The following is a 72,089-nucleotide window of genomic DNA, read 5'->3' as shown; positions in this document are numbered from 1 at the left end:
TTTTCAAGGTTTTTGTTACAGATGTGTTTCCAGAATAGGAATTTATCAAAACTGAATGAAAATACTGGATTTACAGTGATGTTTAGCAATATTTACTACATGAAAAATATTTTTATTCAAAAGAAAAGAATTTGTAGAAAATATTGCCCAAAATATGATTGACAGGTCATCTCTTCCAGCATGTTTTCGGGCAGAAAAAATGCCTCCTAAGCACACTGTCTTTTCATTATCCTTAAGACATAATGGCTCATGAAATTAAAATCCTCTTTTGAAATTGAATATATGCTTGGGTTTTCCATTTTGCTTTTGCCATTACAAATTAGTTTAACAGGTCTCACCACACAATACTGGCCCCAGAATAAAGCACCTTCTCATTTTGGCTCCTCTGGGGCAGGAGGCTGTTGCTTGGAGCCATGGCTTGGAGCAGAGCACGGGCTGGAGCAGCAGCACTGCCCTGAGTGCAGAGGCAGAAGAGCAGCAGGTTTGGAGCAGCAGCCCTGGAGCCAGCTGTGTCAGAGGGCTGCACAGGACCTGGGGGTGTCTTACAGCACCTGGACGCCTCAGATGCTGCCAGCCCCACCCTATTAGCTTCAAGTAATTCACTTCTGTATTATTTGTTGTAAAGAAGGTGCTTCACTGTAGTACTGCCACTAAAACACTGCAATTGTGTGCTTGGTATTTCTGGACTTGTCAAAATTACAGGGGCAGGCTGAGTTTTTGGAGGCTTTAGGTATTCACATGCTTGGGAAAATAGGGAGGGTGTTAGGAGGGTTTAGGTGTTTTCCTTACCGGCAGTTTTCCAAGTTGCTAATAGTACCTGAAATACCTGGAAAGGTTAGTTTTTCAGGAGACAACTTTTTGTTCAGATTTCTTTTGATTCAGGGTTTATTTGGTGGTTTGGGGTCTGTTGGTTTTTTTGGCACCTGAAAAACCAGGTATTATGATTAATTGCAGGCACTTATTTTCTCATTTAGAAAGCTTTGTGAAAGTATCATAGTTTTCCATTTTTCTTGGCTGCCTTTTTTTCTTCTTTTTAAAGTCTGAAAGACACCACTTGCTAAAAAAAAAGTGAGCTGTGAAAAAATGAGGACCGGGAGTGTGCTGTTTAGTGTGCTGGTTAAAATAAATATCATTCAGTAGTACTTTGCTATTCACAGCCTTATCTCTAGAACTTGGCCACAGTTTAAATCACAGAAGCATTTAGAAATAAATATTTATACTGTAAGCAGTCAAGGACATTGTATACTGTTGTTGGCTAATGCTAAAACAAGTACAACAGCTAAGTTTACCCAGACCCTCTGGTCCCAATGTGCCCCAAGGGTTTGAACTGTTCCTCCAAGCAGCAAGACTGGGAGTGACTTTGCTCAGTTTCTGGTTCATCTCATCAACTTGCTTGCTTATCTAAATAATCATTTGTCCGCAGCTGCAGGCAATCAGCGTTTTGTGCATACAGTGTAGATTCCCAAGCCAAATTACGAGATAATGAAAATACATGTAATTACATGTTGGTATGCTAGTCTAAATATAATTTACACTTGGGAAAAGGGAAAGAAGGCAAGATAGTAACAGGTGAATAAGAAAACAAAGAAATGCGCTTTAGTAATTTTTCCTGATCTTGTTTTTTCAGCAAAATAGGTATACTCATTTATTCTGTGTTTACTTAAATGGTTATTTGTGGATCAGAAAGTTCAGCTCTGTTTGAGGAAGTACTGAACAGCCTGCAATTGCTGTAGTGTTTAAGGGAACATTTGGGGAGAAAAGTCAAATTGGCCCATTGTGATAGCTGATACATTTTCATATCAATGTAAAATTCTGATTACTTTCCTTTGAATTTAATATAAACAGCTGCACAGAAATACATTCTCAAACATTTTGTTTTCTTCCTGCTCTTTATTCCTTGACAAGATTTGGATCATGTTTGCTTTGCAGGTCAGACACCTGCCTTTTGGCCACCATCCACAGCTTATGGATGATGCATACCTGTCTCCTATCCAGTGACTTTGGATGAGATCAGATTTTGGATGAGATGCAGTTTAGTAGGCTAAGGGAGTCTCTCATGGCTCTGATTGTTATTTTGTGTAAATTCCTTTGGTTTCTCTTGAGCAGTTTTTGAAATATCATTTCAAGCTTTCACAAATTATTTCATTGCTGACCAACAGACTGCATTTCCCAAAAGAGCTGTTTCAGGTTAAAATGTGTCCTCATTCCTAATACCTTGGTCTGTCAATACTTCTGTGACTAAGTCTGAATTATTCTAGTCTATACTCTCTTCTGTTAAACCTGGAATTCAGCATTTTGTAATGGTTGGCTCTTTAAAGAAATTTGCTACCATTAGCAAACTAATGAACTATTAGTGACATATTTTCAAAAAAATCCCTTTCTTATATCATAAGACAGATTATTTTCAGGATCAAATAGAGGTTTTTTTTATGAGATAATTAATACAGAGTCATGTATGTAGTGGACATAATGAAATGTTTTTTGTTTTTAGTTTGGGGTATGAGAATTTCACATTCATTTCATGTCTTCTTTTCTTTTGCTATTACTGACATAATATTTCTTGGAAAATATATTTGAGGAATTCAGTTTGCAGTCATGTTGTCTACAGGAAGTATATATAGTAACTTTTTCAGTTTGTACACTTTTTCCTTAATATTGCTTTTTGAGTTTTGTTAAAATTGCTCCATGAAATAAATTATAATCTGGAGCATTATTCAATGAGTACCTTGAATAATTCAGAGGCACTGAACTCTAATTGTTCTCAAATTTGTATTTTTTTAATATTTGAAATGGTAATTCTATACATTTTAGACTAATATGTAGTATTTCTTACTGACCTTTGTATTTACATAATTTAATAAATTTTCAGTGGCTAATAGTTCTCTGTGACTTAAAGAAATGTCAGACTTAGTACAATTCATCAATGCGTGAATACAGGATAAGATTCTGCTCCTGCCTTTATTTACTACTTAAGAAACCTGGAGCTTTATTAGAAGCCTTCATTTTACTATATGTTTCCCTGAAGCATACAGACAGCCACAAAATAGATGTCCTCAGGCATCATTGCAAGGATGAAGGTGGAGAGACAGATGAGACCACGGAGTAGGATATGATGGGAACAGAGTTTATGACTTCTATAAGTGGTTGCTGTATGGACACTTTATTACCAGGAACCTCGAGAACATCAGAAGCAGTGGACTTAAAACCTACCTTTGGTTGCCATTATGCTGAGTAGCTGCTCACCAATTGCTAGTAAAATCTCCATCACTGATTGTCTTTAGCAGGATATTCCTGCGTGTTACTGACTGATTAGCTAAAACTTCACCAAAGTTGCTGGACTTGCAAGCAGAATTACTTCCTCATTAAGCAGCGATGTTAGGTGATCCTTTAGCCTCTTGTGAGCATAGAGAAAAGAAAGGAAAACTGTTTCTTTGTGGATATTCCTTCAACTCTTCAGAGCCTGTTCCATTCTGTCCTCAAGCTGACTCTGAAAAGCCATTAAAATGCAAAAGGATATGCAGATAATGAACAACCCTGGGCTTCATGGAGGAATTTTGGGGTGAGATATGTTAAGCCTAGACTTTAGCTGTTAGCTTCACTAATCAGCATAGTCCCTTTGGTCCCTTTGGGCCTCAGAGGCATTTTTTTTTAATTGGGGCATCAATATGCACATAGCTGTCTTGAATGGTGGAAACATCCCTGCTGCACACACCCAGTGGGGACAAAGCTAGCCAGGGTAGCAGACTGTGCTGCAGCCTAGGGTAAGAACATCACTCTTGCTCACCTTGTGTGCGTGTGCTCCTGGGGCTGGTCTTCAGCAGGGAGTAAACTTACTTCACATGATAATCTTAAAAGCGAGATAGGAAAACATAACTTTCATAAAACTCCTAAGGGATCAGTAGAAAACTGCACTCAGAGAGAACATAGTAGTGATTCACTGTCAGGAATGGAAGAGTGCATGGCATGGGCTTGCACAGGGAACCGTCTTCTGCTGCTGATTTTCAGTACTTTTGTTAATGACCTAGATGATGGAAAAAGTGGTTGCTTATTAAACCTGAAGACCCTATCATGCTGGAAGTGCTGTAAGGATGCTGGAAAACAGGAGCAGGAATGCAAGGGTATTTTATCAATTTTGGAAAAGTATTGTAATTACATTGTTTTTGTGGAGTTCAGTGTCCACTTTTCATTCTGTTAAAGCTCATTATCATTCCCATTCAGATAATTTATTGGAGTTGTTCATGCTTTTAGAACAAAATAGAGAAATGCACTGTTCTGGAACACTGAAATAACTGTGGAGTTTTAGGCAAAAGTCATAAGTATTTTATTAATTGACACTTCAAATTATTTTCTTAATCTTTGATAATTTCATATTCCAAGTCAAACTAAGACTCTTTATTTGTAGGCTAGTATAGTAGTATATATAGTATATTTTAGCTTCATATACTCCTACATTTGTAGGAGTATATGAAGCTAAATGGCATAAATTCAGCCTCACACCTTACTGCCTCAGCACATCTCTTATAAATATATAAGTATTAATATGACTATAAATACTCATACAGAGGAGTACTGTATAGCATCATTAAAATATATAAACTCATAAACCTGATTAATGTGGAAGCAATGTGGGTTCACTTTAGCAACTTGACAAACTTTTGCCCCATGCATTTTTTTGTACTGTGCTGTCCTAAGAAAGGATTTTCAAAAAATAATTGCCCTAAGAAGTGTGAATCACTACCCTGAAAATATACACAGAGAGCCTCAATGCATTCTTGGCACCTTCATTTTCATTAGGAACTTTCACATGTATCTCTTTGTTTTATGCCTGTTACAAAGAATTATAGTCCCCCTGGAGACACTGGATTAGGGATTATAAAATCAATGTGGTGTAAAACCGTTGTTCCAGCACTTTCAAGCCACCCCCACAGAATGGGAAAAGGCCAGCTGGACCCTGACCCACCGGGTGGGACAACATTGCCCAGCTGAATGATCTCTTCAGGAACAGCTCACTTGACAGCCTGTGTAAAGCTAGATAAGCAGAGATATTAGTGTTCACTGAGATATAAATAATTATTCAGCTCACCAAGCAAGGTAGCACTGCACCCTGCAGGACCTAAATCAGATGGCTCAGTATGAGCCAAAATGCACTGGATTCACTGCCAGATTATTCAGTTTAATTAACACTCCAGACTTGGTCAAGATAGTTGACTTTCCTTAAAACAAATAATTAGAACTGACAGCATCTGGAAGGTTTACATTCTTACAAGGTCTTATAGTCATATATATGCAGATATATTATTTTTCTGTGATGTAACCATTAATTTTAAATCTAGTGACTACTTCTGTATGTATCATATTTAAGAGATGACTTGAAAGAGTGGTTCAAAAAATACTGCTCACCCACAAAAAAAAGTGTCAGATAAAATTTTTATTAAGGCAAAAAATAGCATTGCTTTTAATGAACCAGTTTATACAGCATAGTGCACCTTTTCTATTCAGCTCTGAAAAGGGACAAACAAGGTAAACTACCCCATAGAAAACCATACTTTCATACTCTTTGTCGTAATGTGCATAACAAAGATGTTTATTTAATTTGGATGTTTAAATTAACATATGTTTATCCAAACCCATAAAAAACTTCCAGTTTCTCTGAAAACATTCAATATGTCTGTGAATCTTTATTGACCTTTACTTAAATACAAAATATTGATTCCATTAGCATGAATTAATTCTGTTTCTAATGAGTAAAATCAACATAAGCCCAAGAACAAAATGAAAATTGTTTTCCAAAAACTTCAACAGTTTCCTGACTTCATCAGCCTCTGCCTTACACACGGCATGGGAAGAAAGCAGTGCAATGCATGCATTCATGTTGGCACCACTGCATGTTGCATTAAATGTGAGAGACAAAAAGTGGAGCATGTGCTGTTTCAAGCATATCAAGATAATATTCTTGTAAAGATGGTTTGCTATTGTTTGCATAGTGAATTTGGTTTAATTACAAATTTGCATATTTAATTCCGTAGATGTCAATTTACTACCCATTAGACTTCTCAGAAAAACAGGCATGGATGTTATTGTTTAAGGTAACATTACATTTGAGAGGTGATACAGTAAGAGTCTAAACATTGCATGTGTTTCTTGATGAAAATTCTTTCTTCAGTAAGAGAAACAAGAAAGTAGCTCTGGCATGATACCTGTCCTACAACTAACAGCTCATTTTTCATTCCTGTCTAGTTTAAACCAAAAGGGAACTCCTGCAAAAAACCCATATATTTTTCCATCCGATGTTGGCAATTTTTCCTTCAAAAAGCTGTAGGTTCAGAACAGATATGAAAAACAACATTCTGACTTTAAACTTAAACAGCAAAAAGGAAACCCAAGCAGGACAGAAGAGTGTCAATGCTCCTGTTGTTAGTGACCAGCCAAAGCCTGGCTACAGCTTGTATGGCTTTCTCACACAAACGTTTTCACTTCAAAAATGATTGTATTAAAACCAAAGAGATTAGGTAGCTAGCATGAGAAGTGATTCATCTCCTGCTGTCATTCCTGTCCTCTGCCTAAACCCCAGGCGCAGGCTCCCATCACACCCTTTAGAAATGGGAGTGACCTGGTCCCTTGCTTGTCCTGGAGGCAACTGCTAATTTCTGGGGAAGGACTTGAGAGTCACAAGTGACAGTGGAGTACTGAGCTTCTAACTGAACCTTTGAAAATACCCTGAGCACTTTGAAAATACCCTGAGCACTTTTCTTTCACAAAACAGTGATGCACGTTTTCTGCTTTCCACAGCCTGCTTTACGTCACAGTGATTCATAAGTCCAGTGAAGCATATTTCTTTTACTCAATGTATCTTAAAATTAATGAATCAGAACATGTTCGCTTTATGAAGAAAATAATATAATTTTTCTCTACTAACCTAAAATACACCTAGGTTTCCCTAAGAACTTTATGCTTGACTGTAATAAATTACAGTATATCAGCTTGTTATTACCATAAAATAATTGAGGTGTCCTTTGTGTTGAATTCAAATTTCGTACTCTAAATCCAAACTTCTGTCTTAGAGCTAAAATCTCTAACTCTGTTAACACTTTATTTTGACCCTGGAGTAGATCTATAGTGTAGATTAGGAGATAGCCTGAGGAGAATGAAAGCCTTGGATGAGGTACCATGTGTGCAGATTGCATAAATATAGGATAGTTGTGTACAAAGGTCAACATAAGGATTTAGACCTGAAACTATCTAATTCTGTTAAAAAACCTCATTTCCAAGCAAGGCAGACAGTGTGGTGTTAAGGGCTTGGGTTGATGTTTCAGAAGTATCATTGGTATCCTTTACTTTTCCCAGAGAGTTTCTTCAGGCACCAAACATACAGCACGTCCCCAGCTGGTGAGGAAAGTTGAACTCACATGTCCTACTTTCCAGGGGGAAACCTTAAGCATTAAGGATAATTAGGGCCTAAGGTGTTTTACAGTGAAGCATGACCTTCTCTTCTGGAATGATTCAGCTCCAGAAGAACACAAAACTGAAAAAGTGTGCAGACCAATATAACCTCTCTTTAGCACATTAACACAGAGAATGTGTCATCTCTGCATGGCTTTACAGCTTCCAGCCTGAATCCTGACCCATTCCAGCAACTTAGATTAAGGTCAGGAGCTCAATCCTGTCTTACCTTCCATATGAATATACCCCATCTTCCACAAAAAAACACTTCTTTTTGTGATTGTAAAGCTTAGATTTTTAGTTTGAAAAACAACACTTCTATATTGCACTTTTTTTTTCCCTATAAGATCTGAAGGCAAGGTGGGTAAGAACCTGTAATTTAAGGAAGGACACAGAAGAGAGGCCATCAGTTCTGCTAAACAGTTATCTATGGCTTGAATCTTTCCTGTGATCGTGCTGGGTGTTGAAATCCCTTGTAAAACTCCTTAATATTTTAGGTAAAGGAAAATATTTCTAAAGGAGTTTTGGTTAAAGAACATAATGGGTTTTGAATGGAGACTTTGTCCAATGCTTGCTGTATGGACAGGGTCCTATAGAGAGCATGCTTTCCACGTACACATACCCAGCATGCAACTTGCATTTCCCCCCTATTTTCATTTTCCTTGTATTTTTTATTCTCTTGGGGTTTTTAAACTGGAAACTAACAATCTTTAAAGGGAAGGGAAAAAGAAATATTTGAGATGAGACATCAAGAAAAAAGAAAAAGAATCCACTTAAATAAAAATGTCCCACAACTTTAAATTAGACTCTTTTCCCTCCTGCAATTTTCATTTTTCTAGCCTACAGTGTTAAGTTATCAATGTTCAATAAAAAAACCGATGTGCATCCTCTAATAATGAACTTACGTAAAGTTCATATAATGTGCCAACATATCCCATGGCTGACACTGTAAGCCAATAACCATGTACAATGGAAAATTTGGATTTCTGATTTTTTACTGTATTTTTAAATAAGGGAAAAAATAATGTTGGGACTCCTAGTCACTCATTATTTTATAGCTTTATTAATGTTAACTATAGAGTGTGTTGAAAAAGAATATGAACAGTGGCTCACAGTGAAACATTTTCTTATCCAAATCACTCTGTTCTGAGGTTCTAAGAAAAACAAATATTTGGTAACACACTGAATCTGTGATACAGTCTACCCTTTGAAAGGGAAGATGAACAGCTGCTGAGAAAGATAAAAAAATGTTAATTGATAAACAGAAGGACACCAACATAAAATGCAGCTAACAAAAATTTGTCTTGGTTTCTGAAAGTCACACACAGACTGCACAATTGTCAATATGTACATAATTTAAGACCTTCACCAGATTTATCATATTGCTAAGTGTTGCTAAGTTTTATAGAAAATACCACCTTGAATGTCAGAAATTCAGTCTGCAAAATAGAAAAATTGTTGATAAAGGATATATGGGGCTACAGTACCGGAAACTTCTTAAGACTGCCAGGCAGAAATGAATGACAAGACTATACTCACGTGCAAAGAGCTAACAAGTCAAATTTTAGAGGAAAAAGAGGAGTATAAACTAATTAATGAAGTCTATAGAATAGCTTAATCAAAAGAACCATTCTGAATTGAATAGCAGATATAACTAAAAAGCCACTACATCTTTTAGCAAAAAAAACCCCATCTCTGTATTAACAATCTTGCTGTTCCTGAGAGGACTGCATTGGTGTGCAGTGGCTGAGAGCATAGGTGCTGAAATAACCTTGCATACCTTTGGCTAGGGAGTTCCAGCAACCTGGAGATGGGCGAGTGCAGGGATGGGCATGAATTGTGGTCAGGCCAGAAGACTTATTATGTTTGTCAGACCCCAGGCCACAGCAGCCAGGCTGTCCTCCTGGCCCAGACCTTTAATTTCCACTGACCACAGGTCATGGGGAAGGAGAGCCTTGACCTCTGGTGACAGGAGGAGAAAGTTCATCTCGCATTTTTGCAATGGAACAGGGAGTTGCAGAGAGGACTCCTTTCTATTTGACATTTTCTGAAAAAATAAAATGGTTGTGAAGCTCTGTGAGGTTTGTGTGGGGCACCAGCAGGCAGTCACTAACACTGTGTGAGAAGCTTTTCCCTAGGGAGACCAATATGAAGGTCACGCATGCTGGTGGCCACATGGCAGCCCATCCCATGGAAAGGTCAAGCTATGCTATTCCCTTGCTGTGGCAGCCTCTGTAGTGCCTTCAGCTGCATCCTACATACAGCAATACTACCTGATGGAATAAAATCCTCAAAAAATGCAAATGTTTACATTCTTGGCATGGTGGCGGTCAAGGAAAACCACACTTTGTCTGAAAGACAAAGAAGGCCTTACCAGCCTACCTCTTTGAATGGAAGGATGAACACACAACTTCACTTTTACCAGTAATATGATTATTCCCAGCAGGGGACAGTATGTGCTAAAATACAGCAGCATGTGCCTAATTATACAATTACACCCACACATCCCTGTCACCCACTCTTTGCCATTTTCATCTGAGAAGACAAGCAGAATTTAAATACAGTATTTTTTGGTTCTGGGTGTAAAACCTCTCACACAGTCCATCTCCTTAGGATCCAAGTTTGTACATCTGCAAACACAGCCCAAAACCTCAGCTGAGCCCTAATATACACTACAATATTAAATGAATACTTTGCTTACTACATCAATAGGGCATGCAGTGATCATGTGAATCCTTGAAACTGGACATTGCTACCAGAGATTAAATATCACAGAAGAACAAGTTTTGTTAGTGAAGGATACACCCTTCATAAGTGGATCAGAAAAAGAGCTGTGGAAATTGCCTGAAAGAAGCTGGTGTTAGGATGTAACTGTAAAATATCAGGCGGGGAAAAAAAAAAAAGGCAAGTGAAAAAAAGAATGTGTGACTAACACAAAATGTAAATATGTATAAGTGAGATAAAATTATATTTTCTTTTTATTCACTGTTCCATTATAGAAACATATCTTACTAATTTGAGAAGAACTAATATTTATTAAAATAGGAAGACTATTTATATATACTTACATTGCTTCAGTCATACCCCTATACCAGCTGCTTAGCTTGTATCTATGTTCTAGGATATATTGTAGACTTTAATATAATCTGCCTGTTCTGGTGAGTCAGATGTCATGTTCTGCAGGGTCTCTTTGGATCCAACATCCAATGCCTGTTTCTGAATTAATGTGAACCACAACTTCAGTGAATATGTTGAAAATATTTAGTAATACAAAGCTACACAGGGAAGTTACACATGGATAAACTTATTAGGTTTGGACCAAGACTGGATCCAAGCCCACATCAATTGTGAAAACATGAAAATATAATTTACTGACTATGTAAAACTAACATTATAAGTGTCACAGAAGATGTATTCAGTGAAGTAGCTATGGGATAGATTTTGCATTTCCTTATGAGGCAGATGTACGTGTTGTTGGTGCTGCTTCTGGACAAGTAAAGCCTCTGCACCTCTTTCTTTTCGGGTCCAAGGTTGCTGGACTGTGAAGGGCAGTCAGATTACTCTTTTTTCTCCTGCTGATAATTTAAACCTGATACTTGTAACCCTCTCTTCAAAGGTGAGAGTGTATGCTAGGGAATGTTAAGAATATTTGGTTTATCTATGCTTCTTTACACAGACTGCTATGCATGAAAAAGGTTAGAGCCTACCAAAATTACTATTTCAAGGACATTGAACACAGGTTGTCTACTTCACAAGTAAGGCAGCAAAAGCATTTTGACATTAGGTTCAAATGCCAACAACAGCACGCTTCAGATTTCAAATTTCTTTGCATGATTTATAAGGAGCAACAGATAGGATAAAATAGAATCCTCGCCAATGAAAACTAAAAATGAAAACGCTTCCGTATCCCAGCCCACAGGCTGAATCTCTCTCTCTCTCTCTCTCTCTCTCTCTCTAATTAAAAGTATGCTGCTTATTTCTCAATAGCTGGACACAGTAAGTTAGTGGGGTCCTTGCATCCACCAGAACAAAAGATCCAGGATCAGGATCCTGCTATATATCCTGCTTTATCTGGACATAAAGAAAGATGAAAATGGTCCCATATACTTCCACAGCTGCTAAATGTGATATTCTCTCTTAAAATGTCGTAGCTTATTGGAAATGTGGTGACTGACTCCATATGTGTGTTCCTATAGATTGGCAAAGCAAAACTAATTTCCTTGATACATATTTTTAAGCCTCCATGAAAGTTATTCTGAGGAAAAAATGCTTTTCTCACCAGGGAAACTTAGCAGACCTCTTCTTGGGGCCTCGGCTGCTTGGCCATTTGGTTCTCATTTCATTTTGGAGATGTACCTTGTAGAACAATGCTATATGGCTCACCTAAGCAAAAGGAGCTAAAAGCATTCAAGTGAGCACATGGATTCAAACTCAAAAGTCTAATAAATGCTTAGTGGGGCAACTCTGGAAACCAAGCCAGCCTGTTAATCACTAAAGGTTCATTACCACAGAAATTTTTGTGACTGTTTTTTGGAAAATATTTCATTATTTCTTTTCACAACAAATATTTTCCAAAGAAATTTAATGCATTTTTGTTACTTAGTATGTTCAGGAGATCCTAGTTGAATATATGCAGATCATAGGTTTTTAGTTGAATATAGTATTTTTTTAATCTTGGCTTTCTAGAAAAATCAAATTTTGTAGACCTGTAATCTAAGCACACTTTTCCCAAACACCATACATTTGTCATAAATATTCTGACTCTGCACAGTTGAAATCAGAGGGAACTTTTACACAAACTCAGGCAAGTGGTGGGTCATTCTACTGCCAACAAGACCTAGAGCCACCTTTGCATTTTGTGTCTGAAGGTAATAACCAAAATTAGCACTTCAGGAATATCAGTTTGACACATCAAAATTGTGTTAGTCACAATTTTTTTGAGACTGAAGTAATGCAAAAGAGCACAGTAAATACATCCTCCTTTTCTTCCTACACCCTCACCACATGCACACAGTTGCTTGGGTATGGAACTCCAGCAAGTAATCTGACAACACAAACATGAACTCTTTAAATGTTCAAAATATCCTGATTACAACAGTATTAAACGTGTCCCTTTACTTGGGAACTCTGGTCTTGACAGCAACTAAAATTACTTTAAACCTCATCTCTTTTTCAGACAGAATTTCCTAGCTCCTGCTGTGTGGCATCTACCACTAATCTGACATGCCAGAACAGTGGCAGAACAAAGAGGAAACCATTGTAAATGTATTTATTTTTTAAATCTGCATAAAATTACTATTTCAGGGATGCACTATTCAACCTCTGACTGCAAAGTTTAGTCACCCCTAATCAGTCTTCAGTGTAGAATTTTATCAGCAAATGCAGAAAGAAGTAGTATCATTTCATAACTGCATCTGGAGGCAATGAAGTGTGGGTCTGTCTGTATGGGGAAGTTACAACAAAATATGTCAGGGCATGAATTTCAAGCACAATAACTGCTATGCTCTAAGTCTCTCTGTAGATGCTCTGCAACACTAAGTCTTCGGGGGTTTATTCCAGTTTAGCTTAATCCATTTTCACAGTGGACTCCTACAGAGGAATTAGTGTCCACAGAGAGAACTATTTCTTAAAGGAATTCTGAGATATTTTCCAACTAGACAAGCACTAATTGTTAATATATTTTAAAATATATATTTCCCCATAGTAATAAAATAACAAACCTGAGTACTTTTTCAGAGGAAATTAGAGATCCTCAGAGACTAAATCACCCCCATCTGCTGTTTTGCAACCCGTGTTGTATGGCAGCCTCTCCTACTTACACATGCTAAAACAGTGCACGAACAAAGAGAAACTCTGGCACATGCATACATTTTCCAAATTTACATAAAATTAGAATTTCCAGAATGCATAATGTGCCAGCCATCTCGAAGTATTGTTAGTCTGACTTGTCTTTGAACTGGGTTGGTACAGTATCGATTATATATTAAATAGGGTGTTACTTTCCCTGTAGTACAGGCTGTGTTGGAGCAAATGTCACTAAAATATTAAAAAAATGTGCCAGACTGCTCATATAAAGTAGCATGCAGAAAGAATGCATGTTCTTTTTTTTTTTTTTGTTAGGATTTAATTTTTTCATCAAGGTTTTGGCTTTCCATGCCTGAAAAAATGCAAAATGTAAGCAACCAGACACATTTCCTGAAACTGAGTTACCTGTTTCACTGAACAGAAAGTCTTGTGTGCTGTCCGTCAAGATGGGCATCAGCCAGTGAATCACATCACTTCTAGCTGGGACCTTTCAGATACAAATATTATGATGCTAATGTGAGTGTTACTTAGTGTCAGAATTTTAGATTGATTTTCAATATCTAGAAATTTAATCCACAGTCTGAATTGCTTCAGGTCTGCCCTAATGAATGTTACTGGCATATCACATCTTTATTGATGTTATTTTTGAGACAGATATGTGAGAAGAGGGACTACACAGAGACAGCATTTCCCTCCATTAAGAGTGCAGCAAGCCAGCCCAAACAATATCGTGTCTGCTGAGGGTATGATGTGAGATTTATTATGAAAGTTTTCTCTCCCTTTCAAGCTTAAACAACATTATCAAACTACCTTAGGGTTTTTATTTTTTTTAAGGACCCACACTGAGGGAAAACAACATATTAATGCAGTGAAAATTGTTTGAAAATATTAATTTTACTGATAGTAAAAGGAAAAACTTAGTTGTGGAAAAATTGTCCCAGTATGTATTAAAAGGGTACCCTAACATTTTCTAGAATGCTTAGAACAATGAAATATGGCACATCAGCAGTATTTAAAACTGTTTCCCAAAAGAATCTCACTGTTTGCTGAATATTTTCATGTTCTAAATTGTGCCAAAAATTCTAATTCATCTCTTGATATGCCATTTTTATTCTATTAAAAGTGTATGAATATGAGTAATAGTTATTTCATGTAACAGTTTTCAGGGTACAAAAATGTTGTGGAATATAAATGAATTTTAAAAAATCAAGATTTCCTGGGTTTATTTAAATATTCCCACTACACTTATTGGGAGAGAATAAATTTCAGATGCTAAGTGCTAATCAGATGAGAGTAAGTTAATGGAGGGTCTCACAGCATCTCCTTATTTGTGTACTGAACATTTGTGTTACCGATATTTAGCAGCCCCTATTAAGCAGAGTTAGAGGACAGCTCAGAGAGGTTTCAACAGCCTCCAACTCTTCTGAGGAACTTCTTTGCCTTTATCTTGTTCTTCAGTTCCATAGTAATAGTAGGTCTAACCATTTGTTGGGTTTTATTGATTGCAAAATGGTTCTTAGTAGACATAAAGTAGGTGTTTATTTGTTTTTTTCCATATAATGATGCTGTAGATTCACACCCTGGTCTTAGTGCCATAAATGCCTGCCTTTGAAGATGAGAACATGATGCTGGAAAAGCTTGCAGACATTATGCAGACATGTTGCTTTTGTTCTTAAGAAGCAATTTATAAAATCAGCATACTTTCACTATGTTTATCTTTCAAACACGAAAATAGTTTGAAGTTTAAGGATTTTTTTTTTTGTTTTGATTGGTTTTCTTACTTTTTCATTGATATGCTTCCATTTTAGTGAAAAGAACTCATGCAATCAAAGAAATTGAAGTTCTGGGGAATCTTCTGGTGGTCTTTTTGGTTTTTTTCCCAGTACCAGCCTAAGTGTAAGTACACATTTTTCTAAAGATGCTCTATGAATAAACAGGATATGTTAATGAGCAGCCATTAGACAGGATTTCCTCTGTCATTTTCCTCTTTCTCCATGTCTCACTAAGGAAATAACCACTTGTGAGTCTTTCCTTGAAATTTGGTTTATCATATTTTGTGGCAATTTTCATGTCCCCTCAATTCACGTTTCACCTATACATACTACATTTACATTTTGTGGTACAGCTTCTATTTTGTTGCACTATGATTTCATATATTCTGAAGGCCTTTTGGACACAGAAAATATATCATGGTAAAGCTCCTAGCAGCCTAATTAAGACAATTATCTAATGTGAAGAAGCCTATCAAACAGAAAAAACCCCAAACTAGCACCATACAACTACTTTTATTTTCCTTTTCTAAAATACCCTAGAGACATAATGCAAACCCCAGCTTGGCTGATGGTATCTCAAATGTGTTATGGCAACTTCTTAAATGCTGATGGAATAATACACTGTGTAGTTTAAACTGGTTTTAGACAAGTACTTTTCTATAACATAAAATTCTATTTTATTTTTGGTACACCATTTTTCATTAAATTCTAGCTACAGTGATCCAGATATTCGATAAGGAATAATTTCTGTATTTTTATTCAGTCTAAAGCAGCACAATTTTCATGCAAACCTGCTGGAATAATGTAACATTTTGGCATGAGCTTCAGATGGTGTTTCCACACAGAAAATAACAACCGTAAAGGATCTGTGAGTAACCCACGTCAAGAAACTTTATCTGTCCTTTTACCCACTGCTGTTTCAAAGGCAGAAAATAGGTCTAAGTACAAATATTGCACTTGAAACTGCATTTCTCCTTATCTTGGGAACAGTGATGTACTTTTCCACCATATCTGAATTTATTTTACTCAGTACTATACTAAGTTTTCCATACAGAGAGCAACACAGTGCTAAACTAAACATCTGACTTGATAAAAGCTGGACTTTTGAAGCCACACCCCATGAGCTGTATTTCCAATTTAAAGACCATGTTGTAAGTACCTTGATGCCTTGGTGAAATGTTCCTGAAACGGGTGAAGCCTGTGTTAGAGAATCCAAGACTACTTGAACACACCATCAGCACAGAACTACAAACCTGACTTTAGAGTCTTGCAGACTCTGAGTTGCTGCCTGAGTGGCCACAACAAGGAGCATTCACTGCAGTTTCTAAAGACAGCAGGGAGTAAGTAAAGGCAAATCCCAAGCAGCCAAAGACGAATGATAACGAGCTTTCTGAAAGGTCACAGCAAGTCACATTCCTGAAGAGGAGGCACCTATATTTACACAGGGAAAATTCTAAAGAGATATGAAATTGTGCTCTCTGTCACACACACAGCACCTAAAACTAGAAAACACAACATTGAGACAAACAGACCATGCAACCGTACCTAAAGTACTTTGGAGTCATCAGGATACAAAAGATAAGAGAGAACATAATAAATTATGATTTTTAAAATTGTTTTGAGGTATTTTTATCTATGATATAGAATTTGGCTGTGGATTATCTGTGCCCCAGATGTGGGTGACAGTTTTGGTCCAGCAGGCATGAGAGAGCATCCTTTTCCGACATTGACATGTGGCTTTGGGAAGGTTTTGACTACTCTCCATATGTCTTCCAGATGGAATAAAGAAGTCTAGTTGGCTCCATGGAGAATAAGGTCAAGCAAACCTGCAAGGCATTTTCAGATCTGGAAATACTCACAAACATCACAGCAACACTCAGCTGATTCCCCTGGAATCGAGCTGGCTCCTACCACAATTTTTTGTTCTGGACATGTAGGATCTGAACAGGTTCCATGTCAGCCTACTAATTTTTTCATATTCCGCAGTACTTTCTACTTGCCCTGCAAGGACACTTTTAATTTGGGCAAAGTACTAACAGGTTACACAAACCATCTCAGGCCCAGAAGACTTCCCAGCCTGGCAGGTTTTGGCAGATGCACAGAGCTCCTTCCTGGATCTGTGGGAGCCAGGGAAAGTCCAGAAACATGAAGAAAACCAGTAAACCCAGCTGGACTCATCTGTGGACAGATAACATAGTGCCTGTAGTCTCTTCAGGTATTTTACCTAAGTTTTCATACAACCTCAAGCACTGGTTGCCCATTATTTCAGAGGTGGGAAGCCATTACTTCTCCAGTATGCTTTTGGTGGAATTAATGATACTGTGGTTTTAAAAGACTGGGAAATAGCTAAACTGCCCTGTAATGCCTTCAAGGACAGAAGGATTCAAGTGCAGAAACAGATTATTAGTTTGCCAAGGTGATGCAGTGAATTGGTGCCAGAAGTATTAGAAGATGGAAATTTCAGAGGTTCCACAAAATTGAAATGCTGGTTAAAGCCTGAGGGGTGAAGAAATGAGGCACTGCAGTTGTGACAAAGCCTGCATGTATTTGTTGTCTCTGAAACGAGTGCTGGGCTGTCTAAATAAGAGCAGAAATACAGAATTGGACATCAGACATGCCCTCAGCCAGCAGCCACCATCTGTCTGCAACAGTGCTGTGTCATCATGCTGTGATAGATCGTGACTGCAAAATGAGTGGGTCTGCAAAGAGTTTAAAGTATAAGTAGAACCCATGTCAAAGAACAGTGGTCCCAGAATATCTCTCAGGATGTCAAAACCATCAAGGTACCTGACATCTGTGAGATCCTCACCACAACTGAGTCTCCCTTGCTATTTCAGTCCCCACAGTTTTCTGACTAAAATCAAAATGCTGATTGTCTGAATGTGTAGCTCTTCCTAGTTCTCCAACCTGGCTGCAATATTGTTGTTTCATTTGGTTGGGGTCTTTTTTTAGGTTTGTGTTTTTGTTTTTTTGGTTTTTTTTTTTTGGTCTCAACTGGGACAAGAGCTGCAATCTCTCTTGTATGAATAAGGAGTATGGGTACCTCTTAGGGCACTGATAGGTGATAGGTCACATCCCACACGGAGGGTGGGGGAGGGAGGCCCCAGATGTGCCATTCAGGGTTGATTTTCAGGCATGTATATAACCGTTCTTTCAACACATACTGGATTAAACCAACTCATTGTATTACCATGTATAAACTTTTTTTTACTCTTAATACAATAAATGTAGGGGTGGTTGTAATATAAACTTGAAATAAGGAATTATCATCTTTAAAAGACCGAGGAAGACTGACCTAGAACACAAAGAGGTTATTAATGCTTTTGAAAATATACCACCTGGGCTTGAGTCAATAGGTAGTGAGGCAATTAATAAAGAGCAAGACTAACAATGTATTTGTATTCTCTTTGTGCAGAAAATGTAACTGAATAGACATAAAATCCATCCTGTTATTGTCTTTCTCTTCTTGTGGTTGTGATGGAAAGGAGATGAATGTATCTAAGAGCGGTTTCCTATACACTGTAGTCTTGTACAGTATCCTATTAACATTACAGAATAGGATTGGTACTGCAATGAATTATTGAGACAAGGAGCTCTATACATACTTCTCTATCACTCAGTAGGGTATGTGACTTGACTTTCCTCCAAATTCACCAACTTTCCACAGAAATAAAATGAAAATTATGGCTACTCTGGTAAATTCTCTCTCTAGGACAGCTGGAATCATAAAGGTTTTAAAAATACCAATTTAAAGGAAATGAAAATAATTTTTCATTAAGACTTTCTGTGCATTTAGTTTTAAATACTTAGTTTATAATGTTACATTGTACTAAACCTTTCACTTTATGTGAGATTGTAGGGTGCATGCTGACAGCTGGTTTTAGAGTGAATTGTTGCTGGAAAGGGAGGCTGCCTTTTCCCTCCAGTCCCAGCTTCAGGTTTCCTTTCTCTCTTTATAATGGAGCATCTTTCTGTGCAGTCAGCTGAGTTCAGCTAGCAAATTATTTCTTTTTCTGGCATTCCAGGTAGACCCTCGTATGAGAGACAATTAATTTTATATCTGAGTAGATGGGTGCAAACCAAATCAAATTTGTAAAATTAATTTGTGTTCCAAGGTAGGTTATAAGCTCAGGTACATTTAGTTACCCTCTTCCAAGCCAGAGCTGTACTCCAGCCCAGATCTGTATATGTTTGTACATACCTTGAGTGGTCCACTCCCAAGCAAGTTTTAAAGTTGTTTTGGAGTACCAGACATTAACTCCATAGTTTTTTTTGCCAAAATAAACACTAAATCAAACAGAAGGAGACCTTTCTGATAGCCAATCTGTACAGTACTATTCAAACAACTGGAACACCTACTGCTGTGAGTCCCAGTACTGAAAGCCTGGGTGGGAAATCATAAATGAATTGCAATGTGTTTCACAAGGTTGCAAGTGATGAAAGTTGCCACATTTGTTCAGTGCTTTGATGTCTAGAGGATCTTAGTGCTCTGAAAGGGTTTATTGAATTTGGTGTCATGCATTGAAAAGTCCTTTGTCAATATTCAAAGTTTATTATTTCAAAAATGTTGTTAAATGCGATATACATTCAAGCATGCTTTTTTATTTTTTTTTTTCTTCTGTGAAGTAACACAAATTCTTGGGCGAAAAAATGAGCACAGAGAGAAATCAGGCCCCTGAGCAAAAAAATTTCCAAGCTACAAGTGACCCAGCCACAGATTATATAGACTTGCTCAATGAGCTCTCAATTTTCTGCATCTAAACACTCAGCTAATCTTCCATCAACCTCTTTTTGGTATAACTCCCACTTTCCATAAACTACATTTTGCATGCTTAAAGGTGATGACAAAGAAAAGAAAATAATATTTTAGAATCACTATGAGCAGGATTAATGAGTGGGTTAAACTCAGTCCCTTTGAATGGGAATTTATTGATTCTCACTGTAATGTAAAGAAGAGAATGATGGAGAATTCACTTACTCACTTTGTCTAACTCTCTTTGGTGTGCTGAACTAAAAAGAACTGGAGGTAATGGTTGTGAGATTGTGAAAGGAATATATTAGACCTCAGAAACCTGCATCATTTACCATTTACAATTCTGTTTCCTCTTACATTCTTACTTTTGTTGTTGGCAGCTTTAGGCGCACATATGCTATTATAAATTCAGAATTCGAATAAATTCACAAAAGAAACTTGTGTGCTCACAAGGTCAAAAGCAATTTTTTTTTTCACTGACAACTCAGCCTGATTGTATTGGACATTTAAAATTCAATTTGTGTTATTTCTGCCAAATCTAGTACACAAGCATTAGCAATAATGATTTGGAAGCCACATTTAGCTGGTTTAGCTGTAATTCCTAATGTGACCATAACTATAGCATCTAAGTGGAGTACTGATAGCCTTGTTAAAGATTCATGCAGTGCTCGGGACACAGCTCTATTCTATACTTCAGTGCTGCTGGACTGACAAATATAGCATTGTTTTTCTCACTGCAGTGTGACTCACAAAAACCTCTCACCATAACAAGATAATACTTTTATAAAATAAGTTTTCTGAGCATAGCAGCATGGGACAATAATTTGTGAAATAAAAATAACAATAAATGAAATATTAGCATTTTAAAAAACCTACCTGTAAATATCATTCTTATTTAGCTTATTTTGGACTTAGCAAATGTGATATCTAATATCAAACTGCTTTTCAAACAGTGATGAAAACTTCAATTTATGCTATCATGTCAGTGCAAACTGTAATAATTGAAGAATTTTGGAATTACTATTCACTACATGAACTTATTTGTTTCTAATTTTAAACAAGTTAACATCTTAAATCTTGGAAAAGCTATTGATGTACATAGGTGTGAGAAAAGCACATCTGTGGATCCTTCTGTGCAGACACTGCAGGTGGAAATTCTGTGCTATGTCATGACCCACGGTGCCCTGTTGGCTATGACGTGACTTCAGCACATATGAGACATTGCAGATACTATTTCTAAAAGCAGCTCCTGTGTCCATCAAAGATATCTGGCCCATTTTCTGCTTCAGTTGAGAACCCCAAATCACAAGGCACATTCACAAATGTGCCAAATGTTATGCGTCTTTCCTGACATTTCACTTGTGAGCTGCCCTATCACTTCTTCCCACTGGGCAGCTTAAAGTCACATCTTGACAGCTTGCTGGAAGACCTTGTGCTGCAGCAGACGTAAGCTGCTACAGAAGTTTCAGAAACTAAGGAAATACTTCTAAACAAGTAGATTTTGGCTTCCTGTTCTGCTGGTTTTTCCTCTGCTATTTCTTGTACAACAGCAAGGAAAGAGGTGAGCAGTGCAAATTACATTTAGTCCAAACTATATACCCTATATGTCCAGAACTCTTTTTAACCCTGAGAGGCAGATTCTGCTACATTCAGAGTTCTGCTGTCTTCTCAGATGCTTCAAGCTCTCCTTGCTAATAATGCATGTGAAAATCAGAGGAAATGCACAGTGAGATATGCTAGGATATACACTTGAGGGCATAAGGCTGGGCTTTGGTGAGAAGCCAAAATAATAAAGACATCAAACAGCACACCAAACTTCCTCATCTCCCCAGCTGCACCTGTGGAAGACAGAGCCTGAGGCCATAGTGCTGTCCTCCCACGCCGTGCCACTGCCACCAGATGTGCTTCCCATCACATGGGCCCACCCTCCTGCAGCTGTGTGCATGCTCTAGTCTGAACCACCACCACCATCACAGCCACCCCTGGCTGATCTTCATGCCTCCTGGGCCTTCAGCACTGGCCTGTTCTGCTGCTGCCTTTCCCCTGGAGCTGGTGCCAGGGCTGTGTGTGGTTTGGCAGCAGCGGCACTGCCAAAACTCACGGAGCGCACTCCCACATGGCCAAAGAGCTGGAAGATCATGAATGAGGGGAAGTGGCATCATGGGCCATGGAGAGGTGGATCAGACACATGCTCTGCATCCAGGGTAGCAACAGCACATGGGTCTCAATTGTTATAACTTAATTTTGCATTTTTGTTCTTTTTATTCTTTGAAGTGACTCTGAAATATGACTAGCTTCATATTTGGGGTTGGTTCAGAATGGTTTATCTCACATAGTGCTGTCCCATTGGAAAAAATGTAGCCTCATAGTAGTTAAGCTGGTAATAAACTACTACCTTAAAGTATTTTTCCCAATTAAAAATAAAATATATATTTTTTATACAAATAAAATTGTCTTACAACTTTACATCCTAATTATAGTTTAAAAGTGCGAAATTCTTTGAAAAATCATTACAAGCCAGCTAAAGGGAGAGTGGAAAACAGTTTTATCATAATTATACAATTGTGAAGTTTTACAATAAAGAAGTTTCTTAGAATTTCTGTTTGTCTGAAGTGCCTTGTAGATTTCTTTACAGTGTTTTAATTGCACAATCAAAAGAAAACACCTGTTTGAAATTAGCATACATCCAAATAAAGAACAAAGACATGCGTTTTTGACAATGAGAATAATTAACCACTGGAAGAGACTATCAAAGGATACAAAGCATTCTCATTCACTCCTTAAATCAAGAGTAAGTCTGTTTTTAAAAGACACTGTTTCTTATTCTGGGATCGTTTATTTGAAGTTCCATGATCCATGCTATGCAAGAGATTGTAATAATGATGGTAATTTTTTGCTAGAGATGTCAGAGAATATTTTGGCTCCTGGGACAGTCGCATATCACATCCCTGAGCTCTGGCTCCTGTCAGCTGCCATCAGCCTGCAATCCCTCTTCCCTGCAGATGAAACAGCCAGCAAGTTTTAGAGATATTTATCCCTATTTGGTCTGTAGCTTTCACATTGCCCCCAGTACAACCTTCCACCTTGAAACCTCTTTACTTGTTAGAATGAAAGTTGTATAGTAGTTGCTCTGAAAATATTTTGCAAAAGGAAAAAAAAATCATCTAATTAATTAAACTCTAAAAGCCCAATTCAAAGGTGTTTTAACCATCTTTCATTGATTTCACTATCCCTACCTTTAAAAACATTGCTGTTAGTTCTTAGACTTGAATATTTGGACCTTGGTGTTCCAAGACATGTTCAAGCTCTGAATTAAATGTGGTCCTGAGCATGAACAGCTTACATATATGTTGCAAAGCAGTGAACCAAATTTCACTCCAGTTTACTGCATTTACACCCTAAATATTTCTCATCCCTGCTGGTCTGGCTGGGGGTGCAGACTCCACCTGCTTGTCACTTAAACAAGTAGGGGATGTGCCTGCACTCAATAAAGGACAGAGTCAGCTGCCTCAGGATTCATCACCCAAATCCAGCCTACCTGTGATGTATCCTCTGGGCTCTGCAAGTGGATAGATCCTGAACAGGAATGCTGTTGCTGGTCTAAGTAGTACTTATATGCCAGGTAGGGATTTCTACTAGGAAATCCACTGAGGTACAGTGGGATTATGCTGAGACAGTTTCTTTCTGCTATTTCTCTGTTCTGTCTTTTCCTTTCCTCTCAATTCTTTGATCTGCTTCTTGTAAACAGAGTGGATCTCCTGAGCGAAGCAGTGATTCACAGCCATCTTGACCACAGTGACCACAAAGCAATTGAATTTAAAACTCTGTTGACAGGAGAAAAAGAAGCAAAACTCCAGCTTTTGGACATGACGAGGGCAGACTTCAGGTTGCTCTGGGAATTAGTAAGTGTGGTCCCCTGGAAAAATGTTTTTGCAGGTGTTGAAGTCCATTGGTGCTGATCACTTTTCAAACATCGCTTCCTAAGGGCACAGAAACAGGCAATTCCCAAATGCTGGAAGTCATGCAGGTGAGGCAGAAAGTCAGCTCGGTTGAACTTGATTTCTTCTCTTGGAAATAAGGCAAACTAAGAAGGTGTATGCTCAGTGGAAGCAAGGTCAGGTAACATGGGACAAATACAGAGATACTGCTTGCCACTGTAGGGAGAAAATTCATATAACCAAATCTCAGATGGAGCTGAAGCTGCCAGAACTGTGGGGGACAACAAAAGCAATTTTTTCAAATATATTAATGGCAATTGGCCAGGTGTAAAATTAATGTTGACCTATTCCAGGATGAGGATGGTCACCTCACAAACAGGGACAAGGCAGAGGTGTTTAACATGTTCTTTGCCTCAGTCTTCAACATTGATGATGGACCAAGGGTGTCTCAGTGCCCTGATGTGGAGAACCATGGCTGTGAGAATGATCAACTCCTAGTCAACCCTGAAACTGTACAAGATCTGCTTCTCCAGATGGATCCCTATAAATCTATGGAGCATGATGGGATTCATCCAAGAATCCTCAAAAAGCTGCTGATGTCATTGTAAAACTTCTCTTGATGATTTTTGAGCAGTCTAGGGAATCCAGAGAGGTCTCAGCTGACTGGAACCCTGCAAACATTATCTCGATTTTCAAGGGTAAGAAGGAGAACCCCGGACTACAGGGGTAATCTGTTGACTGTCACTCTCACTTTGGTGCCTGGTAAAATCATAGAGAAGGTTATTTTGGGAGGTATTGAAAAAAAAAACTGAAAGACAAGGCAGTCATTGTTTACATCCAGTAAGAGTAAAGTCCTGCTTATCAAACCTGATTTCCTTTCATGGCAAGGTAACCCACCCAGCTGACCAAGGGAAGCCATTTGATGTAATCCCTTTGGATTTCAGCGCAGCTTTTGATACTGTCTGTCACAGGATCCTTCTGGACAAAATGTCCAGCACTCAGCTGGATAAACACTTTATGTGATGGGTGAGCAACTGGCTCATGAGTCAGGCACAAAGGGTTACAGTGAATGGGGTGACATCAGAGTCGTGAGCTGTCACTAGTGGGGCTCCACAGGGCTCCATCCTTGGCCCTGTGCCCTTCAACATCCTCATACATGACCTGGACATTGTACAGGAGGGGATACTGAGCAAGTTCACAGACCATACAAAACTGGGAGGAGCTGTTGACTCCTGTGAGGGCAGGGAGGCCCTGCAAAGAGACTCTGACAACATGGAGAACAGGGCAATCACCAACCGTATGAAATTCAATATTAGAAAGTGCCAGATTCTGCACCTGGGATGGGGCAGCTCTTACTGACTGAGAGACTGGAAAGCTGTGCCACAGAAAGGGACCAGGGGGTCCTGGTTGATGGCCAGTTGAATGAGAGTCAGCAGTGCCCTGGCAGCCAGGAGGGCCAGCCCTGTCCTGGGATGCATCGGGCACAGCATCACCAGCCAGGCAAGGGAGGGGATTGTCCCACTCTGCTCTGCACTGGGGCAGCCTCACCTCCAGTGCTGGGGGCAGTTTTAGATGCCACAATACAAGAAAGATATAAAGCTATGAGAGTGTGTCCAAAGGAGGGCAACCAAGATGGTGAAGGGCTTTGAGGGGAAGCTGTGTGAGTGGCTGAGGTAACTTGGTCTGTTCAGCCTGGAGAAGAGGAGACTGAGGGGAGACCTCACTGCAGTTTCAATTTCCTCATGAAAGGAAGAGGAGGGGCAGGCACTGATCTCTTCCCTGTGGTGACCAGAGACAGGACATGAGGGAGTGACCTGAAGTTGTGTCAGGGGAGGTTTAAGTTGGATATTAGAAAAAGGGTGATTGGGCAACAGATTCTCCAGGGAAGTGGTCACAGCACCAAGCCTGTCAGAGCTCTAGGTACATTTGGACAGTACTCTCAGGCATGTGGTGTGACTCTTGGTCAGAGCTGAGAGTTGAACTCAATGATCCTCATGGGTCCCTCCAAACCTAGCTTATTCTGTGAAATCACAGCTCAGTGGAGTTTTCTGCTGCACCTAGGTAGCAGGCAGGCACCAGAAAATATCCTTGTTGTATCTGTCATTTTTTTCAGTGTTTTTAATTTCCACTTATTTACAAGATATGATTATGTAGCCGCAGCCATAAGAATTTTGATATGGGAAAATATTCAGCCCAAAATATGCAGTCTTCATAATACAGAGCACAAGAAATAATAGCAAGGAGAGCCTGTTAATAAGGTATAACAAAATGGTTTATCACTGTAGCACATAACAAAATCTGTAGCCAAACTTACCCAAAGCCTCCTACAGTGCAATTTTTTAGACCTTCCATTCACTCTCAGGCAACATAAATTTGCTCCACAGGTTGTGTCCTAGGCAAGTGGTTTTTAAATAAGATTTTTTCTTAATCACTTCTGTCCAATCCCCACATTTTTAATTTTTAGTAGAAGGATTACCACTATGAATTTGAGTGAAGGAATTGTAAGCATCACTATGAAATTTTCATCAATTTCTAGAAACTGCATTTGTGCCATTCCAAAAATGACGCAATGAAACTTAAATTATGCACATTTTTTAAAATTTATATGAAATCATTAAGGTTTCATGAACAAATCTATGTAAAGAATTTGTCTAAAGTTTATGTATTTCAGACTCAGATTTGTGGAATAATTTGGCTAGCTTGACTTTGTCCATCCACCTTCAGCTCTTCAGCACCTTCACCATTACCCAGTTTATGTATGTATTTATGTCTTTGTTTCCTCCAAGCAGATGTGAGCTCATTGTGCCATCCTTTGTGCAAACCACAGACTGCTTTCCCATCTCAGTAGTTCAGAGTAGTTCATTTGAGGGGTGGGCTCAGCAATCAAACTTGGCAGTGTGCTCAGCCACCTCAGCCCATCAGGAGAGCAGCCCCGTGCAGACCCAGACTGTGAGCAGACCAAACCTCCACTTGCCTGCAGTGCACTGATTGGACACACCTGCATCTCTGCACGGCTGCAGGAGACTTCATGTCAGGAGGGGCAGTTACAGAGTGATTAATAAACAGTTTTTTCTGTGATGCCAGACATGAGGAAAAGTTTTGTGAACACAGCAAGGTAGGTTTTTGAAGGGGAGTTGTAATTTTAAATGTTGCAATTAGAGAGGTTTTCCCTGAAAACTTCTGCAACTGTAGGACTGTATCTTTAGAAGACAAACTATTCCATAGGTGTTCCAGGCTCAGGAGTTTGAATTCTCTGCTTTTGGACTCACTTTTATCTAGACTCACCATAGCAGAGCTCTACCTGCCTGACTGCCAGCACCAGTTTATTTTGCAGGTGTCCACTTTCAATCACAATTTGCTTATCACTAATATAATGGTAATTTGGTACTATGGTATGGCTTTATTTGTATATAAGTAAATTATCTGTTATATATTTGCATAAATATGTCATTGTACTAAGTTAAAGTAAAAAAACCCAAATGCGTCTTCATAATGTCAAATTGAATAGGAGTGCTTGTGGAATACAAACAGAAGGGCATAGGTATTAAAGAATGGGTAACATGCAAAAAAAGGAAGATTTTCTGGACCCTTAGTTTGGGGAAGTTTACTTGAACCTTAGTATTTAACTTATCTGTCAGGAAAGGCAAGGCCCTTGTGCCCAACGAGGTTGTCAGCAGTCTGACTGAGCAGTCCTGCTGGATCAGAGGGTGTTTTGACTGACTTAGTCAGGGAAACACCCCAACAGCATAAGGGAGACCACACACCAGGTCTTTCCACTTTATGACCCCTCTTCCTCTTCACATGAGTATAACCCACTGCCAGCAGCTGTCAGTGCTCGTGAAGGACTCACACTAGCAGAGTAACATTCTTCATTAATATAAAATTGTGACAGGTTAAAGTTTCTTGGTGATAATAGCTGACTGCAAAAATGAATTCAAAGCAATACACAGACAAGCTCCAGTAAAATTGTTTAGCACAGATAGTCTAGTAAAATAATAAATAAATAAATAAATAAATTAGCTCCATTGACTGACTTTAGCAGTTGCAATGGAGCCTTCCCTTATTTTCCTCTTATTTTCAACTTACTTTTATACTATTTCTTTGTATTTAGGTGGAGCTTGAATGACTTTATTAATAAATTACTTGTTTACTGATGGGTGTAAAATTTTCTTGCTTCACTTTTAAAGATACTGTCAAAAAAGAATATAGAGAGCATGCCCATTGAGGGTTGTCATACTTTGGAGGTGGGTAACTTTGGGATGCACGTGTGTGTTAAGATTACAATTAGGGTATAATCTGAGGAGAGTGATTTTGCCACAGTTGTGAGATGTCTTCCTCAACAGCTAGACATCTCCCCTGGTTGACAGGTGTTATGCAGCTTCTCAGCTGCAAAGTACCTCCCTGCAAGGATTCCAACAGAGCCTGGCCACAGCCTCTCCATTCTGCTCCACCCTCTATTCCATCCCCCTTAGCAGGTGCTATGGTTGCAGATTGTGGTGTGGGGAATCATCATGGGATAGGTTTTGAGTATGCCAACTTCATTCCATCCAGGGACCAGCAACTGTATTTTATAATTTCTGTACCATTATAATTTACATTAGGATGTCAATAAAACTTCTTGGTTTCCTTTAATTGTATCCCCAGCCATCTTTGACCAACTGGGCATCTGAAAAGGAAGTTGTCTTAATTATAGCTGAAATGCCAGACCAGAGGCAAATAAGGTCAAGAACGAAACAAGTTAGGTTTTGAAAGGCAGATGAAAGTTTTTGTTACTAATTTAACTTAGACTGCCATTAAATTTTCTTTCAAAATACTGTCTATTCTCATGCACTGAGGCCAAATAATGTTTATCTAAATATAATTAAGGTCTCAAATGCTTAAAACAAGAACCAAGTGGATCTAAGTAATGAAAAGCCAAGGTCATAATCCAGTGAATCATGTAAGGCAGGGTCCACAGAGTGGCCGAGATTATGATCTTCTGGTCACCCTAATCTGGAGACCTGGCATATACTGATGCCATTTTCTCTCGATGACCCAGAAAAGGAAATAAAGATGCAGAGGAGTGATGGGGCAGCCCAGTAATCCCCACCCTGGAGTTTGGAGCAGGAAGCTCTCTAGGGCTCAAACTCCCCAGAGTATTGGCACATCAGCCACACTGTGTACGCTGCAGCTTCTACCTAATTCTGAATTTATTTAAATTCACTGAGTACCTTTCTGTTCAAAAGTGGGATGAGTCCACATCCAGTGGGTGTCTGAGCTGTCACTCTGGAACAACTCATTTTCCCTTGTGTTGGATAGTGAGCACAGAAATGTTATTCAGGGCTCTGGGTTGCACCTCCAGCAGATGGGCACCTGAGCTGTCCATTGCTGCAAACCCTGTGGACTGTGAAGAAAACTTGCCCACAACAGTATGACTGGCTTAAATATCTCAGTGATAATTGTGAAAATTGTGATGCCTCATGCATAGCAGAAAATGTAGCTTTATAACCACGCAATTGAACACAGTTCAGCATTGGTTTATTAAAAATATAATTAATGAGATTACAGTTGTCATGAATCTAATTTATAAGCAATTTTTATTGAATGTATAAATTCTTGACTCGACTCTGCAGAATTAAAAGGAAAGCACATGGCAAGTCATGCTATTGCCTTATGAAATATCAGACAACACTCTTTATAAAAAACACCATGTTTGCTTCTCACTTGATATGTCCACATTAAAGGATGATGTACAGCTACAGGTGTAAGTCTGTTCAGATTAGTAAGTCTAAAAGGTCATGACTGCAGTTGATAGTGTTGAGTTTCTCACAGTGTATGTCTTCCAATGTTTGATAATTTCAAGATAATAACAGTTTATTTAAACATTTCTTTATACCAAATTATAGATCATGTAATGAATAACACAGTCAATTGCTGTACATGCAGTTTCCCATGCACACCAGAGTAAGATTGAAGGCAAGGACACAGGTAGCTGAGTCCACATGAGTGGGTGTATGTGAAACACACAGAGCCAAGTCCCAGCACAGCAGGCTGTGAGCACGTCCTGGCCACACATCCAAACACTGCATTTACAGCAGCCTGCCCACCTCACCTGCAAGGTTAACAGGGGCATTGCCTCTGCCCCCAGGAACAAAGCCTTTATTAATTGGCTTTCTAATACTGATGATTTTTTTTTTTTGTTACTAACATATAAGGAGGGAAATTAAAAGACTTGTCTATGTTTGTGCCTTTTTCTGGAGTGCAGCGTGGCTTAAAGAACAGTGATGTGCTGATCACAAATTCAACCTGAACTTAGAAAAAGATAATTTTCCCATTTTTAAATCTCTTGTCTATGGAACAGTGCATGCACATGCTTGCTTGCTTGCTTTCTCCCTCTCTTTTCAAGCTATTTTTATCTTCCATTCTTTCCTTTATTCTATAAGTTTTATTCGTAAGTATGCCATAATTCTACAAAATGCTGCATTATTTAGAGGGAATATACACTAAAATTACATCACAAAATTGTATAAAACTGCTTGATAAACCAGTAGTTTATCAAGCAGTATTTGTCTTTCATACCTAATCTTATAAAGCTCATATAAAAGCCTGATTTCTTTCTCCCAAAACATGAATTTAAATGGGTACAAGCCAAGACCCTTTGTGACTGCTAAGACATTTCCCATAGGCATTGCTAAGTGTGCCTAACTGCCCCAAGCCATTCAACAGCCTAGACCATTCAAGGAGTTATGAAACCTGCACAAGAGGCCTCCTACTCTTGTCCTTTATGAGTCATGGATCTTGGTTCATTCATGGCACAGAGGGACAGGCAGGCATGTAGTTTGTATGAATAAATAAGGAGCTTCTGAGGAGCTTAATCAGGACTTTTCCCCAAGCCAGTCATTGTTTTTTGTCTTTAAAGCATTCAGGCCACTCCTAATTGTCCATGGTTGCCCTAAAAGCAGAAAGGATTCCTCCCTAATAAAGGGGACTTACTTAATAAGGTAGCTTTTGTCTTTTCCTCAGCAGTTCTCATTTCCCCATCAGAGACCCTGAAATTTTGCAGTATGGAGCTGCCTTCTGTCCTCCACTGGAGAAGGTAGTGCCAGGAGCACAAAAAACTAGCAGCCCCAGTAAGATCACTGGTAGAGAGGATCAGAAATTTCCACATAGATACAGCTTGTAGAGCGGCTTAAATGAGCCTGTATGCTCTGTGATCTCCCTGTCATCACAGATACACAAGACATGCTCATGCCCTGTGGTCCTCAGGAATCTAAATGTCCTCCTGCAGCCATGCATACTGCTTGAAAATCAAAAAAGCTCCTCCATGGCTCTGAACTATACCAGACAACACAGGGATTGTGGGAGCTTAACCATTTACAGACAGTTTTATATTTCTGCACTAATAAGCACAGGCTGACACATACTCTTGTTTTCTCCTGACACACATAGCTTCATGTCATTGGGGACTGACCTGCATAAACAGCCATGAGGCAGGTTTGTGGCTCCAGCCTGAGGCTGTCCCCCCTGGAGGATTATAACATCCTGAGAAGGAGGCTGTCTTTCTAGTCCTCAGAGCAATGCTCTAATCTTGAATCATTGAATATTAAGGTCAAGGTTAAGATATTCTCCACTATAATTCCATTAAGTGGCAGTTGATAAGTTACAAAAAGAAGTTAGCATGTATTTCAATTTTTATACTTTATATAGCTAATAACGTATTTGTGTTATCTGTCCAACCTACTCAGAACTTATTAAACTTTCACGTCTCTAGGGAAAGCTGTTCAGAAACTTTCCAATTAGACATTGTTTACTATTTCTTTTCCATTCTTCTATGGAATCTAGTTGTCACCTTTCCATTCCCTTTCCCTAGAGCCACCCATTCATACATGAACACACATATCTCATATATACCACCAAATCACACATATCACACTTGTTGGATATCTCAGATCACCTAGTTCATGCCTACCTCGAATGCAGAAATTATCTGTTCCCTTCAATCACCCCATGTTTTTGACAAATACTGTCTTCACTCAGGCATGTGTAGTTTTGGTCAAAAAAATCTCCCCTGACACCTACCTGAATTCTGAATCCTCAGCAGCATCAAGACCTCCTAGATCAGAAAAACATCCAGAGTCCTGCCATTATCCACATAGCTGTAAGCTTAGTCTCCTTTGCAGACAGTGCTCTCAGAAGAGCTGTGAGTCTTAGAAAACTCTGCTGGGAGTCACAAAAGGGCATGATTGCCTGAAGTGGAACTGTTCTGGGATTGAAGCACCTATGTAGGTCTAGGAGAGAAATTCAAAGTTCATGGCTAGAACAATTCTCCAGTCCTGGTTCATGAGGCACTGATGTAGGCCTGGAAAAGTAAATTTATAGTCTAAGGAAGAAGTAGACCTCAGTGAAGATATGTAAAGGTCTCAGTATTGGTTTTGTACTTTATCTAAATAGTATTTCACATAAAATACATGAGTTATTCTTGGAACAAAGTTTATATCCAAATATCCCTCCAATCTATGGCTTAAGGAGTTAAACTTTCTCCAGTCCCAAAAGTCTGAGTTTGCTTTTTGCAAAGGTCCTGTTTCTGAAGGCAACTGTTTAGGTACCTCAGTGCACAAGAGGGCTGCACCCTGACCTGAAAAAAGCAAGTCCCTGCCATCCAGCAACTAAATCCCACTGGCAGGGCAAGGGTGTAAGACCTAACTCTGCTAACAGGGGTTTTTGTTAGAAAATTTTGGCAGTTCGGTATTTAACACATTGTCTGTTTTGATTCTTGTTCATATGGTCGATGACTAAAGACTTTAGGTGTTTTATTCAGGGCTGTAGATACCACTGGACATATAATATTTAGAATAGTGACTCAGAACATTTTCATATTAACCTTCCCTTATGGATCTAGTTCACACTCTGTCCTCTTTATTTTTTCATTTCCAGTATTAACTAGGCCTTTAAAGGCTGTAGCTTGTTTCAGAGCCTATCCTCTGTTGAGCCAAAAGTCATTGATTGATAAGAACCAGCAAGCAATTAGCAACAACAAGTACTTAGGTCATTAATGATGTAGCTTATTCTGACTACCTCCCAGCAAGATATCTGAATGCAGAAATTCTTCTCTCTCCTCTCGCTTCTGCCCTGAATTTATATTTAAGCCAATTCAACAGATTAGACAGGCCGTAATATGGAAATTAATTTATTTGTTATATGTGCAGTTTGGAAAATAGCCATGGGACATACCTCCCACGATATGGAATGTAGATACACCTCATATACCTTTCAATAATGCAAGTCTTTTGCAATTATATTATTTTTGATCACTATATTTTACTAGTGTTAAACCCTTTGTGAGCACAGGATTACCCTACCATATAGGATCACACCTTTCTGTTGCATTGCTTGAAGAAATAACTGGAATCTACTAGAAATTAAAGTATTAACTAGAAATATGTTACTGCTACCTTGTAGGCAAGCTAATTATGAATCATTGCAAAAGCACAACACACCACTTACTCCCTGAAGTAAGTAAAACCCAATATTTTGCCAATGTTATAAAGGTGTTTCTTCCATAGTAGAAACAAAAGTAAGAGGATTTTAAAAAGATAGCTTATCAAATGATAAATAAAAAAAGATAAAATTACTTGCTTTGTTGTTTTAAGCACATACATACTTTAAAGTTTGGGCACCTGTGCTCACAGATCAGTCTAGAGTCCTGTTTTGCAATCATAAGGTACGATATACTGATTAAATATTTTAAATATAGAACATAAAATACCAATCCAAATCTGAGAAATGCTAACAGTATTCTACTTGTGTGTAGATGAAATATGCTTACTCTAACACTCAAATATTTACCCTAAATTCCAGCTCTGAATGACTGTACATGTTAAAACGGCAAACCCTAATGTTTAACCTGTTGGATACTGGAATATAGCTATTTAAAGCACACTTTCTGTAGAGATTGAAGTAATTTAGCCAAATGTTAGCTGATATTTAGAAATTGTTAAAAATATATTGTTACACATATTAAAAGCCCAGTAATTTTTAATGAATGTCTGTATTAATAGATCCTCTCTATTTATCCCTTGCATTTTTTTTTTCCAGGTCATATTGCCTCTCCTGAGCTCTCTGTAACATTTTTCTGCCACTATCCAGAGACTGATTCAACTCATTGACTTTTCTCCACCCATGGTCCAGGGCCCATCAATCATCCCTAACCCCTTTCCTTGCTCTCCAATCAGCTGAGCTGGGCCTTTGACAATGAACCAAATATCTTGGGTTGCAACGCATGAGAAACAAAATTTTCACCTTGCAGATTACATACAGACAACTACCACACAAATTTATGGTTCTACTATGGTTTTCAAGGATAGCTATGCTTCCATGTGAAGGAGCAAGAGGATCCTTAAAATGTATACTGCTTAGAATCCCCAAGATTCAATAAAAAAACACAACCAGGATTTTCTACCTCCATTATGACTGAATTGTTCAGCTCTGCTTAAAATAAGGGATGTGTCCAAGACATTTAAAATTCTTTAGCTAAGTCAGTGCTTAGGGATTTAGACTGTGTCAGATTAAGACCTCCCTAAAAAACGGACAAGTTCTGGAAAAAGAAAACTGCTCTGTGATGGGAGTATCAAATGAGCCTCTAGCCTCAAATGGAAAAAAAAAATCTATTGTTTTGTTCAGTTTAAGTCAGTTGAGAAGGTAGGAACCCATCTATGCACAGTGGTGCTGCCAACCCCTGGTGATCACATTCCTCCTCACAATAATAATCCACCAATGGTTAAACTAAATTCTGCTGGGTGAAAGGCCCAGGTTTGGTAAAGCTGAAGATATTCAAACATGGGTTTGAATCCTGTGACCTAGTGTGTAGAGCTTTTACGTAACTGGTTAGGAACCTGGACTTTGGTCCTTGCTCTGAAGTTTATGAATTTTGCTTTAAAGAGCTATGTGTTAAATTAGATTGTAGGGGCTTTTAAAGGCTAAGTGAATATAAAGATTCTAATTTCTACCATGGTAGTTTTAACTGTAAGATTGAAATGTGTCCAATGTCTTTGATTTCTCTCACTTGAGGAATCTGGTACTTGACTGCATTGTGACACTTTCAGCAGGACAGGTGCAGAATGCTTTCTTCACTTTTTATCTCTCTATCTGAGGACCTTGATTCTGTCAGAATATATTAGATATAAATATATAAAATATATTAGAATATATTTCAGAGTTTCTACCATACTGGGAAGTAAAGCAATACCTGATATCTCTATCCCAGTAAATCTGAAATTCTGATCTACTTAGACCTGGGACTTGTCACACTGCAGGAAGTGGACTACCAGAAGTAAGGCAATGTTGTGCCTTTTGAAGTATGTATAAACATCATGAAAAGCATAGGTTCTTTCAGCATTTGTTGTCTCCCGATAAAGGAAGGTCTGCAATCATTACTTTGGACTTACACTGATCTAACTTCAATCCTGCTTTAAGTCTAAGCCTAAGCTTTTTATTGGATTAATCTCCTAATGCCTATTGAATTAATTTCTTTATCTCAATGAATATTTTCCTCATATATACCTTTGAACATCTGGACACAGCCTTCCATGTAGCTCCTTAATGCCTCTAGTCCATTGCTATAACCCGTTCATAGATTGCTGTCAAAAGTTGCCAAGGTGTCCAGCCATCAGAACACATATCAGCAATAGATCACACACATACTTGCTCACCCCACTGAATGCACTACTAAATGAAAAAGTTTCAATGTTTTACCCCCCAGCAGAACAGGAATGCCAAGATGCCTCCTGTAGCAGAGTGTCCTATCATCCTGAAACATGTGAATAAGTTTTACATGGACTTTAAAACACTTATTTAAGAGCTAAGATAACAACTAATTAATTTTGCTATTACATCGCTTCAGCCATATATTGCAACCAAGACTTTCACACTTATGGTATTTCAGAGTGGCAGTAAGGAAAGTGAAACAAACAGGGCTTTAAAACAACTCTTGTTTATTTCTCTTAATTTTTATGGCTTCAGCAACATTATGCAGTCTTGGTGGTTCTTTTAATATCCTACCTGTGATACCATCTGTGGCCATCCTCTGGGAAATGGCTGAAGAACATCATAACCTGTCCATTCTTTTCTTTCTGGACAAAATTTGGGCTTGATCTTGTGCAGGACACCTGTAGTGTTGGAGCAGCAAAGCTGCTCATGTGTCTGCCCCACAGGCCTGCTGCACAGGATCAATTTGGGCTCTCCTTAGGGCAGATACTAGTCTTTTCTGCCTCACCCAAACCAGGCAAAGCAGCCTTACTGAACAGCAGGGTCATGCCCAGTGTTTTCTCTTGGTGTTTGATTAGCTCTAGGTTGCAAGCCATAGGGGAAAAAAAAAACAGTAAATCTAATGCAGACATGCTCCACACAGTTATAGCATTCCTTTGTAAAATTTATTTAATGCTTTTTAGATATGCTCAAACAATTCTGATGAAAAATGTCACTCAAAGGCTTTGCCCAGAATATAAGTTCAGTGAAATTCTCAGTCATGTTACTCAGTCCTCATTTGCAAAACCCAAAAACTTTTGTGCATGTCAGTGATCAGTAAGAGGCCTGTGGCTGTGACCTTCAATCTTTACAGGGTGGAACCAGCACATCTATTCTGCTACACAGTTACATCCTGGAAGTTACATGACGTTACTGAAGTCAAAGCCTTACATTTTTCAAACGGGGTACCGCTGAAGCTCTAAGTCGAAAAAATGAAATAAAAATTTGGAAAAATGTATTAAACTATCAACAGATGCATTGTTTAGAGCATTGGCTAATTACACTAGCAGATTATCAACTGCAATGTCAGCACCAAAATACTGACTTAGGTTTTATACTGTTTCTTGTGTTTTTATGTACCACACAGAATCTTGGGAAAAAAATTCCCAGAAAAATATGAAGCTTTAATGCAAAAGAAATTAAAGCAAGTAAATGGTGGGTTTAAGTACTACAGAGACATGAAGCATTGCTTTTTCATATCCTGTTAAGAAGCAACAGCTGTACTTCATTGTAACTTGACGTGCTTCAGAACTCATATTCATATAGCTATTTAATGATCCAAACATAATGGTCCTGCATAGTTTAATTACTTATATGAAGGCTAAACTTCATATGTAATCTCTTAATAAAAGATAATGCTGTGAAAATCTTGCTTTGGTTCTAAAAGAATAAACTCTTTAACAGTGAAAATGCTTTGGTGGAATTGAATATTATTGACCATGGATCCTGAGCACAGCTGACAGTCAATGTTATTCCTTCTTAATAGACTCCTTGTTTCTTCTTCCTTCATGGTACAGCCAATACAAGGAGAACAGGTAGAGTGCAAGGCAGACCATCAAATCATAGTGGTAGAGTGTTGCAGCAAATAGAAGAAACAAGAAGAAATAAAATATTTTGAAAGCAATATGTTTTAAACCTGGAGACTCACTAGGTAACTTAAGTGCTTCTTCCACAGTGGGCCCTTCTGAAGATGGCACTGAAGAGCTTTTATAATGGTAACTAGGCACAGTATTTGTACCAGAAGGTGGCATTTTTGTTTCAGCTTTAGAACATAAACAGGAAAGTGTATCACCATGGCTTTCTCCCCTGTAGAGCTCTTCTGCTTTCTCATGGTATAGATGCTTCTGAGTGCTCAGGGGACCTTTAGGTACTTCTGAACATAAACCCTCTTGCAAATCTTTCTTTCCCGTAGCAGAAGCTTTTACTGCTTCTCCTACAGGTAGAATATTGTCTGCTTGTGCTTTGGCACATTTTTCCTTGCTATTGCAGACAGACTTCGTTTCTCCTTGCAGTGTTTCATGTACGCATGCATTATAAATACCTACAACTGATTCCTTTTCAAATTCAGTGTCATATAATACACCCACTGTGTTGAGTTGACAAAGAGCATAATGTGAACCATCATTTCTCCCTTCATGTGTATCAAACGCTGTTTCCTTTTCCTCTGTGGGCCTGTCACTTAGTGCAGTCTCTCGAGGTAGCTTAGCAATTACTGCTTTTTCACTGCCAGGCATTTTTTCTGGAGCACTTTCTGATGTTGTTTTAATTATATAAGCTGTACCTGCCTCTGCTTTCTCTGTAACACCCTGCTCAGAGACAGAAGACTTTTCACAACTCTCTGCCTCCCGGCAGGTAAACAGCTCCTTTGTGGAAGTCACGGTCTGAGGTTCCATGCTCCCCCTCACTCTCCACCAAACCTCACTCCCCGTTTCTTGCCACCTCTGCTCTGCAAAGTTTGCTTCGCTTTCCCTTCCGATTGCTCTCCCTTTATTTGTGTTGTCTGTCTCTCTGTCTTTTAACCTCCTGAATCCTCTGTGTTCCTGAGTGTCCTCAGGTTGCCTTTCATCCACCCTGGTGGCCCTGGGACCCTGTTTGCTCTCAGCTGGCAGAGGTGCTGGGTTCAGGGCTTTGGCATTGTGTTTCCTGTAAGCCTTGAAAGGTTTGGAAGCTTCCTCCTCACCGATTGATGTCAAGTCTGCTACTTCAATGACTTTCTTCTGCTTTCCTAAATCAGTGTTCCTTTCTGACATTTCACCAACACCTTCCTTTTGCGTGGAATCTGTTGAGACACCAGCATGTGCAAAAGTGCCAGCATACAAATCTCCTCTTGAGTGTACCTGAATTTTGCTTTCAATCATCTTGATTTTTCCTATGTTTTTGTCAGCATCTGATGACAATGAATCCAAAGTTTGGTGAAACATTCGTGGTGCCTGGTGCTCCAGAGCTGGATTAGCATTGCCATCCAGTGTCCTTGCTAGGTATTCATTTAATTTCATGGATTCATCATGCTCTGGTAAAATGGTTTCTGGTCTCGTTTCACAGGCTCCTTTTGAGGTACCAGCATCATCCTCACTGATGAATAACCTCTCCATCATCTTACTTCCCGAGGAACTATCTATTTCACCTTTTGAAATATCTGTGTGCCTCTCTCCTTGTCCACTTGAGCCAGTAGCCATAGTATTGATAGCCTCATTCTGCTTTGTCAGAGGAAAATATTTTGCCGATAAAAGGCTTTCACTGGTACCAGTATGTTCCAAAGACTGCTCATAGCTGTTTACTGAGCCAGCAGTGACTTCCTTCCCTGGTAGCTGATTATTATAATCTCTTAGAGAATACTTAGCTTTATCTTTTAATTCTTCTCCTACCGCATGGGAAGTGTTTTCAGATGAGGAACCGATAGGCACAGGGTGCAAGTCACTGCTTCTTTCTATACAGGTTAGCTTTTCCACCAATCCTTCAGTTTCACTTGGAAAATTAATTGGTTCTGTTGTATATAAATTCCTTTCATCTTTGGAAGAGGTACCTCTAGCTCCTGTGAAGTGCTGATTTAACTGAAACAATAGAATAGAAAAGAATGATGAAAAAGTGCTTTGCAAAAATATGCCAAATGAAGGAGGCAGGATTTCATTATGGAAAGTTTTGTTTTCAGTAACAAAGCTTTTATGGAAACATGTTCCAAACCATTTGCAAAATTTGCATTGCATGTATTTTTTAACATAGGTAATGAGCTTTATGGTGGTGCTCAAAGGAACAGGAAATAAAATAGTGCTCAGAACCCTCTCTCTTTATTCATGAGTTCAGTAAGCTGCTAGTGGATTTTATACAAATTAAATCTGAAGAGAATATTTCCTTAAAGGCAGGCTAATTTGTTCACTATACATTTGATTCTAGATTTGGAGAGAGGAAGTCGTGGGGTGAGGGGGGAGGATTGGTGCTTAAACAAGGGCATTGATACAGTACATCAGTGTCCAGTAATGTACAGTATTGTCCAGTAAAACAAAGACACATTTCACACTGACAAATACTGTAGGATTATCTGTGCTTCATTTCTCTCAGGGACCATTTTACAGGCTTCAAACCAGACTGTTTTTAGACAATCTGGTAAGACATGAGTTGGAAATGAGATTAGCAAAGTAAAAGGCCAGAAACTAATCATTCTCCCTCCCAGCTCCCAAATATCATATTGTATTATTCAGTATGCCTGCTTGTCACTGCACTCTCCTCTCACTTTAGCAGTCACACTGATAGCACTAGCTGATCAATTAGAGGCTAGTTTCTTGGGCACCCCTTTGTACATTTGCACTTGCTGTAGATACCCCCATTACAGTTTCTCTTATTAATATGTTTTCTGCAAAGCCTCTGCAAACTATTAATAGTAAAACGTCACTCAAAGAAAAGTGAGGGAGCTAATGTCTCTGCAAATTCTGTTTTAATGACCCTCTGCCAACCAGTGCTCAAGTGTATTTGAGTTCTTCGGTGATGCCAACTGTCAGGATTTAACAGTGAGATGCCTGTGTTTTTTTCCCCTCCTCATAACTGACATTTGCATGATCTCAATAATTATATGCAAATCTTACGATTTCCCCTTCTTCTCACATAAGGCTCATGTTACTTGTCAACTGCACAGCTGTCTTGTGAGCCAATGCCTGTGTGTTTCAAAGATTTGGTTTTATTTCCATGTATTATAAGCCTTCATTGTTTAATTCATTAAAGAGCGCACAGTGCAAATTAACATCTAAATTATAGCTCCCCCTTCATTTATTGTACGGACAAGTCTGGCAATTGATAAACAAATGGTTATATTTGATCCTCTTTTTTTATAAAAGGGTGGACTGAGAACAACAAGAGATTTTAGAGGTCTTCCTTTGCACATTTCACCATAAAGAAAAAAGAACCAAAACATTGACTTTCAGGCAGTGAAAGGTCCCACAATAGGCAACCATTTTCAACTTTTTAAAGTAAAAGGAAAGAAAAATTTATATTCAAATGAGAGGAATTTTTTCTCTCCATCAACAAGAAAAAAAAGAATGGCTCCCATCTTCCTCTCTTATCTGATTCAGCATTCACATTTTCACAGGTGATAGCTATTATAATCTATGATTATGAATCTGTGCACCCAAATGATATGAGCTGAGAACAGACACTGGGAATAATAGATTGCTGTATGTGTCTCATTTATTGCCATTTTTTCTTTCATCCTGGAAAATGCAAGGCAAACCACACACACACATGTGTGCACACAAATCCAAATAGATTGAATGTTCACCGAGTGTGAAATTCATTGTAAAAAATACGATGTAAAATACTGATACAGAAGAATCTGCTAATATAAATATATATACTTACTATGCTCATATAGTTATTGTTTCAAAAATCTCATAAGTAAACAGTACTACAAATATAAAAAATTACAAATAGAAAGCATGTATTTAAAAATATTCCCATCCTAGAGACTAGGAGGGGAGATTTTTTTAAATGTTGCCCTTCTAATTCCTTAGAACTGTCTTTTAGAGCCTCTGTTAAAGGAGTAAAAGGGAGATGTCATTAATTTAAGACCAGAAAAAGTTGATGCACTATACTAAAATCAAAGCACCTTCTATTGTTGAATCAGTTAGAGATTCAGTGTAAGTACAGACCAAGGCTTTACATTTGTAAATTAGTACATCAGTCAGCTCTGTTAAAAGGGGGCATTTCACCAGCTTTGAAGCGTAAATGGATTCAAATCATTTAATACTGTAGATATAATTGTATAACACTTACCAGCAACTCTAATTCTTTTTCATCATCTTTGTGATCGCCCTGGTTGTATTCTGCATTTTTGGCTTTTATATTTTCTTTAGTTAGCTTCGTGTCTTTGTCTTCTGCTTGTGAATAAACAATTTCTGGGATGTTTGTGTCTGAAGAGTTAAAAAAACAGTTGAATAATTTCCATGATGTTGGTTGTTACACTATTTTTAATTAACATGTGCAGTAAGGAAGAACTAATTAAACCGGGTGTTGTACCTGAAGTCCTTGAGTTATTCCATGTGCCACCATCAGACGTTGCCAATATTTCTTCTTTTCTGTGAAACAAAAAGAAACTTCTTGTGTTATTCTGCAAAAATTATTGTTCTAATTCCCCTTAGACTCAAATATAAAGACTGCTGGTTAATTACACAACATTTTAATGCTATTTGAAATTCTGAAAATAACAGCTACATAAAATGTAACGCTTTTTGAGTGACCTGATATTAAGGCTTGGTCATAAGAAAGAATTGGCTGAGAAAATGAGAATGTGTTGACCTTCAGATAACATTGCAAATCTGATGGGTTTTCCCAGGCCTTTTCTGAGAAAGCAGCACAAAGGTGATTAGATGGGTCAGTGACAGGAGAGCATAATTTTGGGGTCAGGCAAGGGTCTGGAAGGATATATGTGTTCAAGAGGCCAGGGCTCTCTCTTTCTTGTGTTTTTCAAATATTTATATATTTACAGAGATGGATGAAAAAGACATCTTTGTTACCTGAAATAAATCAAAAGATTCTCCCTGCATGTGTATGAATACTGTTGCTAAACTATGCCTGGCCAGCAGGAACGAATTCTGCTTCCTTCAGCCAGTGCAATTTTTTTCTGTTGTTTTGCTGGCTGTGAAAAAAAGGGCAGGTTCAACACAAAAAACACCTACAGAGAGATGCTGAGTGCCTGCAGACCTCATCAATATCAATTGATATCAATCGAACTGCTAGCACTTCAAATTGTGTGCTTATAGGGATCTAATTTTTAATGGAAAATGAAAAAAATGTTAAGAGAATGTCACTTATGTAAAATGTAAATTATTGTATCACTCCTAATGACTCCTCTATGAGGGGATTTTTTTTCTGTAGGCCTTAATTTATGTGATTTTAAACCAGCCGTCCACCTCTGTTACTGGAAATTACTTTCCAATTTTCAAATATTAATCTTTTCCCCTTCTATTTTCTCTTAGTGTCTTTCATTTGAATTGATATAACATTAACTCTGCCACCTAAATGCTTAATTCAGAAGGAGGATGCTAAATTTATACACTATTAAAAGAATGTAGACATCTACTGTCACCAACTTTTTAAAAACCAGTCTTTATAGGGTTTGCCAGCCTAAGCAGACAGAAGCTCTTGCCAGCCTTGCATCTGATCTCTCACACTGGCCACTATCAGATACTTCAGGGGAAGATGTAGAATTGTAGAAAAATACTTGGAGTAATTGGCACTGCCCTCTTAAATTTCCTCTCGGCCATTTTTTTGTTAGAAGCTGTCCTTGAAGCACAAGATTTAATGCTCTCTCAGGGATTCTTTTTCACCATTAATTGCAATAATGCTAAATATTCTTGCAATCTATATGAATGTCATGTCCCTCTTGAATTCTGGTATGTGCATAACCTCCATGTGGTTTTCACTCTTCTGCTCACACTGAGTTGTACTTTCCCCTGCCTGCAGTTGCCGCAATCTGCATTTCATTCTGAAAAATGTGGCAGATCCACCTTTTTAAGCTGATCTGTGGAGGTTTTAAGGTAAACCATTTGTGCTTATTATTTATACCTAGGGGTTTAGGGAGGGTGGGTGGTTTTTGTTTTTTTGCTTGGGCTTTTTTTATTATTCAAAGGCTTGGCTTAGTGTTACATCTACTTCCTAATTTTCTTCTGCTCTTTTACATCTTTTTCACTCACCTGCTTCCATAAACCTGGACACTGTGTAGGTTGGGGTTTAACCACGATACAGATGCATCAAAATATTTAGGTGCTATCAGGGTGTCTGCAAAAGCCCAGATTAGGAGCCAAGACGTGTATAACACATGAACTGAATCATCACCCCTAAAGAATGATCCCAAAACAACATGGGCCCGACAGGAAACCTTCCACTGCTTTCCAGCGGGGAAAAAAGAGAGCATTCTAAAGTGTCTGCATTTCTTTGAACGTAGCTGACTACCTACAGCATTCAGCCACAAGGATGCGACAACTCTTGGAAAGCAGGGATGGCACCATTTGCTACTACAAGAGACTCTTGTCTACTTAAAGGAACAAGAGTTTGACAGGTTTTTTTCTTCAAGAAGCATTCTCAGAAGAAGGGAAATTGTTAATGCCTGTATCTAGCTTAATATTCTACTGTTAGCTAGAGTTCACAGCAACTACTGTGACATCCAAGTAGCAGTGCCACTTTCAGCTTCTATCACACCCTCATGTGATAAAAAACCCCACTGCATATCATTCATGCAAAAAATACCCAGATTACCAGAATACAGAACATTTGGGAAAAAACTGGAGGGCAGATTGGCCTACTCCTAATGGAGTTGGATGTACAAAGCAGGATCCTTACTCTTTAGCTTAATTTTCATACCTTAGAGAAAGGAGAAACTGAATTCTACCCCATTTCCTGTTTTACCTATGTAGTCAATATTTTTTTGTTTTGATTTAAAAATTTCAGGGTAAAAATTTGGGCACAGTGTTTGAATAAGGATGTTAAAGATGAGTACCTATTTTATGAACCTTTAAATGTACAAGTATAAAGGGGTTTCAAAATGGATAATTATGGGTATGTGCCAGGATAGTGTTACCTTATATAGCCTTATTGTTCTAAGCATCTGTGTTCAGGCAGTCCTGTATATCATCCCTATTATCAGAGGTGAGAGATTATCACTTCCAAAAGGAGATTCATTCCCTCTAACATGGGAATCAGGAGTAAGATGGAGTGACATATCCTATGAAAGTGCTTCTTTACCTCTGAAAGGGCTGGGACTGCACCACTCAATGTATGTGTAATCTGAGCCCCTCAGTTTTACTTTTGCTGTGATTAGAGCAGAATTCTTCCTTAAATTTTGTTCTAATAGCATCTGGAGCCCTAGTCAACAAGTTTCTTTTCACAACAGCAACACAGGTAAAGTATGGCAATGATAACACAGCCTCACAGATACACTACAGGGCTTGTAGCATAATTTATTTCATATTGCACTTAATTTTATAAAGATTTCTGGTTTATAGCCCATTATTTGTGCACACCTGCCCTGCAAATAGCTGAGTACAGGGAATGTCAATGTAACAATTATTTTACTTAATTTTAGATCAGAAATATCTGTCCTCATATAATTATTCTCAGGGAAAATTTAAAATTGGCTTAAATTGAGCATATTGATACTGCAGTGTTTGAGGATCACAAAGAGCATAAAACAAAAGTAATTTAAATCACTACTTCAATTTAAGAAATGATACTGTGAGGTTGTGGGTGCTTATAACTACAGGACAATCTCAAACCTATTTGTATATCCTAAGGACTGAAATACTTCCCAAAAGCCAATGAAAATTAGCCCCTTCATCAAACAGGGGCAATTAGAAGGCATTTGTCCAGTTCGTAAATTTTTTCTCCATATTTCTCTGAAAAGGTCTCCACAGTATCAGAATTCCATGAGTAATTTTTTTAATTAAGATATTAATTAATTTTTTGTTTCAGGAATTAATTCTTGCACTTTGTTGTGAAGTATGGTCTAAATTTGCCTATATGATGAGAGACACAACAGTTGTATTCTGCTAAAAAGTGTTTACTTTTATTTTTAAGGGATCCAGGTATTCTTACAACAATGCAAGCTAGAAAAAAAATCCATTATGTCACTTTATGCAATTCCATTCCAGCACAAGTAGTCGTAAGCCTGAAGAAGCTCCGTTGCTTTTTTTCATTCAGCTGAATGGGACACATATTCATAAAGTTCAATAGGAACTTCTGAATTTCTACCAGCTTAAAAACCCCGAAACCTCTGCTCATATGATTAATTCTTGATGAAATTATCATTCACTTTATTGAGTTATAAAAATAAGTCAGGACAGAAAAGAGATTATCATCGTAATTTTGCATTAGAAAGAAGAAATATGAAGTTTGGGGGATAGTTAGTAGGACTGAGATGATTGAGAATGTGACTGACATTATGTGAGGGTGTTCAGAAGTCCCAAAGTTACATCGAATTAGCATCCCCGAGAGGAGATGTTAAACTTGAACCCTAAAGATGTGAAGAGTAGACAGAAAATGTCAAAGTGACAAGAAAAAAAAAATTAGCCAATAAACCATATTTCTTTGACTTCATGAAGGGTTGGAATAAACTCAGACATGTCAAGGCTTTTGAACTAACCCTTTAAAGTTAAATAAGAATTTTTTAGAAGTGAGGTTTCATCAAAATTTCAGATAATCTATATATGACCCCACAAACAAAACACTTCTCATCAATTCTTCTACCATAGTGCTAGTGGTGGGGCAGATTCTTATAGGAAGAGAAATCTTGCAGGCCATAACTAATAGGAGTAGCAATTTAGAAAATTAAATTATTTCATGCAGTCTGGGAGCAGAACTTTTTGTTTAAATATGCTCCAATTAAGAGAAACAGAAAATCTCCAACCCAAACATGAGAGACTCAACAGAGGAAAACATATATTTGTTTAAAACCTTTGCTATTCAGATCTATTCAAGTGGTCCTATACTGTAACAATATCAGAAGAGCTGAAAAATAGAAGTTATATTTAGGAAAAAGAAGAGAAATAGTGTCAAAGTGACTACAAGCCCAGGTGTCTTCAAAAAGTTTTCACAATTGACTTAAAACAAAAATGAGAACAGAAATATAGATAAATGGAAAACAGCATAAAAATGCTAGACTCGCCTGATAATATCTGTCTTTGATAAGATTACTGTATTTCCCTTGTCTAAAAATCAGTTATCTGGACTTCATTAAAGCATTTGTTGTGCAGCCACATGGGAAATTTATTAATTAAACAGGAGAAGAGGGAGATGAGCATAAGAGCTGGGCGGTGGGAGAGGGGCTCGGTGCCAAGCAGGGTCCCAGGAGCTGGGCTGTGGAGCTAACAGGCGTCGCTGGGGAATCAGAGAGGACAAGTCATGTAATCAGACTTACTCAGTCATGCTATTACAGACCAAAGCACAAGAAGTCACAGTTAAATTAAATCCGTGGCAGAGAGGAAGTTGGGAGACATCACCAACACAGAGGAGGATTGAAAGAAATCGGTGGCCTGGAGGATCAGAATAATAGATAAGGGATGAAATTCAAAATTATAAAGTGTCAGGTTATACATTTAGGGACTAGAAAGAGTTTATGCCACAAAACTAGGCTTTAGCAGAAACAGGTGAACAAGAAAAATTGGAGATTTTTTTGCCAGAAATCATTTTCAAGCCACTGGTACGAGATGAGATAGACACTGTGATGTAAAGGCAAACCAATTTCAGCAGCAATATCTCAGGAAAGGTAGTCCCAGTTATGAAAGATTTCCAGGAAATGTCCATGTTGTGGCACCAGGAACCAATAAGAACTCCTCTAGAAATGTTTATCTCCAAGAAAGATTGATTCAAACTAAGACATGTTCAGAAGAAGACTAGAGGAAGACTGGCAAGATGAAAAATCTATTTTAATGAAGAAGACAGATTGAGTAGCTCTATTTTCAGCATAACAAAATAAAGTCTGAGAGGAGGAATAAATGCCCTCTATTGATACAGCAAAGGGGTAAATACTCAAAAGACAAAAAAAAACCCAGCAAGACTGTTAATACATTAATTTAAAGAGTCCACAGAAACATTTGTAGTGAAAACTTAAAAGATCTGTAAGCATTAGAAAAGTACATCCTGTAGTTTATCAGTGTATCAGACACAAGAAACTGAGAAGGTACTGTTTCAAGTATGGAAATGGGAATATATTTTTGTGAATGAGATTATGCAACACATTTCCCAAGGGAATAAGACTTCATGATCCATAGTCACAATCCAACCCTGGAGTCAAATCCTCCTGTGCAGCTATATGCCCTGAGAGTTATGCTTCCAGGATTTTTAACTATGGAGCAGGAGGTGTTTTGGTCTGGCCTGAAATAGGTTTGGGACTATGGCCAGGAGTAACAAACTACTGCATAATGGGTGGGTTTTATCATACCTTGTCATGATTTTAATCCACACACCAAAATTTGGCTAAAATTGTGTCTGTATGTTTGTATAATTCATGGTACCAGTCACCTTCTTCTGCGCTATATCCACTTATGCTAGATCTTACTATCTAAATCATAGGATATTTATTTTTAAAAATGCAAAAGAAAAGGCTAAAATTGTTGGATTATGGAGTATGGAGGGATGAAAATGTGCCTGAAAAACTCTGAAATTAATGCAACCTGATCAATTTTATACTATCTCATATTTAAAAGAAAATGTGGGATAATATAATTTAGTCTGAAATTCAGAGAGGTATGCAGTTGTTAAAATATTCAAAGAATGTATTTCTCAAATATTTAGTTAAAATATATAAAAGCTAAAAAATTTTTAACACTATTTTATTTAAAAATAGTCTTAGGTTTTGTGGATTCTTTCATGCTTCTGATTTTACTGTAGATTCAAAATCAAACCAAATCAAAATTCTACCCTGAATGTAGAACTGAATGTATTGAAATTGAGGTGAAGTTAAAACATCCTCATGAAAACAGCTGGCAAGACTGAAGTTGTTAACCAAACCATAGCTATATTTTAATTTCAGGACAGATTTCTAAGCTAAAAGTAGCCTCATATAGCAGCAACCTTCAATACAACTAGTGCTTTTGGATCTAGTGCCAAAAATAGCCAGCCTTGCTGAAGAATGATGCCACTGGGATGTAAACAACATGTGAGATCCCTGAAATGAAGTAGTTACATGTGTCAGCAGTGCTTTGCTGAGAAGCAGAAGAGCAAAAAGTAAATTAGGGCAGTTAAGTATTCATGTTTGAGCTGTCACTGGAGCCAAACAGGCAATCCTGCACAGAACTGTAACCCCACAGAGCTGGGAAAGGGAATATGGGGAGGGAAGGGCAGGCAGCTTAGTTTGGTTATTTTTATATCATTAGCAGATATAATTTCAAAAAGAAGTAGAGAAGGAAATATCTGCATTTAAACAAGCAACAACAAAAATTTATGTACACATCAAAAGTAGAAAGCATCAAAATGTCTTGAAGACCTGGGTGAGAAACTAGAGTAAGGGCTTTCCACATGTAATTATAAAATTCAGTAGTATTGTATGCAATATCATTCAAAATCCACAAACATGCAACAAGAATGATTTTCTCAGGAAAAAGGAATTTTGGAAAGGATTAAGAAAGATTTTGTATGTGTAAAGTTCTGAGCAGAGCTTTAAAGTTCTATTCAATTGTTTGTGAGGCTCAGAAGAATAAGAATTCAAAGTATTTTTTTACTAACATAACCTCCAAAACAGTTGGCTTGCTTTAAAATATTGCTCTATTTGTATTGGTCCTAAAATACCAGTTGGAGAAGGGAGAAAATATTTCTAAAACCTATTCACACTGAGAAAAAAATGCAAGAAGGGAAAAAGCCCTTGGTACTATTAAAAAAAATTTAAAAAATTGCAAGCTTCATTCTGGTTTGGGAGCCACCAAAGATCCTGACGTAGACCTTCAAAGTGTAGACTTTGACTTCTTTTGTGATGGTGCCTCCATAGTTAATTTTATTCTATCTCACTGACTGAATATATGAACTAAATATTTAATGAGTAAAGACAGACTCATTCCTTGCCTCCATATTGCTCAGTTCAAAACTCACTATGGGGGCAAGTCTCCCTACCAATCTAAACTGATATGTGTGTTCTCAGGATTTGAAGTTATAGTTTGAGAATACAAGCACTCCACAATTTATTATCACACGCAGTTCTAGGCCCTGGTGCTGCCAGGGAATTCGCAGCTGAGCTCAGGCAGAGGAGCCCCGGGCCCGGCTGGAGGCCTCTGTGCCGGCTGGGGCCTTGCCTGGCTGTGCCGCAGCACCGCCCAGGCTCCCCATGAGCGGTGGAGATCGCAAGGAGGCTGAGAATTACCTGCTTGGGCAAATATATTATTTCTCCTCTGGAGAATTTCTAACATGGAAGACTGCCTGCTGGAGGTGTGTCCAATGGCCTCAGCACTGATCCGTGCTTGAGCTCCTATTTCAGGACTCCTGAAAACTGAGAGGCCACAAAACGTCGGCAGCAGAGACGCGTGCAGTGAGACACGTTTATGTGGCACCACCTGTGTGCTATGGAGAGAAGCCATAAAGTGCATGTTCATCTTCCCAGGAGCAGAGCAGAGCCGTGCACAGAGGCTCCGGTGCCCAGGAGTGCCCGGCAGGCAATGCTGGCCGCACTGGAGCCAGCCAGCTGGTGGGCAGGGCAGTAGGATCTGGCCTTCCCAGAGTTCCACCTGAAAGTTGTATCTGCCCAGGCCTTGAGCTCCCTGTGTCTACAGAAAAGAAAGAGCCTTGATAAAGCCAAGGAGCAAAATCATTGTTATTGCCAGACCTGGTACTTCTTATCTGTTTACCTGCATGTTTCATCGAAATGAAGGCAGAATATGTTTTTGTGAACGGTATGCTCTCATTTGGAATTGACACTAATGAATGCAAGGCCCTTTCCCCCTCTTGTTTGTACCATCAAATTAATTAGCTCTATTGTGACATCAGTATTTTTCTCAAGTAGTTCAAGGCTTGAGCATTTTCCTTTCTTTTTCTAAAGGGCATCTTCAGTGCCCTTTATCTACCATAAGAATCATGCATCACTTGCATTTTTCACAACTAATGCTGTTTATTATAAAAACTGATTGTGATGTGAAGATTGTTATACTGTGTGGCAAATTGCCCAAACAATTACTGTAAATGCATGAGCCATAAACTGTACTGCCAAGGACACTGGTAGGTTAGCTCCTATAAAAGAAACAATTAGAGTCTGAGGTGAAAATAATAGAGATGAGATGACAGTTATTGAAAAGGCAGAACATCCAGTTTAATGTTGTAAATATAGGTTTGTAGATTACACTGATGGTTTTAAAGTGTTCATGACTTATTGAATGGAATAGAATATTCCATACTTTAGAATGGGGCCATAATTATTATTTCCTTTTAATTGTGATGTCTGATGCATTTGTGAGCAGTTGTTGAGAACATCTACACATTATACTGATTCTATTTCTAAATTATCATCCTGCTTCAAGGGTTGGAGGTTTTTTTTATTTTACTTTCTTCGCATTTTGTTGTTCAGGGTCTGTTCTGAACAAAGTATTTTCTCTTGAGGAACGTGGAGTGCTTAGAGGGTTACAGCAATAATTATTTCAGTTTCAGCCTACACACTTCACTGCTTTAAATCATCATTAGAAGTTTCATCCCTCAGCAACTCCTGCTGAGACAGTCTTAAACTCTAAGAAACAATTAGATAAGAATAGCTAATCTTTATACCAACTTGTATATAAAGGTATATAAGAATTTGCCAGAAATTAGGGGGATATATTTTTTCCATAGAAATCATCTAAATACAGACAAAGGTTATTGCTATGATTGCTAAAGAATTTCAATAATTCAAACCAGACTTGGAGTATATGAAGATTAGGGTGCATTAAAAAAAAGTGCACCCTACAAGAGGATGTGTTGCAATAATCTGTGGTATATATAAAGAAAATGCAAGAAATTTTACATTACTGCCTGAGAATATTAAGCAGTCCTCTGTTTTTGCTTTTTGTGAGGGTTTTTTTGTTGTTTTTTTTTGTTTGTTTGTTTGTTTGTTTTGTTTGTTTGTTTTTAAGACAAGACATAGGGATAAAAGAAAATGAAATAAAATTCTAATATTTGACCCTAGGGAGAGCACTAAACAACTGGACACAGAATTATGGCTGTCTAAGAAGGCAGAGATAACGGGCACATAAAATCAGAACTAGGAAGGGTCTTCCCAGGGTTTAGAGGAGAGGATAAAGTGAGCAGCAGAGCAAAGGTAGCAACCAGCAAAGGGCAGTTGGTGTGAGCAGTCTGTGTGACCTCTAAACTACCAAATCCATTAGCTGAGGGAAGCTGGAAAAAGCTCTAAAGTGGCTCTGAAAGCAAGTTGCAAGGAAACTAAGTACTTATCTAAAACACTTTTCAGGTAAATGCTCTAGGTCGTTTTCAGGCTTTTACATTCTGTTTTAAAAAGGATGATCTTAATATGAGGTAGGGGTGTCAGAGCTATGTTGGAATTTGATGGAGCTGCACTGAAGTTCAGGGAGGTGTTGGGGAGCAGAGCTGGGAGGTGGCAGAGCTGTGGGCCTGGGCAGTGGCTGCATCCTCAAGCTGAAATGACTGCCTGTTTCCAAAACTCAAGGCAGAGTCCCGGGAACTAGACCTTAAGTATAGCAGAAGCCAACAGCCTCACTAATTAGAGACAGACCAAGCCTGCACAGAGCAGTGTGGCTGCACAGAGCCAGCACCATTCCTCGCTTCTGGGCTCCTGATGGACACTCCTGAATTCTGACTTCTCAGGTGGCCTCACCTGAAATATGGCTAATTCCCACCTAAAAGTATTTTGGCTTTGAATGATCCCTCCTTGTGCAGATGTCATCTTATACATGCCTGAACCATAGCACTGTTATTATGTGCCATGTGTGGCAGTATCATGGCCTTCTGTTTATGCGATTATTTTGTTTCAGGAGGTATTGAAAAAATAGAAGTACAACAAGAAAATAATTTAATGTAAACAATGCAGGTAATAATAAATTAAAATTATGTTAGATTCAAAACCAATTGAGACCACAAAGGAAAAGATTCAGAAGCAAAAACTGCAGACAAAATCAACATCTATAAACGAAGAGCTGTATGAACACTAAGCAGAAATAACGGAATAATATTTTAAAACATTGCCATTACAACTGATCCTATTAAAATGAAGCTGCATGTAAAATAGGAGCCCCAATTGTGAATCTAGGCAAGACGGATTTTCTTATATGACCTTCAACTACCAGCACTGTTAGAGAAGGCTCAACCTAGTTCTTAGTAAATAGGTGTCACCCAACAAATGGGACTGACACTAATTAGCTTCCTTGTTGATAGTGGGGAAGCAGAGGACAGAGGCAGGAGATGGCGTGGTGCACTCATTGTTAGAGCAGTAGGTGAGGGCATTTGCTGGCTGGCATGGCAAAGGAGGCTGGCATTGCGGCTGCTGTTTGGAAACTACCCTGGGAATGGAAGGCTTCACTTCCAGGAGAGTCAGGCAAGCAAATTTCACAAGTGTTTTGAATGAAAAGAGAGCCACAAAGAACCTCCACTGCAATGTCTGAATTTTGAGGAAGACAATATTAACCTGTGATATTTCTCCACCTTAGGGAAATACCCCTTAGTTTTTGTCTTCTCACCTAAGAAAAGGGGCTATTACCAGAAGAGGACAAAAGGTGAGCCTGAAAAAGGACAATAAAGTTACTGTCAGTAACTTCTACACAAGGAGAAATTAGAAAAGAAGTTTGGAAAGTGAAGTTGAAAAAGATGCTCAGAATAAGCAATATATGGTATTATGATTAATAGTATCAAGGGGGACAATTGATCAAGAGAGCAGCTGTAAGGGAATTTAAGCATTTTTTCTGCAAAGATAATTCCCAGTAGGATTCAGACAATGTTTGTAATAAGTCTATTTTTATTAAGATTATTGGATTGGTGTTATCCAGGGGATTATATTTTCCAATTACTAATATTTTCATTTTTCAGTCTTAGTTTATGATTGAAGCAGGGACATGGGTGGCACAGAACAAAATGCATTGGCCTGACTTGGGATGAGAATAATCATTGCCTCAAAGCAAACAAAGTCCCAAGAAATTAGTCTTTATTTTCTATCTCATTAAAAAAGACCTTGAGTTTTAATAGCAAAACATTAATACATTTTCTTAAAATATAGATGTATATCTGTCCATTTGAAGATTGCAGTGCCATCCAGTCTGAACCAGGAGCCCAACACCAGTTTGGTGCCAGGCTCTGGCCTCTGGCTCTTTGATATAGCACTGTCTATCCCCAAATGTCACGACTATATGTCTAAAGACTACAGAAGAGCCCATTGCATAAGTCAGTTATACCTCAAATTAATCTATAGCAAGCATAAACAGGAATACTGATACTTTATTCAGATCCTTTCATAGCTCTGTCATGGTTGTTTTACCTTATTGTGATATCCATGTAGCCATGTTGAAGCAGTACCTGCTCATAAGTGTTACACACCTGTTCTATATGTGGATTGGTCAGAAAATTCATTGAGTCCTTTGACAGAATGGGCTAAGTACTTCATAAACAGAGAACCTCTTTCCAAATGATTCTCCAGGGCAGTGTTAGAAAGTCTACTGAGAGATCTACTGTGAATTAGTAAAGCAGGACTTTTCTATTTGGATATCTATCTCTAGGGCCAAGCTGTTGAAAAAGAGGAAAAGGTGAGTGAGCAATCAAGTTTTCTGAGGGCTCGGCTTGGCCTAATGTGAGAGGATATGCTTCATAGGTCACTATTTTGTCTGGAAGTATGATCAAACATCAAAATGGTTTTGTAGAATGGAGCTGGGGCTAGTGTTCTTACGCTTTTTTTCCCCTCTGCTTTAAAATATTGGAGGAAAGAAACTTTCAAGTTGTGTCTATTTTGGATAAATCTGAGAAGAGGAGAACATTAGCCTATGTTGCTTCTGGCCTTTTACTGAATCTCACATGGGAAAAATAGAGAAGAAGCAGTCTCTTCCTAGCCTGTCAGAAGAGTATTTTCCAAGGGGGTGCCTGCAGTGTGCTGAGGCACGTATACAAGAAGGTGGGAAGTGCCTTAGATAGACTGTAGAGAGACAGATGGCAGTCAGGTGAGACTAAGACACAGATACCACTCCTGGGCAGGAGAACAGAAAGGGTGACAACAAAAACAAAACCTTAGACAGTTGTTCTTAAGAGAGGGAACTATGATCTAAATCTCGGGAAGCAATTGTAAATTCAGTAAGTATCTCAACAGGACAAAAATCCCAGATGTCATCATGACAAGAGACTTTTATAGCCTTTTTTTTCATTTTTCACATGTTTACTACCACACAGCAAGAAGGCTGTTGATACCTGTGTGATAGGTATCAATATTTCTATCAAGAATACATAGAAAAAACCTAGGAGACACTTGTTCAGATTTACTAGGGTAGCTGCAGAGACTGACAAACTCCCCAACCCGCTACCATAATATGAAGTGTTTCAGCCTAGCAAATCTTATATTTTTCACCCAGCATCTATAAATATGATTGCAGGGGCAACAATTTTGCATCAAAACAAAATATAAATGCCAATCCACTTGGTGCACTTAAGTGCAAGGTAAGAAAAACCTGCCAGCTTTGCCTTGTTCCCACTCAATTGTGTAGCCCAGTGCCGTTTAGGACTACAATTAGTAACCAGCAGTAATAAATCTTCAGGTTTAGTGTTAGAGTATCAGCTGGTTTCACTAACCAGGAGGAGAGTGGAAAGACACTCAGAAAACCAAGCCCCCTATTATGCTTTGGCATGTCAACTAATACTTCTTGTGTGTGTCACTGAAGGTCTAGGGATCAAATAGCCACTTCTAACATTCTCCCACAGTGTTTAAAAGGTCTTACCCTCTCCTTTGCCCTAAGGTGGGGACTTCATTTAACTTTCAAAGTATTTGTTTGGACTATTTTTCTCACCTTTTGTAGAAAAGAAGATAATCCACATTTTATATTAAAAATATCATGGGCAATTGGTTCCTGGACCTACACTGCAGCTGAATCTATTGCTTCAATGTCAGAGTTTTGGTGCTGGGGCTGGATCACAGCTTAAAGTTCATAATCAGAATAAACAGCTCAGATGACACTGGTAGCCATTGCAATGATTAAATATGACTCCAGTGCTCTCAGCTAATGTTGCACTAACTTTAAACATCTTTTCAAGACTAACATTTAGCAAAGTCAAGTTGAATGTAATGGAACAATTTTTTTTCCAACTGAACATTTATGAACCGTAGTACCTGAATGGTAGACAGGAGAGAGTATTGAAATGGCCATTTACAGCCTGGTTCAATTTGCAAAATAGATACCTTCCTAAACAAAAGAATCATTGAACATACAGGAGTTCATTTAGCAATGTAGTTCTATTTTTCCAAAGGTCCTTAACCAGCTATCTGAAAGACCATCTGGTCCTGTAAATATTAACATTCAAGGATAGTTTTACACATGAAGAATTCTACAAAGTTCAGTGACACTCCAGATCATTAAATTATTTATTATGCCTATTGCAGGATCAAGCCAGTTGCTGAATTTAAAAGTTCTAAGAATCAGCCATAGTAGTGTTAAAGTATTGGTATATTTAAATAAGCTGATAAAATTGTAGTAACTGAAAAAAATCTTACAAGTGTAAAGCCAAGCAATGCATAGATAATACAAGTACTTATCATGGCCAAGAAATGACACCCAGATTACAGAGCACTGGTTTTATATGATTTCACACAAACAACTGAAAAAGCTTTGGAGCAACCAATATTTCCCACACAATAGAACACAAATTTCTGTTCTGTAGAATTGGTGAGAGCAGTTTCTAAAGTAGATCATGGAAATGGATGAGAAACCACTGATACTAATAAATTCCAGTGTAAATACTACACTAGGATTGTCAGAACAACTACATGTTATTTTCATGTGTCGCTCTCTTAAGTTTTAGAAGCTTCTTTAAATATTTCTAGTGCAATAAATGGATGGCAGATGGGTGGCACAGTTTACAACCACCAAAAGCAAAAATGTGACAGATTTTCAGCTTTCAGGTACACTCCAATTAGGAGACCACAAGTACAGGAAGAATGTGTCTATTTGTCTGTGCATGCCATTCTTATCCACATCTTCCACCTCTTTCTTTAACACTTCTGTGATAGCATTCAAAGACTTAAGCCATTAACCTAAATATCTATCTTCAGGGTATTTAATAAGTTTCATATTTCAAACAGTATACATTCCCAGATTTTGAAACAATATGATTAAACAGACAGAAAAAAACCACTGCTCATAGTTTCTGGCCAAGTAGGATTGTTCTCTATAGAATATTTTTCAAGTGGTTTATCTTAGCTTATTTTAAATTACTTTGGAGAGTAAGGCTGCAGCAATTTCCTCAAAAGATAACCCTTGAGTCGCTGTTAAGAAGCATTCCTAATGCTGAGTCAAACTCAGTTTCACAGCTTGTCTGAATAATATATTTTAGAGCACCTTAAATAATTATCCTGTGTCCCTGACAATCATGTTCTTCAAGTATGTGGAAAAGTCTTATTTTGGTGCCAGTCCTACCTAATTCTACAACTGAGAAAGACTGGCAATGACCAGGAGGTGAGAGAAGGTCTGGGAATACTAAGTCACATTAAACACAGAGAGAGGAGTGTTCCTAATAGCTGGCTCCCTGTGAATGGATAGCTTCCCTAGCAGCTGCTCTCTGGTAAAAACAGTGACTGCAGTCACTTCCTATTAATAGCAATAAACTTTAGTCAAATCCCATATCTGTAGGCTGATCAAGATGCAACTCATGACTTAAAATGCCAGAAACAACCTTGAGATTAAACAGAGGTACACAAAGAAGATGTGTGTTTTAACACCTTTCCTGCTCTTCTTTTCCCTTCCTGATTATGGTGACACACAATCAAAAGAACAAGGATTAAAATGGAATGTAATTTAAATGCCGTATTTTAAATGGACCAGATGGGAATGATACAGTTGTTCTTCATAGCAAAGTGAGTGAGAGATTATTTCCAAACATCTTTGTGAGAAGCCTTTGATTTTTTTTTTAATCACATCATGAACTTGTGGGAAGGGTCAGGAGGAGCAAAACTGCATTTCTAGCACAACCTAGGCACTGGTCTGCCATCTGCCTGGGAAGACAGCACAGTGAGCACAGTGCAGTCCTGCCAAGTTGCGTCTTCAGCAACTTTTACTTCCTTTGCCTCCCATCAGAAAGGAGATGATCAGCAGCTGAAGAAGGAAAGATACTCATGCACAGAGGAAATTTTCTCACTGACAATTTCTTAGAGACCATTGAGTATATATGCTGTCAAAGTTGGCATTGGCAGCCCACAGACATGGGTTTTAATCTCTTCTTTCTCATTGTGCTCGTAGAGCAGCTCTATAAGAGCCATCACCCTATTCTGTGTTGTGTTTTAAAGTGACATCATGGAGGAACAGGAATTGATGCACTATTACTCAAAAAATATACAGTTCAGCGATTACAAAGTAAAGGCATAGGATCAATATCAGCAGGATCACAGTGATACACTTCTGTATAAGTTCAGAGTGATATATTTGTGGGCTCAGAGATCTAAGGAAGGATAACTCTAACAGTTGTGACAAAAATACTAGCCTTCTCCTTCCTTGTCAGAGGAAGTCCAAACACGATACCCTTCTGTAAAATAATTCTCATGCTTATCAGCCACTTTCCTGGTGCTGTCACTTGTGCTCTTGACAGATGGCAAACCAAGGCCAAGCACAGAAATGGGCTGTAGCATCCCCAGTGACAGGGGACATGGCTTCCATAACTCTATCTCTGTACCTTTCAGCATGATCTGCAGAAGTCTGCCTCATGCAGCAGCCAACCAGCTCCTGTCTGATCAGACCAATGCAGGAGCCTGGTGTCCACAATAAAATCATGTGGTATAAATCTGAGGACTGGGAAAAATTCACATTCAAAATCATTATCCATATCCCAAAAGCATGAGAGTCAAAAAAAGAGAAAAGAGTGGAGCTATGCAATTAATTTACATTTTTCTTACTTGTAAATATAAATAAATACAATTTTTATGTGTACATATTTATATAAATAGGATGGAAATTAGGCCTGTTTATTGGTGGAAGCTTTTCCTCTTCCAGTGAGTCTTACAATTTTAGGAGTCAGTTTTTCTCCCAAAGTATATCTATGACTATGTACAAGTTAAGCAAACTTTCAAATAGACCCAAGCATAAATTAATTCATTTAAACATTATTTTTCCAAACTGTATTTTGTCCCTGTGCAGCTTTTGAATACTTCTGAAAACCACAAAAATTGTTAAAGTTTATGAAAAAATAATTTTAGATTTAGGAAATAGAGCTAGAACCAAATACTTTCTGAAACTTTAAGAGAAGACTATTTGTTCATAACTAGACATGGAAGCAAAAGTAAATGAAACATGAAATGAAGAGGCAAATTTTTAAGTGATGTGGTTCCAAATACCCAAATATAGACAGTTTTCAGCATTAATTATTTGATGCAGTTTTGCTTTTTACTATAATTTTTTTTTCAGGTGCAACTTTTGAGGGTTAAGTTCATTTTTATCATTTATTTCTTAATAATGGTGTCAGAAATCAGCCTATTAGCCTCATTCACTCAACTTAGTCCTGGATCATGTTCTTAAGGGTAACTTGAAATGGTCATATTATTGTGTTTCTCCAGTAACTTCCTCTGAAAGTGAATATTATTCCTTTCACCTAGCTAACACAACTAATCCTTGCTAATGACATTTAATGAGCCACACAAGTATGCCCTAAAGTGGATCAGACTCTCTGCTTAAAAACCATGATCCTTCCCAGTCTTATTTTTTAACTGCAGAGGTAAATTGCACATTTTAGGAGAAAGTATAAATATCTCAGAGCCAAGAGTTAAAAAAAAACAACCAAACAAAAAAAACAACAACAACAAAAAACCAACAACAAAAAACCCCACATGTTTCTAAATTTGAAACTGAGTTCTAAATGAGTCTATTCAGATTGCTATAAAGAAATATTTAATTTAAGATGTCCAGCTCATGGGTATGGATAGCAATATTCCCTACCTGTCACTTTATTGTGAGAATCATAGATAAAATTGCTTTTACTTCTATCTATTTGCAATGCTGCAACTCCACGGACAGGCTGGTTATGTTCGAGGGCTCCCTCACTTTGCTGAATGTTCTGTAACCAGCCAGCATAGCACATGTAAATGCTGCAGAGTTTATCATCCAAACTAAAAGCAAGAGGAGAGAGAGAGAGATGGGCTGGTGGAGGAGAGCTGGTGAATGGGCAGCACTGCTCAACACGAGATGAAGGAGTAACAGCACATCAGCAGGCTCACTTCGCCAATTTTGGGGGGCTTGTTGTTTTTTTGTGCTTTTTTCAGGATATCAAAGCAAAGGAGTTTTAATGAGGGTCTGAAGGAGAATAATGAGGTACTTTTGCAGATGTCTGCAGGGTGTTCCTCCTCACTCAAAGGGGCAACATGTACAAAGACACTTTGAAAAACAAGTGAGCAATGGAAGTTGGCATCTTAGTTCTTTTGAAACAAAAGACCCTGATGCTGACCTCATTTACACTGGCAAAAGCTGTGACTCCTGTGAATTCAAAGAAGTCCCTGTAGCAAAAAATTAGTCCTGGATTACATAGTGCCAGAACTGTCTTTCAGAAGCCTTGGTGACCACTGAAACAATATTCCAAAGATACTTGCAGCTCATTTTTGCATTTACTGTAAGGTCTCTGTACATTTTTCTGCCACTAAAGATAAAGTGCACAGTTGTTAATTGTTTGACAGAAATGTGTAGTAGATCCTAATGTAAACAAGAATCTGACCACTTTGGTTTAAATATTTTAAACATACATGTGTATATGTGTGTCTGTATGAACAAATATACACATAAATGTATACATACATACATATACATGTATGTATAAACACATGCACACATATGCATTCCTCTTCAGTCTAACATAGAGGGAGACAAATAATGTCTGATTAGAGACAAAATGATTTTATATTGAGAAGACACGTTATCTCCTTTTCCATTTTTTTAAAACAGCTGTCTGACATACATAAATCATTTAGTATATCCATATAAAAGAATATCCCGCAGAAGGAAAGTTTCTACAGCTTTTGCTAGCACTATTTGTATCATGAGAAACTTTAGGGAATTAAACCTATAGGAATCATTTGACCTTAGATGTCAATGGTACCTAAATTTTCAGGTTATTCCTGAAACCATCTGGAAGCCCAGGGCTCACTAAATTGAGACTCAGCTCTCCATGTCCATCATCTGCTCCATGTGGGCTACCTCAGCTCAGGCTGGAGTCATACTGCCTGCACATGCCTGTGGTGTTTGATGTCACAGCCTTTCTGCAGGGTATCTCAGGCCATCCTACTTATCCAGAACAGGTCATGTGACACTCCTTAAAGCACAGAATTTATGTACAAAACCAGACAAAAATGTCATGAATTCACCACAGGACATGTAAAAGCATTGTTCCCTCTGCTCTGACATAATGGGTTGTTCCTTCATGGAAGTATCATCATGAGGGCTCCAGAGCTGGCCCCAAGGACACTTGTCAGGAGAGCTTTGTGGACTGGCTATGAACCAGACCCTGGGCTAGCCTTGGGGTGGCTCCTACCCTGTGGTGTTGCTACAAGGACTAAACCATACTGTGCACCTCTGCTCACAGGGCTAATGTGTGATTAGGGCTGGCAGAAGTTCCCAGCACAGCAAATCTGGTTTGGGGAACGAAGGTTCGGCACAGAGGAAGCCCTGGCTGTCTCCCTCTTCCTTAAGATCCCACTCCTACTGCAGTTCTGTTCCCCCTTCCCTACCATTTCAGTCCAGTGGAAGAGCACTAGCAAAATCAAACAGCACTGTCTTATTTGGAGAGAGTATAGGAACTAAAACCCCAACATAAATTCAAAAACCCAACATTAAATTAGTTCTGGTATCCAAGTATTGCAAAGGACATTACAGATAAAATACAGAATTAATTCTGCAGAAGTCCAACGGATTTATAGTAGATTTTGGGAGGAAAATAAATGAGAATTAGATTTTTGCATGCAGCATTGTTTTGCTAAGAGAAAGAACATAGTTAAAAACATTAGGAAAACTGAAGTTACTATTCTTAAGTATCTCTCCTTATATATGATTAAACAATAAGCTAACAACTGCCGCTTTATAATTAGCATATTAATTGTCTATATTTAATCAGAACAATATATAGAAGATAAATTCTATACATTTTTTCTTTAATACATTACCAATTCTGCCTTATAAAACATACTTCATTTCACCATTTGTGAAACAGAAGCATGAACCAGTGGCAGTGAAAAGGAATTATAGCCTTAATGCACAACTTGTAGAACAGCCCAACCACTTGCAGAAAAGTTTGTACCAGCTACTTTAATTGCTGGATTCTTCCCTAAGTTATCCACTTCTGCTTCATGAACCACCAGTGCCATTTCTGATTTAATAATTGCATGTAGAGAAAGAACTATGAAATAAATTGCGTGTGAAAACCCTGCTTTTGTTTTGCCTTTAAATTTTTGTTGACTTACAAAGGAAGTGGCTGCAAATTATTTTAACTGTACAGCTACCTTAGTCTGGAACAAAGAGCCCATTGATGTCAGTTCACTTTATATCACTTTAGATCCTACAGAGATCAGAACTGGTACATAGAGGGTTTATAGAGCCTCACACTACTTTTCAAATTAATGCCATGCATAAAATTATGATCTTAACTAATCTGTCTGCAGAAAATAACTGGCTGATATATACAAACATTTTACTGAAAACAAGTCTTGGTCTAATTTTTCATTTACAAAAAAAAAAAAAAGTAAAATAGAAGAAAATAACATGGGCAGTCTTGACTCAAGTAAGCACACATAGAAAGTTATAATTAGCCAGCTATATTCTAAATTACAAAAAATTAAGGTATAACCTCACCTGCTTTGTGTTGTCTTTAAGCAGCCTTTAAGACTCCTATCTGTAACCTCTTTCTGGGATTTATTATCCACCTTGGACACAGTTTCTTTCTTGTGACAAATCAGTGTGTAATTTTTGTCATCATTGTTTGCCCAGAAGGTACCAACTGATGTCTCATAGCGGATACAGAATTCCACCTTAGTTCCATCTTTCTGGAAAGGAGGCACCAAAGAAATCTTAAAGCAAAACTGATCTGTTTCACTACCACAAGAATTAGGCATGAACTCTGCGAGGATGTCATAGTAACTGAGCCAGTTATTCAATGTCATTCGAACATACACCTGCTTTTCAAAGGATACATTCAGGACTCGTATAATGCCGTTCATACAGGTAATCCCAGGCATAAGCAGGACTGACTCCAACACTACTTTCTGCTCTCGCACTTTTTGTAAAAGTTCTTCTTGAGAAGCAGGTAATGTAAAATGCTGGGAGAAAAAATATTCATCCTGAGGGAAGACTTCATCTTCTATGTAATTTTCTTGTCCTGTATTTGGAAATTCCCAGATATCAAACTCTTTAACAGACACAAGATCAAATCCAAATGCATCAGCAAATGAAACTTTTCTTGAGATGTTGGTGGGAGTTTCTGCCTCCTCTTCCTCTGAAGCTGAAGAATTCCTTCTTCGGGGACATGGGGAGAAACGAAGTTTAATGTCAATATTAACATCTTCATCATCTGAAGTGCAATCATTTCCACTGGGGACTCGTAGTAAGTTAGCACTGTTAACCTGACGAGGTCCTTCAAAAGACTCCATTGGGCTCTCTGATATAAACTGAAAGAGAGCTGTACAACTAGTAGCAGCTGCTATTTGAGCTACTATGATTTAAAACAAGGATTAATGTTACAGTTGACATTGCAAAAGGGAGTCAGGTCTATTAATAGATGCTATGGTGTGCGAGCTATGTTGGCCTTTCTCCATCTGACAGTATTAGATGTTACAGTTTTGGTGATACATTTGAAATTTTGTATTCCCTCTTTTTATGTGCCTCTATGTGCTAAGAACAGCATTTAAAAACTGTCTTTTATGCACAGTTAAATTGCACAGAGCTATTTTAAGGTGATCAACTTATGTCGCACAAGAAAATCATGGTATTCCACTAATGAGGAGCTATTCTTCTCTGATTAGGATGTATACTTCATTATGTAAAAAGTTTCTATACTGATAAAATATTCCTATATATTGTTTTAAGGCCATTTTTGCAATATTTTCAGATAAATGTGATGTCACATTCTGCCCCAGCTTTATAGCATGCTGACCTAATGAGCCAGATACTAGACTATGTCAGCTTCTTGTAGCTAAGAAGTGGCCATCACCACTTCAATGAACCAGGAATGCAATAAAACATTGAGGTGAGTACACTGGAAATGAACTTGTAAATTGTAAATATGGCTGAGCTCACCATTAATTAGATTATGAAATTATCTTGTGCTAAACTGCATTTAGCATCATCCAGGCAAATGAAAGAATTAACTTTAGCAGCCAGCTCTGAAACACAAACCTGTTTCACACAGCTACAAACAGAAGGAAGAAAGAACTAAACTTAATGCATGTTCAACCTTTGTGCAGGACATCTTCCCATGATATGAAATGAAACAGTGGCTTCTTAACCAACTTATTCAGATAGCATTTGACTTTCACTTTCATGGCACTCCATGCATAGAAAGATTCAGTCTTTATAGAACAAAGATCTTGATCTCAAAATGTCACCTTTTTCCATCACATAACTTAATGTTTCCTATTTCCCTTGCCTATATCAAAGGATAAGCCGACACTCTAATCTAATAGTACAGTACAAATTAAGATATATAGCAAGACTATCTTGAAATTAACCATGCCAGAGACTGACAGGATTAGTAGCATCATCACAGATTTCAGTACAGTTTAGAAACCTAATTCTTCATTTAGGACATTTGAATCCTTCCTCCTGCTGTTATAGTTTCACTGGTAACTTTAAAGGTCATCTGGGTACATCTATTTCCAGACAATAAGGTAAACGGCATCTTACCACAAATCATCTTTTCTGATGAAGCATCCCCTCCACACCACGAGAACATCTCCAGGTTTTACCAATGCTCCATCAAAACCCTTCAATAGCCATCCCACCTGCCATTGCAAAAACATTCCTAATTCCCTAATCATACTTTGAGACAAAGGAATATCAGAAGAGATTTTTAAAATAGCTTTTCACCATAAACTACACAACTCCTACACTCCAGGAATGTTACTGACTTTGATCTAGTGCTTTACAATGCTGTATTTTTTAACAAAAAGAAAACTGGTGGAAACTAGTTTTGCCTCTAGACTGCATGCAAATAGGTTAAAAACTAGTTAAAGGGAGTTTTGATTTATTGATTAATGTTGTTGCAATTTTTTCTGTTCTTAATTCTTGCTGAAACCAAACAGTGATTTGTCTTGGCCCAGTCCAGCACTAATTCAGTTAGGGAGAACCTCTCCAGAGGCTTCAGCAGCTATTAGACTAGATATTATGCCCAAGCTAACAAACAAATCACTGCATTCCATTATGCTGTCACAAAGACTGCTTAGGAAGGAAGGATAGGTTGCAGAATGTTCTGAAAACAAAGGCATATCAAAAGACATTATTTTGTTTAAATCAATTACTCTCAGTGACATTAATTGATGGATATTATTCTGTACCTCTCTATCCATCTTGCCTTTCACTCAGTTCAAATCCTTTACTTCTGTCTTAGGTGTAAAAAAGTATGGGAGATGGGAAGAAAAGGTGAGAAAAGGTCTAAGTGATCGACATCCAAGTGATCACTGACAGACAAAGTCTCCAGTCTCGTGCCATTACCTACGTAGAGAAAGAGCATATACTTACTAAGGGCAGCTAAAACTGAAACAGAAAAATGGTGTATAAGAAATAATATGAAAGAGGGAAAAGATTCTGCCTTTATACAAGAAAGAAATACCAATGGTTATAAGGAGGGAGACCAACAAGCACAGTTGGGAACAGAGGGAGACCATACTCCAGTTGAAAATATTGTCCTACCTATAAGCTTCATCTTCTTCAGTGCAGACGGGAAGAGGTTTATGTCTGTTCTCCATTTAATTTAGTTCTTGTCTGAACAGTTCGCACTGAATTAAACTTTTCACAGAAGTCCACATATTTTTATCAAAAATATACAGAGACAGTTGCACCAAATCAAGCATACATATACATATAAAGATAGCATTAACACTGTAAAAATAATATAATTAAAAAGAATATAATTTGTTCTCTGCATCTTTTAAAATGGTGTCCTAAAATACCATTTTAGGAGTAAATAGTATTTAGTTCTAAATTTACTGCTAAATCAGGCAACAGAGTACCTACTTCCTTTCAAAGTATAACAGCAGCAGGTCATTTTAGAAAGTTTAATGCGATAACTTCTTTAATGACATTACTGGAACATCATTCCTCTGAACACATCAAAACCAAATGTTGAATCAATAGTTTCCACGTGTCCTTAAACATGGTTTAAATAACAGTGGAAACAACAGATAGAATTAAAAATGTGTAGCAAATAAGACAGCTCTACATGGGTTAGCTGCTATATTGAACAGCATAGTAAAATAAACATTAGAGGGAAAACATTACAGAATTAGCAGGCTTTGGAATTAATTAAACACACAGCAGAGCAACAAAGACTATAGTAAAATGTTTTTGTCATATCTATTATCAGCACTGACCAGTTGTTCTTTCTTTAACTGGAAGAATAGAGGTTATTACTTTGCAACAAGTTGAAAACAATTATGTCTTAAGCATGGACTAAAGATGAGCAGTATAAAATCTGGTTCCACTTGGCTTCCTAACAGTGTATTCCCCAGTGCCCTAGAAAACTGCACTTCTTTAGCAAACGGTATGAGATGTATTATCTTCTGCACTGCTATTAAATAAATCTATTAGGATAAGGCATAAATACATTTTCTCCTTGCAGAGAACGCTGTTCCAGCTGACTGATGAATGGTCAAAAATGCTGAACCAGAGGTAGAAGAAATATTTTAAAGGTTATATACTTTAGAAAGAAACACTGATGGCATATTTTGAGAGGTATTTTCAAACAACAATTAATTCTTTAATTCTACATTAAAGCATGTCAAGCTAAGAAAGAAAAGACAGTATTACACTTAAGCAATATTTTATTTCTAAATCCCATATGATTGTAGTTAAATTTTAGTAATAAAGGCTGAGTGAGGACAAAGGTGCCCTCAATTGTTTTCTGCTCTTTGTTACAGATTGTATGCACTGTCAGACTTAACAAAACTTTCTCCAATGACTGCAACTGCTCCACTCTGTGACCCAAAGTAGAAACTAGACCACTCCCTAAACATGTGCTTGTTTTCACAGTACCAAGCAGAAAAAATTGCAGGCTTTGTAAATATATGTATGGAAAAAGAAACATTAGAATTATTATAAGGGGATACTGTGAACTCATTCAAACAATATTAAGACATTGAAAAAACTCTCTTTAACCTAAATTAAGGGGAGAGGAAAAAACAGTGAAAATTGTACAGTGAAAATTCAGAACAGATTACATTACTGAAACAGAATTTCCAAACGCTCTTTTATGCTCATTCATCTATTCAAGTATACATCATTTATTGACAAATTTACAGGATAAGCTGTTTAACTAGTCTGGCTGATAAAGCCAGCCCCTTCTTTTTATGGTGTTTTGCGGGAAATCTCAGATTTCTAACCATGCAGTGTTTTAGCAGCTTTGAAGAGATTGTGGGGACAAAAATGATGCTTTAGTAAGGTGTGTGCAGACATTTGAAGAGGGATGTGCTTCCTCGGGTTGGAAAAAGTCTGCATAGTAAGGATACACAGTATGCTGTCCCTGTCTCTCATTCTTCTTTTCAGATAAAACTGGACATTGAGTGAGTGAAGGTTGTTCCTCTAATGTAAGAGCTTTGCAAACATTTCAAACAGTGGCAAGAGGGTTCCCACAAAGAATAAGGATATAACAGGGAACTTTTCTTATTTTTTTAGCTGGGATCTTGTTTTGGGCAAAGGGAGGAATTTTCATCTTTAATGATAAGACTCAAAGGAAAATAAAAGCTAACGTCAGAAATAATGTGCAAAAAGAAGAAACAAGCAAGACACTCAGGAGTTTGGGATTAATATTTTCCTTGGTGGCCTATCTGAAAACCAAAAGCTGTGATCTTGGAGATGCAGCCCTTCCAAATGTAAGGGATCTTGCTCACCCTTTTGGTCTTTCATTCCCTGTAGGATCTTCCTTCACTTACTGAAAGAACTGTTCAGATATGGAGCTCTTTCAACACAATTTTTCTTTTATAGGATTTGAGTTCAAGTACCATACATTTGACTTTTGGGCATTTACTGCATTTAAATTTCTAATTCTTCAGACTGGCTTCTTTTAATAACTTCAGTTCCCTTAGTTTCTGAAAGCCTCTCCTTAGAATTGAGAACTCTAATAAATATTGTTTTCCTTATTCTTCATTTAATTTGTATATTTGTAGGCACTCGAAATCTGCATTCTGTGCCTTGTCCTTCTTTACAATCCTTCAATTTACAAAGTCATTGCTAAAATAGAAGAATATGTACTTGATTCTGTGTTTCTTTCTTGGAGCTATGGGGAAAGGAAGTTGCAGTCCTAGTCACAGTGAGCAGCATTCATTCTCTAGTCTACAGCTGCAGTGTTTCATAAAAACACAAATTTCAGTAGAAATACCCTAATATGGAGAATCTGGTATTCTGAATTAAAACCAAGTTTTTTATATTATTATTGTAGGAACCTCTTTAGGTACAACCTGCTTAAAGTTGAAATGGCATGATTGTAATAAATAGTCTAACATGCCAGATCACACATTTCAGAGAGAATGTCAATAATTTCTGCTATGACTTGACAACCATTCAGCTGCAAATAAGAGAGGAGGAGAAAAACCTGGGTAAATTAGTCATCAGAAGGTTATGAAAAACTACCAGTATCAGAAAGATGATGGCAACTTTAGGATGTACCAGGAAGGCAATTTCTACTAGAGATAGAGCAGGTCAAATGAATGCCTTCAAAAGAAATGATTGCTGAGACTGAAGACCAAGAAAAAATCTGTTAAATAGCTCATCATGTCATCACTAGGATTTTTGAACAACCAAGGCTGTTAAAATACCAGGTACATCCCATCCACGATGATTACTTGCAAAGTGTTCTGTTAAATCTTGCAGGTGGCAATTCTAGTCTGGCACAGAAATATTAGATAACCCATGTGACCTGTAGTGTTGCATTATGAGTCTTGTTTTCTAATCTAAAAACCAACTGAGACATTGGTTGGTCAATTTGAAACCCTGAGACACGGCTTACAAGGGCCCAACCAAAATGATCAGTCAAGAACTGATGAACTTCAAGATCATGAGGAAAGGGATCACTTTAATAGATACCCTAATGTCCCTCTCTCTTTGACAAAACTAGTATCTGAAAGGAGCTACCAAGGGTTATTTTCAGGACCCAAAAGAGTCTGAACAGCAGCATCAACTTCAGCCTTCTAAAGTTAAATCTTTGATGGCATTGTTGATACCTCAAAACATAGACCTCATGTAATAATGTATATTTTGGACATCGAAGGTGACCCAAAAGAAGATACATCCTCTTTCAAAATTTCCTCCATGTTGTTTCATTTTGCTTTAGAACATATTGCAACATATTTAATAACATTCCTAGACTAATCTCATGACATCATAGAATCATTGAATCGTGGAAAGGTTTGGGGTTTCAACCCCACTGCCATGGGCAGGGACACCTTCCACTAGATCACAGTGCTCAGAACCCAGTCCAACCTGGCCTTGAAAACTTAAGGGGAGGGAGAATCCACAACTTCTCAGGGCAGTCTTTTCCAAGATGAGATGATTGTCTTTTCCTTAACAGTGTCAGACCTCAGGAGGCTGAGGGCCATGTCAAAGTTCAAGTGACAGTTTGTGCTTTGGGGGTGCCAGAGCACAGAACCCTCTGACTCTGAGCAGTAATTGCTCCCTCCAGTGGTTTCTTGGGTTTGCAGAACTGGTCACTTGCATACTCAGCATGAAAGCTAGTTGCTATCAGAGAGTTAATAAGAAAAAAAGGAGAGCAACTTGTGTTTGGGTTTTTTTTTGCTTTAATTCAATTTCACCAAGAATAGCTACATTGCAGCTATAAAATTTGATAGGTAGTTTCCTTTCACACAGTACTTTCTATTAACAGATAAAACAAATGTTTATTGTACTAAATACAACATGTTTGACTAAGTGCAGAACACAGGAACCAACATGTTGGTTTCAGTTTGTTCTGCATATCACTGGAAAGTCTGATCCTTTCGCAACTCTATCTAGGCACCATAAATTTCTCATTAATCATTATGTTTCAATGGGGAACACTGAAGGGTGTTTTCTCAGATTATAATGAAGTGAGAGGCTAACGTCATGGTCTGATTATCTTTGCACTTAACATAGTATAATTATTTTGTTTTTTTTTTTTTTCATTCAGCTAGGACTTGCACCTTGACTTTTGTAAACATAGGCAGTTCGGTTTTCGTTGTTAAGGATGTTGACTTAACAGAGTATAAAATAGAAATCTGGGTACGTGAGAGCAGCACATTTTAAGTCCAACTTTCTTTTCTCCTGCTGGTTATATTCAGTGGACCAATTATTCAACTGGCTACTTGCAGTAAAATATCAGAACGCTTAAAATAAATGCTGGGTTTTAGGCTGCTATAATGAGTGAAGACTCTTCTGAAAACAATGAAGGAAGTCCAGACATCTGTACAGTAGGAGAAGAAGAACTGCCTCAAGTGACCCCACCCCGAATTCCCAGCTCTCACATGCATGCCAAAAAGGTTCCTCCTGTGACTGTGGAGGATGGAAGATTTCTGGATAAACCACCTCTGTCATACATAGCTTTGATTGCAAAGGCGATACTTTCTTCCCCCACAAATAAACTGAATTTATCTGCTATCTACAAATATATTGAAGACAATTTTCCTTTTTACAGGAACAAAGGTCGAGGTTGGAGGAACAGTGTAAGGCACAACCTTTCACTAAATGATTGTTTCATCAAGGTGGGAAGATGTGAGGATGGCAAAGGAAACTACTGGAGTATTCACCCATCAAACTTCAATGACTTTGTTCACGGGGACTTCAGGCAACATCGAAGGTCAAGAAAGCGAGGGCACCAAAAGGAGGCAGAGCATTGCCTTGCTGTGAATTATTTCACACCATGGGGACACTATCCTTCCTGCTCAGCACCAAATTTGCTTTACCAAGCACATTATTTTCTGGATCCGCTGTGGAAACTTCTGTACGCTGACAGACTGCAGTTTGTGCATGAATACCAAAAGTGGAATGTAAACAGTCACTTAATAATGGGGAAGTTTTCACCTCAATTACAGACTGATAAACCCCACAGCACTTCTGGGAACTGGTTCAATGGATCTCCTGCCACTTCAGTTATGCAGCAGAATATTTTCCTAAATATTCAGCCAGGTTTACCTAACTCCCTTTTATTCTTTTCTCAAAAACAGCACCAAAATGAAGCATTCAGACACATCTGTAAGTACTAGGAAGTATTTGAAGTGCTTGAATAACTTCACATGCAGCTTGGGACTCAAGCTATAATAAGTCAAGATATAATATACATATTGCACAAATTTTAACTTTTGTATATGTTAAAGACAGCAGAAAAACTTGCTTACATATGTACGCTGCTTATTAAAAAAGCTTGCTTACTGATTATCCATGATTATTACCTAAGTGTATTGGCTTTGAAACCAATTCACAACAATGAACTTTTAATAATTCTACTAGTCAATGGCCAGGCATAGATTACTTCAGTATAAAAGCAAATCCATTCCCACTGACTTCCCAATGAAATGATTTTTAAATTGTTCTGTATTAATCATATTACTGTATACTACTGCTCTATTGGATTCAAATTAATACACATGTATGTGTATTTATAACTATATATTCAAATATGTACAACCATATATTTACTTTTACATTATATTGAATAGGAAGGATTAATAAATTTTTCCTTTGTCATTTGAGAATGTCTTTGAAATTATACTTGTCACCTCCCATACTGCTGGCAACACTGAATTGTTCTTCTACTCATTTAATATGATACATTGGTTAGTACTCAATCAACACTATTAATTCTGATGCATTGTATTGATCAAAAAAATCTCTGTACTTTTATAACTGTAAAGTTGTATACTTGTTTGAATAACTGTGCATATTAATAAATATTCCAAGTGAAATAGGAATTTCTAAAATATGTTTTTGAGTTCAAATATGCTTTTCAAATGCACGGCCACATATTAATTAACCTATTTAAATGATTACTTAAAGGTAATGGCTAATCACAAGTTTACCCATTAGCTGGGTATAATCCATTCAAGAGATTTTCATTTCTCAGATATTTTCACCTATTGCTTAGGCTTATATCTATATTTTTAGTTTACACAGTCACACTTATGTACATAACTACAGAGTGTATGATGTTATAAAGTGCTCACTAAAAATTTTTAAATGTATTTATCTATCCAGCAACCTCAGTTTCCTAAGCAGAAACTTAGGAAGTGTAACAAGCATTATTGTGAAAAAACCCAGCTATGCTAAATTATAAAACTAGGAGAACTTCCTTAGACACACTCACAGAAAATGCAGCTGAAGGCACAGTAGTGCCTCAGTCGTGAGGTGGACAGTGCACATGGACAAAATGTGAGAACTGGACAAAGGTGGGGAAGGTGGGATGGGGAGACTGGCTAGAGGAAACAAAGATAACTGGAGTTGGGACGAAGAGCTCAGACATGTTGATCAAGGAGCTGTGAGAAGCCCAAGGAACACAAATTGTGAATGCCAGGCAATTATAACCAGATGAGAATGAAAGCTAGGGAGAAGAGTCAGGGCAGGTTTGATGAGTAGTCGGTGGGAAAAGTCTCTAACTGCTATAGTTTATGTATTGGATAAAATCCAATATTCATAGTTCTTTAGCTGTCAGCAAATTACTTTAAAATTACACAAGAGAACAAGATACTCCTGTTTGTTCTCGGTGGGATTATTTGACAAAAGCTTGTGAAGTACACCTGAGGATATTCCCAGAATG

General features: G+C 38.0%; 1 protein-coding gene across 3 annotated transcripts; it reads right to left on the bottom strand.

The window, feature by feature from the left end:
- Positions 1 to 35,746: 35,746 nt before the first annotated feature.
- On the bottom strand, positions 35,747 to 62,748 carry PPP1R3A (protein phosphatase 1 regulatory subunit 3A). Of its 3 annotated transcripts, none has more exons than XM_064422364.1 (4): positions 61,955 to 62,748; positions 41,493 to 41,551; positions 41,250 to 41,386; positions 35,747 to 39,040 (listed from the first exon to the last, which is right to left on the bottom strand). In XM_064422364.1, the coding sequence occupies exons 1-4, from the start codon at positions 62,746 to 62,748 to the stop codon at positions 36,959 to 36,961; spliced, it is 3,072 nt and encodes a 1,023-aa protein (XP_064278434.1). In that variant the 3' UTR covers positions 35,747 to 36,958. The 3 variants fall into 3 exon arrangements, 2 of the variants coding, with proteins under 2 accessions (XP_064278434.1, XP_064278433.1); XM_064422363.1 differs by lacking the exon at positions 61,955 to 62,748 and adding an exon at positions 43,169 to 43,714 and having other exon boundaries at positions 35,750 to 39,040; XR_010363594.1 differs by lacking the exons at positions 35,747 to 39,040; positions 61,955 to 62,748 and adding an exon at positions 49,321 to 49,499 and having other exon boundaries at positions 41,309 to 41,386.
- Positions 62,749 to 72,089: the final 9,341 nt, after the last annotated feature.

This window comes from Passer domesticus, chromosome 5 (genome assembly GCF_036417665.1).
Source record: "Passer domesticus isolate bPasDom1 chromosome 5, bPasDom1.hap1, whole genome shotgun sequence".
Lineage (NCBI taxonomy): Eukaryota > Metazoa > Chordata > Aves > Passeriformes > Passeridae > Passer > Passer domesticus.
This window is presented reverse-complemented; position numbering and strand designations above follow the sequence as displayed.

Coding starts and splice junctions, on each gene's coding strand:
- PPP1R3A (XM_064422364.1), bottom strand. CDS start 62,748: ATGGAGTCTTTTGAAGGACCTCGTCAGGTTAACAGTGCTAACTTACTA. Junction 41,552..61,954: donor TTAAAGACAACACAAAGCAG/GTGAGGTTATAC, acceptor TTTGTTTCACAG/AAAAGAAGAAATATTGGCAA. Junction 41,387..41,492: donor GAATAACTCAAGGACTTCAG/GTACAACACCCG, acceptor TTAACTCTTCAG/ACACAAACATCCCAGAAATT.